Consider the following 51,868-nt stretch of genomic DNA (forward strand, 5'->3'; position numbering starts at 1 on the left):
CAAAATGGGACGAGGTGCTCTGTGGGATAGCTGCCCACAATGCACCACTCACAACAGCGCTGCAACTGGTGCAAGTGTGGACACACTGCAGTGCTGGTCGCTGTCAGTGTGGACACACTGCAGCGCTGGCCGTACACAGCTGTACGACCACAGCTGTAACTGCCAGCGCTGCAAAACTGTAAGTGTAGACAAAGCCACAGAGACCCCAACTGGGGAGAATTTAGAGAAGTGGTTCTCAACTTTTTTGGGCTCAGAACCCATTTGTAAATGTTTATGGCCTGTCATTACCCATTAAATGTGCAAATGGGTCTTTGATGCCCTTCTCAGGGACAAGGGTGAGCTATGAGCTCCCAGAGCCTCTATCTCAGGGAAGGAACATATGGACTTGAAGTTCTGCTATCACGGATACAGTCCTGCCAGTGAAGCAGGAAAGAGGCCCGGGCATTTCTCACTCATGGAAGACCTCAATCCCCTGAAAAGGCAAACTGAGACTATCAAGGGAGCTTTAGTGGCAGGTGAGAACTGTTGTGGGGCTTAAGGCAAGAGGTACAGACACAGATAGATGGAGTGAGACCTGGTTCTGGGACCTGCTGCAGTCCCCAAAAGATTGAGGAGAGGCTCTTGTGGAACAGCTAGGGGCTCATATGTGACTTGGTAGTGTTTAAACTGGGGAGCAGGGGAGAAAGGAGGGTTGCAAAGAGTTTCAGACCCGACAATAAATATATAAATGAGCTGGGGTGCTAAGGCATACACTTTAAGCACTGTTCTACTAAAGTTGCTGCTTGCAGTTTGGGACAGACCCAAGATCATTTTAAGCATTGCAATTCTGTTGTTCCAGTTGCTGTCAGCCATACTCTTAGCAACCAAAATGACTCCACCAAGTCTCCATCCCTGACTTGATGCTGCCCAGGGCAGGAACTCAATACCCATGCCACCTTCTGACCTGCCCCAGTTTGGAGCCAGGCAATGTCAAGCACTTCCTGGCTTAGCCTAAAATTAATCAAATTGAAATCCATTTTGAGGGGTGGAGGGAAAGAGGAGAGTCAGTTGCTACTAACTCCAGTCATCTGTACCTGCTTCTCCAGTCTCCTACCCTCCTCTGTGAGCACTAAGTAGCACCAAACACATTCTGCTCCCAGAAGGGGTTTGGAAGTGACAAAACATACTATTCCCTCAGTGATCCTGTGACAAGTCCCCCAGGCTGGGAGGAGCCAGAGGCACTCAGCACAGGGCAGGCATTCTCACTGGTCAGGGAGCTGGGATTAACAGCTCAGGGGAGAGGAGATCCCAGGACTGTGTGAGAAAGTAACGGTAATGTCTCCCTGGCCCCAACAATATGGAGCACTTACAGTACACAGTGCCTTAGAGAAGAAACGCCAGGGCTGAGTCTGCAGGAAGGAAAGCCAGATCCTCAAAGTTATTTAGGTACCCAAATTCCACTCCTTTGAGGATCTGGCCCTTCTTGTTTCCTTTGTCCCAGGGTGAGGGCTGCTATCAGCTCATGGATCCCAGTAATGAGAGTGTGGAGAATGAGACTGTAGCCTGGGACATGCTGACAATGCAGAGGGAGAGGAGACCACTGGACAGTGTGTGCGTGGGGGGTGGGGGTGGGGATATTTTTCCTTAGCATCTGCAGGGGATGTTGTCCCCAGGTGAGAGAGTACGGACAGTGCCCCAAAGAGGAGACCCCAGGACTGAGTGTGAGGAACTGCAAATGTCTCCCTCATATCAGCAGGGGATGCTCTGGCATTCAAGGGGGATTAACTCCTGCATTTTTGATGAGAAAGCCTGAGTCCCTTTCAAATCTCACCAGGAAGAGGCACTAGCAGGTCCCTCTCCCCTTCCCCCAGCAGTGCCAACAGCCCACCTGACCCTTTGTTTGTTTCCCTTTATGAAATGTTGGCCCTAGGTCCATCCGGCTGTTCTATTCTCTCCAGCCCTGGAATTAGCTATGGAATCCCCTGCCTGCACTCTCGCCCATGATCTCGCTTCCCTTGGGTCTCTCGCCTTCCCTCTGATGTTACTCTTTAGGGTTTACGGGTCCTGGGATGGCAGGAGCAGAAAGTAGCTTCCCACAGACCCCCCTGCACCTCTTTGGGACAGCTCAGAGGCAAAGTCATGTGGGATATTTATAGAACAGAATTCTATGGCAGTGACGTAGGGAAGGGCAGAGAGAACCACAGCTGTGAAACCTAATGCCTGGCCTCCTCTCCGCTGAGGGCAGAGAGGGACAGGAGGAGGAGGTGGGATGAGAAACTGAGATGGCAGAAAGAGAGAGAGGGGTGGTGGGAAGAAAGGGAAGAGTCGGGGAAAGAGACAGACTGAGGAAAGCAAACGTGATAGGACAGGGGGAAAGAAAGAGCTGAAAAGGAGAGAGAGAATAAGTGGGGAAGAGAGAGACATTGAACTGAATTGACTGTGTTGTGTATTCCATACATAATCAGAAACTGTCTCTTTAAGGGCCAAAGGAATTGCAGGACAGGAAAAGGCCAGTTGGCTCATCAGGGCTCTTCCCACTTAGCTTATCCCTGGCACAGGCAGCTGGTGAGAAGCTACACATGCTACTCCTCCTCTGCAGAGATAAACCCCCTTTAGGTGTCTCTTTCTGTCCCCTCCCCCGTGACATTGTTTTAAAAAAGCCATGCCACCTGGTGCATCCCAAAGGCAAAATATTTGCTCTTACCAAGTTTCTCTTGGAGGCAAGGGGATGAATCACCCTCCTTGAGAGTACTCAGAAAGAGGTAGGAAGGGGAATTCCTTCTCTTCTTTCAGAGTCACATGCTCCTTTAGATCATTTTCCTAATTGATCTTTTGGAGGAAATCCCACTGTGATTGCTCCTGCCTGGACATAACCTGCCATGTTAAAGTCATAACGGGAAAACTCTGTGTTACCATTATGCTGGAGATAGAGAATGAGGAAGCAGAGGAATGTAACAGTGGCACTTGGAAAAAGGAAGAGAAAGAGTAGGACCCACTGAGAAAAGGGGAGAGAAGGATGTGGTGAGAGAGGAGAACTGGGAGAGCTGGGAAGGGAAAGTTTTGGGGCAGAGAAGGCATGAGGGAGGGTCGGACACAGGTTTGAGTTTTTTTCAGTCTCATGCAAATCATTAACAATGAGATTTCCTTAATTTTTTTCTAAATCTGCTTTTCAGCTGATGATAAATTTTAGCAACAAGGAAAATTTTTCAGCTAGTGAAATGCAACTGAAAATGAAGTTAGAACTGAAACTGGTTTGCTCAGTACAGTATTTGCTTCCCAAGAAATGGTGTAATATTTGTTGACTACTGAAGCCCAGTCTGAATGGTTAACATTCTCTGGGACTTCACAAGAGGATACTTCCAGCAGCAAAGTTTGGAATCAACATGTATCCATAATGGCCATGGGCTGCAACAGCTATTTTCATGTGTGTCTGCAATGTGCAGGAGAAACACTGCTTAGCACATGCAGTCACATCTTCCTTACAGGATAAAAGACTTGAACTTACAGCTAAGTGATTAACACTTTGTCTACACTTCACTTTCATTGGTAAAATTTTTGTCAGGTGGAGGTGTCAAAAAAAACCCTGACCGACAAAAGTTTTACCAACAAAAAGCACTGCTGTGGACAGCGCTACATCAGCGGGAGACAATCTCCCGCCGACAAAGCTACCACCCCTAGTTGGGTTTTATTTTGTCAGTGGGAGAGCTCTCTCCTGCTGAAAAAGAGGGGCTACACTGCGTACCATACAACAGCATGGCTGTAGTGGCACAGCTGTGCCGATGTAAGGTGCGCTGTGTAGACATAGCCTTTGGGCCAGATTTTCAAGTCCTTAGGCACAGATAAGTGCCTAATGGCAATTTCAAAAATGTCTAAGAGTATGTCTACACTGGCAGAGTTACAGCGCCGGTAATTACAGCGCTGCTCAGAGAGCGGTAAAGAAAAAACGCTGTTGTGTGTTCACGCTGTCAGCTGCCTGCGCAATAGTGAGTTCACACTTGCGGCACTTGCAGTGGTATTCAGAGTGGTGCACTCTGGGCAGCTATCCCAAAGAGCAGCTCTTCCTCTTCTGCCACTAAGAGTTGTGGGAAGGCAGAGGAGGTCATGGGGCATGTCCCAATGCCCCATGATGCATTTCTTCACATCCCAGCAACCCCTGTGCTTCTGTCCGCATTTGGTGCCATCTTTCAACGGTTTGTGTACTGTGCGCCCTGCCTCTTCGGTCCTCAGGAATGGATCCCAAACTATTGACCAGTATGCTGCTCGCTCTGACTAACATGTCACAAGTGGCAGTGGAATTATTCCTTAAACTACAAAGACAAGAGGAGTATGACATAGATCTCACCATGCGTAATAGCTACAACACGAGATTGCTTGTGGCTTTCATGGAAGTGCTAACCACAGTAGAATGCTGCTTTTGGTCTCGGGAAACAAGCACTGAGTGGTGGGATCATATCATCATCCATGTCTGGGATGACGAGCCGTGGCTGCAGAACTTTCGGATAAGGAAAACCACATTCACAGGACTGTGTGATGAGCACGTCCCAGCCCTGTGGCACAAGGACATGAGAATGAGAGCTGCCCTGCCACTGGAGAAGTATGTGGTGATTGCACTGTGGAAGCTGGCAACTCCAGACTGCTACTGATCAGGCACTAACCAGTTTAGAATGGGAAAGTTGGATTCGTGTTGATGGAAGTGTGCAGGGCCATTAATCACATCCTGTTCCAAAAGACTGTGACTTTGGGGGAGGTCTAGGTTGGATATTAGGAAACATTATTTCACTAGGAGGGTGGTGAAGCACTGGAATGGGTTACCTAGGGAGGTGGTGGAACCTCCATCCTTAGAGGTTTTTAAGGCCTGACTTGACAAAGCCCTGGCTGTGATGATTTAATTGGTCTTGGTCCTGCTTTGAGCAGGGGGTTGGACTAGATGACCTCCTGAGGTCTCTTCCAACCCTAATCTTCTATGATTCTATAATATTTGTTGCTATGCTCAGGAGTGCAGTGCTTGTAATGCTAGGAGATGACTGTGATTGGTGCAAACGAAGCAATATGAAGGTTTAAGATAATTGTTGCTTTGCTTTCAATTAATAGAATAAAGATTGCTTTCAAACCAACAACTGGAGGAGAGAGACAAATGAAAAAACACATCAGCAGTGAGGGGGAGGTGGGGTCCTAAGATGGTTAAAGATTTGTGTATGTCCAGGGATCATATCTAACCTTCTTCTTTGGAGTACAGTGCAAAGGGTACTGTACTTCAACAGGGCTAAACTGCAGAGGGATGGGTGCTGAGTGCAGTGGGTACTGGGAGTCCACAGTGCTGGACTGTGATGGGGGAGGAGTGGAATGCCGCGGGTATAGACTGGAGCCAGGAGGTTGATAAGAGTGTGTTGGTGGTGTCTGGGGGATGCACGGGAAAGAGTTTTGGGACAGTGGCTGCAGGGGAGGGTGGGCATGGAGCTGCTCAGTTTGCAGTGTTAGTATCGCTTGGAGCATGTCTGCTTGGTGCTCCATAATGTTTAAGAGCTACTCCATGGCTTCATTCTGGTGCACAGCATTTTCCTTTTGGTCCCTTTTCTAGCTGTCCTGCCACTCCTTCAATTCCTGTTTTTCAGCCGTGGAGTGTCATCATAACCTCATGCAGAAAGTCCTCCTTAGTTCTTCGTGGCCGCTTTCTAATTATGCTCAGCCATTCAGCCACCGATAACAAAGAGGGAGGCTGGACTCCCAAGAGCATCTCTGTGAAGCCAAACTGCAACATTTTACAGTAGCAATATTGTTTGCAACGCACAGAACACTGCTTCAGTCATTTAAAACACAGCCACTATTCACATACCTGTCACTAACTTGCTCACCCCAGGCAAGCACACATGATCCACAAGACCCCCAAGATGGTGAGTAGCCACAGGGGCCAGGGAAATCAGTCTTCCTGGATCCTGCTGTACACTGGGCACATGGCTTTTGGGGAGAGCTAGCACTGTAGCAGGGGGTCTTATCATCGTTCCTGTCCCCACACTTTCCACAGGCTGTGTTCATTATGGAAGATATCTTGCTGCTGAGGGTGAGCAAGGAATCAATGGAGGGTCTTCTCCAAGACTGCAGCTTCCACCCTGGCCCTTATGCAGCTTGCCTGTGTGCAGCAATGGTTCCCCCCACAGTGATGGCACAGAGGCGCAGGAAAGTTACTGTTAATGGGCAAGAAACAAAGCAGCTCTGCCGAAGAACCTGCAGCAGCAGATTGCCCAGTATCTCCATGAGAGTTTCCTGGATATCTCTGAGGCACATTCTCATGAAATGAGGGAGTCAATCAACAACCTGTTCCACCGCTCAGACTAGGCATGTGATGGTATGCACATCGTACAGACACAAGCCTGCTTTCTGCACAGGGGTGGCTCCAGACACCAGCCCAGCAAGCACGTGCCTGAGGCAGCAAGCTGCGGGGGGGCAGTCTGCTGGTCGCCATGAGGGTGGCAGTCAGGCTGCCTTCGGCAACGCACCTGTGGGACGTCTGCTGGTCCCACAGTTTCGGCAGCAATTTGGTGGCGGGTACGCCGAAGGCGTGGGACCATGGGACCTCCCGCAGGCATGCCACCGAATCTGTGTTACCAGCGGACCTCCCGCAGTTGTGCTGCCAAAAGCCGCCTGACTGCCGTGCTTGGGGCAGCAAAATACATAGAGCCGCCTCTGTTTCTGCAACCCTACTGCCCTGCAACAGCTCACTTCAGCAATTCCCAAAATCAAATCCACTTACCTCCTCTCCTGTTTGTGCTTCGCCAACGTCCGACAGCTGTGACAGAGCAGAAAGGAGCTCCTGGCTGCATACATCTCTGACCTCCAAGTCGTCCTCTGCCTCTGAGTCCCCCACCTGCTCCACATCCTGGTCCAAGATTTCCTCCTCCTGGCTTGGTTCACTCTTGACTGGCACATGAGCCCCAAAGTATTCACAGTGACTTTTGCAGTGGACGAGGGGTCACCACCGAGGCTCAGGTCCAGCTATTTGTAGAACCAGCAGCTCGTGGGCGCAGCACCAGAGTAGTGGTTTGCCTCCCATGCCTTGTGGTAGGTGTTCTGCAGCTCCTTCACTTTGAATGTGCACTGCAATGTGTCCTGGTCATGGCCCCTTTCTGTCATGCATTGTGAAATCTGTCCATAGGTTTCATAGTCCCTACGGTTGGAACACAGCTGGGACTGAACAGCTTCCTCTCCCCAAATGCTGATGCGGTTCAGCAACTCGGCATTGCTTCTAGCAGGGGATCACCTGGTACATGGAGCAGGCCTGGCCACCTGGAAAGATGTGCTGAGAACACTGAACGTGTCACCGAGCAAACAGGAAGGGGATTTTCAAAATTCCAAAGGAATTTACAGGGTGGAGATGACGGTTGGTCACCTGAGGGCAGGGCAGTAAAGGTCAAATCGATGACCAGATAGGTGAGAACAGGCATTGTGGGATACCTCTCAGAGGCCAACTGTAGCGCTGTAATAGACCACGGTGCCTACACGGGCACTGCAGCGCTGGCGCAGAAAGCTGTATGCCTCTCATCGGGGTGGGTTTTTTACAGCGCTGCAATGGTGCAGTTTCTTCACACTGCGTGGCTTGGCAGTGTGTACGCCTCGGGAGTTACAGTGCAGAAAGTTGCTTTACTGTGCAGATACTTGCCAGTGTAAACAAGCCCTAAGCAGGCTAGGTGCTGTATGCCCATTGATTTCAATGGGAGTTAAGTAGCTAACCTGCTTGGGTTTTCGTGACAATCCCAGCAGGCATCTTCAGGTGGCTATATACCTCTGAAAATCTATCCCTTATTCTTTTATTGTAAGTGGCATGATCTTATGTTTTTGGTGCTAAGTGTCCTGTGTTTGATCCCTCAGTGTTTGTAGGTGTGTGCAGCCATCATTTGTTACAAAATGATAATATAACCCAGATGGGACAGAACCTTCTATAGACTTCAGACACTGAGATAAACTTGTCTAACGGGGAGTATGTAATACATTGGCTTAGAGTCTCCCTCAAGTAGCTGTCTGAGTATTTCTACCCATTTGCTATTTACAGCTAAAGGAGCTCTCCCTTAGCTCAAGTGGCAGAGGCTAGACTTTGGAGCTCGAGGTCTAGTCTTAGCTCTCCATGGGTGTGTTGAGCAATTTATATAATAGCTGTGTCTGCTGTCTACAGTGCATGTATTCATTACACTGACAGTGGAAGAAAATGAATACTGCTCTTGCTTGGAATCACAAGAGGTGGTGAAATGCTCCCTGGAAAAAATATAGTTTAAAACATGGACAGCCACATTCTGCATCAGCTACAGTTTCCACATGGTTTTAAGACATAGCAGCCTTGAGATGACAAAGGCAGGGATCGCTGGGGTAAGGTGCATATCCAAAAAAAAAGTCCCTGCCTCTTGCTTCTTTGGACATCCAGAATGGCTGAGGAGCTCCTGAGTTGCCAACCTGAGTAAAGTCCCTTAAATCCCGGGGACTGATGTAATCTCTACCGTTTCTCCCCTTTGCACCTCACTCAAATCTATAAGAATCACCTCAGTCTCATCTGGGTTAGGTGTCCTCCATTTAACAAGCCCAGTCACAGACAGCTGCTGGGTAGTGAGTCAAAATTGCAGACACCTTGAGATAGTGGCATCATTTTCTATTTGTCTGTAAACATGTTTATAATACTATAGAAATAAATAACTGCACCAGCTGATGCTGCTAAAACAGAGATGTTCAGGCAGGTGTTAGCTGCATAGCAAAGGCACCACTGCTCACAAAGCCTCAATATCTCCCAAAGGATTCTGTGACAATTTTTGAGATACACAGGACCTTGAGTCCCCTTGTTGCCTCCCTGCTTCCAGTCAGAGGGAGACTTATTTGTGCTTAACTGGCTCCTAGGCGCCTCCAGTGGGTGAACCACCCAAACAATCTTCTCTGGGACATGCCAGCACTTACTTTGCCTTGCAGGTTAACAAATAGGTGCATCCCAGTCCCTGAGTCCCTTTGAAGGGATCCCCTGTAGCACCCAGTCCCTTATCCATTGAACACTCACAGACTTCCCAGGTCTGCTGTCCCAAGGGAACAGTGTTCACTCCACCTTGTATGATTGTACTCAGGGTCAACACCTAGCTTAACAGCGCAGCCATGGGTTATATTTATTGTGAAAACACTCGTAAGTTTATTATCAAATATCAAGATTTAAGAAATAGTGAGTAAGGCTAATGGAAACAACAGGTTATATATAAAACAAAGTTATATCACATTTTATAACTTAACAGGCTAAACTCTAGTTTAAATCAGTTTATCTCACTCCAAATGTCCTCTGCAGTGTTTCCAACCAAGTCTTGTTGACATCTCATTTTCATGAATCTAAACATGCTGTTTATTTACTTCCTAGGTGCAGGATCAAGGAGTATATTCCTTGCCTTCTTCTTACATCCCCCAAAGTTCACTGTTTGTCCCGAGTCAGAATACCACCTCCCACCCTGTGGCTTATTCTCCAGTGCCCTGCCTTCTCCTGACTTCACATCCCTCCCTTGACTTCATATGTAAATAGGCCTTCCATCATGCTAGCAAATGTACATGTTGAATAATAATGAGACCCTATTGAACCAGCCATGAGAAAGCCCTAGGAGCAGGTAAGGAATCACCCAATACTATACTCTGGGAGATCTCAGAAAGGAAAGAATAGAGTTACTCAAGAGCAACTTGGTCTAATCCTGATATCGGCTGCAGATGTATCACCAATACCTTGTAGTTAATGGTAACAAAGCAGCTGATAGATCTATGAGAGGATGTAGTGGATTCTCCACTATCTTAAGCCTTTAAACCAGGATTAAATGTCTTTCTTAAAAGGCATGCTCTTGTACAATGAACAATTGGAGGGAGGGATAGCTCAGTGGTTTGAGCTTTGGCCTGCTAAACCTAGGGTTGTCAACTCAGTCCTTGAGGGGGGCCATTTGGGGATTAGTCCTGCTTTGAGCACCAGGTTGGACTAAATGACCTTCTGAGGTCCCTTCCAACCCTAATAATCTATGAAATTATGGGCTTGATGTAGGAACTACTTGAAGAAATTATATAACCTGTATTATACAAGAGGTCAGACTAGATGATCAGCCTAAAGCTTCTGACCTTAAAATCTTTGAATTTAAACATTTCACCATGGACGTTTGTTCTTCACTCCTAGGAGATTACTTACCACTGAAACCAGCACACAGCCTGCAACCATGGTCAGAAAAGTATAAGGAGACTCCAGCTGTCACCAAAGCTGTCTTCAGGAAAGGAAGACTGAACACTGGGTGATAATTGGCAAGTCCATTACAAGAACTGGTTTCTTGAACAAGAGCCAAACACCCATTTATTTAAGAAATGCTCAGTCCTTGCATTTCCATAGAAAGGCATTGACAGCCTCCTCTGATAACAGACACAGTACCTCTTGGCAGAACTTCACCTGCTGAGAGGGGTAAAAGCCCAGTTTACACGTCAGTGCCCAAAGCTCCCTCAGCCTATCCAGAAGCAAATCAAGCATCTCTAAAAAGATGAAGAAAAGTTGTTCTCTCTTGCCACAGAGGGCAGGACAAGAGGCAATGGGGTTCAGACTACAGCATGGCAGATTTAGATTAAATCTCAGGAAAAAGTTACTAACTGTTAGAACAGTAGGACAATGGAACAGACTGCCTAGGGAGGTTGTGGAAGCTCCTTCATGGGACATTTTCAAAAGGAGGCTGGTTAGCCATCTGTCTTGGATGGTTTAGACACAACAAATCCTACATCTTGGCAGGTGGTTAGACTGGATGATCCCTGCAGTCCCTTCTAACCCTATGGTTCTATGATTCTAATTAAAATTCAAGTGGCAGCTGTGACAGAATTGGGAATATCTGAATCAAACTGTGAATTCCATTTTGTATTGTAAGCTCAATTTTGTATTACGACCTCCTTTCTGTGTCACATGCTGAATAGACAATAGAAGACACTTCATTGTAATCAACCTAACTTGTAATCTCACTAAAAAAGATATCAAGTTAGTTTGACAGGATCTATTTTCTATAAACTATATTGATTGGCAACAATTATATTACTCTTCTTTAATTCTTTATTGAGTTTCATGATCAGTCACCCCATTATCTTGCGCAGCTAAAGCTAAACAAATTCAAACTGGAAATAAGGTGTACATTTTTAACAGCGAGAGCAATTAATCATTGGAACAATTTACCAAGGAGTGTAGTGGATTCTATATCACTGACAATTTTAAAATCAAGATTGGATGTTTTTCTAAAAGATCTGCTCTAGGAATTATTTTTGGGGAGTTCTTTGGTCTGTACTATATAAAAGGTCAAACTAGATTATCACAATGGTTCTTTTTTGGCCTTGGAATCTATTAATCTATTTCTTTGCCCAGACCCAGCTGGCTTATAAGCAGGTGGGTCCCAATGATTGGGTCCACTTGCAACAGACTGCTTTCTCTCCATTGCTGTAGTGGACCAAACTGTGACAGAGACATTGAAGAGTAATGATGAAATTTCAGAGAAACAATTCTGGGAGTGGAGATAGGGTGCTACAATGCTATATTTTATTTATTACTACCACCATAGTGTCGAGGAACCCTAGTCTTAGGGTCTAGAATCTGAACTGGGGCGGAGGGAGGGGGGTGTAACAAGCACCTGTGTTCAAATGTAAAGAGTGCTTTGGGGAGTGGTTTGTTTGGTTACAATCTACATTTGAGACTATTTTAATGAATTGTTAATGCTTGGGAGGGTTGTGATTGTTTTATACATCTTTTATAGGCAGAATTATAGTTTTGAAAATAATTGGTCTGGGCTTTCATTATTGTTATTAAGTGCCAGCAGCAATCTTGGCATAGTTGTGCTGGATCACATGCATAGTTTAAGTATATGAACACTGCATCATTCTTGTTCACATAGCTATTAATTAGCTGTGCTTCTCCTCAGAGCATCATCTGACATTTACAGGCAATTGTCATTCCATCTCTTACTTCCAGCACCCCTTGCAATTCCAGTTTTGGGATGACATGCAGCTCCTGCCAATATACCTTGACTGAAACATGCAGCACCCCCTTATAGTTAAGCCTTGTCCTCTCACACAGCTCTGCTAGTGCTACTGTCATGATCTGGGAGCCCCTTTATACTTCCAGTTTTGGGGTTCATCTGAGCTCTAGCAGTGCATGTCAGTCTTGATTTGCAGCCCCCACTGCTGTTCAAGTCCTGAGGTACATACATACACACACACACTCAGTACTGCTGATGCACTTCAGTCCTGACCTGCAGCACTCTCAGCTATTTCAATCCCACCCACCAGTTGTGCTACATGAAAAGAATAAGGTATGTTAGCACATTTTTCTCCAGCCCTGCCATTGCCACTCAATTCTGCAATACCTGCTATTACCCACTGAGCTCCTCCAATGCAGCAAGAAGACTGGAAGAAAGCTAATGTGCCAATATATAAAATGAGTAAATGGATGTCCTGGGTAATTATAGGCTTGTCAGCCTGATATTTATCCCAGGCAAAACAACTGAATAGCTGATATGGGACTGGATTAATGAAGAATTAAAGGAGGGTAATATAATTAATTCCAGTCAACATGGATTTATGAAAAATAAATCTTGACTAACTTCTTATTTGTTTTTGATGAGATTACAAGTTTGGTTGATAAGGGTAACAGTGTTGATGTAATATACTTAAACTTCTGTAAGTCATTTGACTTGGTATTTTTTGACATTTTAATTAAAAAACTAAAATGATACAAAATTAACACGGCACACATTAAATAGATTAAAAATTGTCTAACTGATAGGTCTCAGAATGTCATTGTAAATGGAGAATCATCATCAAGTGGGTATGTTTCTCATGGGGTCTCATAGGGATTGGCTCTTGTCCCTGTGCCATTCAACATGCTTGTCAATGACCTGGAAGAAAAAAAGTTTGCAGGTGACACAAAGATTGGGTAAGTGGTAAAAAGTAAAGAGGACAGGTCATTGATATGGAGCAATGTGGATCGCTTGGTAAATTGGGCATAAGAAAACAATATGCATTTTAATATAGCCAAATGCAATATACATGTAGGAACAAAGAACATAATCCATACCTACAGAATGGGGGATTTTATCCTGGGAAACAGTGACTCAGAAAAAGATTTGGAGGTTATGTTGAATAACCAGCTGCAATGCTGTGACCAAAAGAATTAATATGATCTTTGTACAGGTAAGCAAGGGAATCTTGAGTAGTAGTATGCAGGATTTTATATATGGCACTGATGTGATTGCTACTCAAATACTGTGCCCTGTTCTAATGTCCACAGTTCAAGAAGAATATTGGTAAATTGGAGAAGGTTCAGAGAAGAGCCATGAGAATAGTTAAAAGTTTGGAAAACACGCCTTATAGTGATAGACTCAAGGAGCTCAGTCTGTTTAGTTTAACAAAGAGAAGGTTAAGGGATGACTTGATAACAGTTTATAAGTACCTGTATTGGGAACAAAATTATGATAACAGGCTCTTCAATCTAGCACAGAAGGTATAACAAGGTCCAATGGTTGGAAGTTGAAGGTAAACAAATTCAGACCGGAAATAATGTGTAAATTTTTAACAATGAGGTAATTAACAACTGGAATAGTATAAGAGTTGTAGTGAATTTTCATCACTGGCAATTTTAAAATTGAGATTGGCTGTTTTTCTAAGGCACGTGCTCCAGTTCAAACAGGAATTAATTCAGTCCTGTGTTACACAGGAGGCCTAACTAGATGATCTCAGTAGTCCATTCTGGTTTTATAATCTATAAATCTATTAATCTTAGTCACAGTTCTCCCAGATATCGTCCTCAAACCTAGAGATTTTTATCACCATAACTTGATGCTAATGTTCAGCGCCCCCTGCTATTCCAATCCTGGGCTCCTCACAACCGCTCCACCAAGAAACCTCAATTCTGACCTGCTATTTTAGTCCTACACTCTCCACCCAACTCTGCTAATAATTCAGTCCTCCTGACCCACTCAGTATGTCTTGTTCTTCTAGACTTGGCCCCATGAAAGCTTAACCAATGCACACAACCTGCTATAGCAATCGTGGGTGCACTCCAGCTCTGCTGATGCCCTCAGTACTGACATGCAGCATTTTCACCGTTCCAGCCCTTGACTGAGCAGAACAGTGCGAATTTATTCCATACATTTGTAAATTGCATAAATAGGACCCAAAGCCTTAAGTCACTTAAATCAGGATCTGAAATCAAGTTTTCAGAGGAGAAAGTGGTGTGGCTGACCCTAGAATTAACACAGCTTCTCACTGACCTGGATGGAACTGGGCCTCAGGACAGGGCAGTCCTCGCTTGCTGCACTCAGATGAAAAGTATTAGATATTGCTTTCCCATCAGATCGGATGCAGTTCAGCCTGACAGCCTCCGCCCAGCGCCTCTTCTATTGCTGTACTGTATAACACATACCCAGTAGGTCTGAGTGCCACTCAGCCACCACCATCCAGAGGGCTAGGATTCCATCTGCATTATTCCCTAGTTAGTCTGGATGGGAGGACACTCCTCTTCCTCCAATAGTCAAAGACAGGATTTCTCCACTGCAGTGCAGATGAATACCTCTTCCTCTGACAGCCTGGGGAGTAAGAGACCGGCGAGCAAAAGGGACCCCAGTTTTCCTGCTAAACACTGACCCTTAGAGTCTAACACACAGCACTGCAGAGGACTGACCCCTCAGGCCCCACAACACACAGCACTGCAAGACACTGACCCCTCAGGCCCTGTAACACACAGTACTGCAGGACACTGACCCCTGCGGCACCCATAACACTAGACAGTGTAGGTCACTGATCTCTAAGGTGCCCATAACACACAGTAGTTCATATGACTGACCAAAGGGCACCTGTATCACAGGGCAGAGCACTAACTCTCTAAGGTGTTCATAACAAAGGATTATGCAGGGCAGTTGCCCTCTAGGACACCCATTATGAAGGATAGGAAAGGGCACTTACTCCTTAGGATGAGTATAACAGGGCAGGGCAGGACACTGACCTCTGTGGCAGTCTGCAGCTCTTCCAGGGGAGCAAAAGCTCAGTTTGGGGACTGGCAGCTGGGTTTCCCATGCAGCAGTGCAGAGCACTCACCCCTAGAGGCACGGGTCCAACCTCCCAGGCATTCCTTTCCTGTCCTTCTCCAACTTCAGTAGTGCCAGTTCACAGCACACTGGGAAATATCATTTCCCTCTCCCTCATTGTGAGAGAATGTGGCCTCATCCTGAGTGGATATGCTTCTGGGGTCACTGGCCCAGGCAAACCCCCTCCAAGTTCTTCCTTGGGGGAATAAGGAAAGAGGGCTGGGGGTAAATGAGTGATTTACCCCTTGTATGCAGGAGGGAGCAATTGTCCTAAAAAGCACAATCCTCTCCCTTCCTAGAAAGAGCTTGGGCAGTGCTCTCCTTCAGGGGGATTTGGGGAAAGGGAAGAACTGGAGAAACTATTCTAGAAGAACTGGTGTTTGAAAGCAGCAAGCTTTAAGATTCCCTGTGGCTCCCATGCATGGCCTTGTGAAACGTTATCCAGCTAACCAGGAGAGAAGGGAACAGAGACTGCCTCCTGCAGGGCTGTTCTGCTGGTTATCTGGGGGCCCAGGTAGGAGGAGACAGAGAAATGGAATGGAAGAGAGGAGTCGTGCAGGTGTCATACTCACCAGAGTCTGCTGGTATTGAAATGCCTTTTTCGGAGGGGTGTCCCCAGTCATATCCAGAATGAAAAAATATTGGGGAGGGGGAGGTATGCGGGGAGGTGTCTGCCCTTCTGCCTCCCCACTGCAGGATTATGGAATGGGAAAGAACAGAGAAGGGAGTCGGAGTGCTCTAGCTAAGAGTCCAGAGAACCTGAGAGTGAAGGTTAGGGGCGGGGAGGAGAGAGAGAGGGAGAGTGTAACCAGAGACCCCCCACTCTGTCCATACTGACACAGCAGCCGTTTCTCTGCTCTAATATCTGTCCCTGCTGCACTGGCATTGGGACAGCTCAATAAATTAAAAGATGATAAGATTTCTGTCTCCCTGCTCAGACAGTGTTGCTTCTCCATCCCAGGCCAGAGACAGGGAAGGGTGATTGAATGGCAGGTTCTTGGGGCAGAAGGGGCTTGATGGCACTTGGAGGCTGGCGGAGAGGAAGATTAAAATTGGAGGGGTTGGAAGTTAAGAATCATCCAAACTAGATATAGGGAAACTGTGTCATCTAGGCCCAGATGCTTGACGGTATCTCTGTAACCACCTCCCAATGATATAAATGGAAGTTAGGCACCTATATACCTTTGAGGATCTGGACCCTCGTCTGTTGGGGCCTGTGCAGGGTTATTCCCTACAACACAGGCCCTAGAACAGCTTTGTGCATTTTAAATGTCCCAGATGACAAGACTGCTACAGCAACCCGTGGGAGACTATTCTATGTTCAAATCTCACTGTGCACATAGATGCCCTCACATTCAGTGTAGGGTTTGGGTTTTTTTTAATTATTTCCTATTACTCCTGGTTCTATCCCTTAGCCCACCCTCCCCCCTGGAGCATTTGTTCTCCATCCTTGATGTTTACACTCTTGTAGCCAGTAATCATTTCACGCTATCACCTTCATACCCATCATTTAGTCAACCTAGGGTTACTACAGCTCTTGTATTTCTCATTTCCTTCTTTCTCCTGAAAACCAATTTTTTCATCATGTCTACAAGTAGAAACTTTTATAACTCATCGTAGACAAACTAATTTAATGAAACCATCTGGAAACGTAAATGCCTTACTAGGCAACCTTCCTATTGTCACTCACATGCCTTCCTCTCTGTCATTTATCTGTTGGGAGGCTTGTGGGAGCCCAGTGCTTGTTTCATGTCAAATTTAGATTGCAGGCTTCTCTGGGTCCCTTGTTTTGTTGAGGCACCTCCCACTTTTGGGTGCACAGAAATAACAAATAGTCACATCCTCCACCTCCCCAGTCACTTTTGTGGTTCTGAAAACCCTGCACTTTGGTAAGTAGGTGCCCAGAATGGAATGCATGCTCTAGGTCTGATCTCACCACTGCTATCTTTTGATAAACTCCAGCTCCCTGTTCTTCATGTATGGCCCCAAACCACAGTGGCCTTTATGTCCTACCATATCCCATTTTGAAGATGTCTAATCAAGTTGCTGTTCTCTACAGGCTTAGTGCTTCCCAGGTTTCTCCCTACTATTAAATAATTGTATTTTGCCTGGACTGAATTTTTCCCAAGTTAAAACATTTTTATCCTATTTTTCTAATCTCTATAGGTTGCTTTATTTCCATGACCTCAACGCTGATTGTAATTCCTTCCACTTTAGCCTCATCTGTGAGCATCATTAACATACCACTTGTCTTCTCTTCCAGATTATTACCAAAGATCATAAATAAGAACAGATGAGACCCACGCCTTGATACTTTCCCAGTGCAACATGTCTTTGTTCTTCTGCCAGATTTCAACCCATGCAAATGTTGCTTTCCAAGCTGAATTTAATTCATTTTCCAAATTAAGATCAGAGTTTCTGGGAGAAACAGAAGACAAATGGTAAATATTTTCCTTAACAGTGCCCACTATTATCCCATTCATCACCTGTTGTGCTGTGGTGAAGTAAGCATGCAATATATACTTTGACCCCTGGGCAGAAGATAATCATAGAATATCAGAGCTGGAAGGGACCTCAGGAGGTCATCTAGTCCAGCCCCCTGCTCAAAGCAGGACCAATCCCCAACTAAATCCCCAAATGGCCTCCTCAAGGATTGAACTCATAATCCTGGGTTTAGCAGGCCAATGCTCAAATCATTGAGCTATCCTACCCCTGTAGACAGTGCAGCGTCACCCTAAAGCCCTGTGCATTCAGGCACCAGCAGTAGTTTGTGAAAAAAGTGCAGCTCAAGGTTGCTTTAAGGACAGGTAGCAGCACAGATGGACAATGGAAGATGTACAGATGGACAGAAACTATCCAATTGATAGATTTGTAAAAGGCTTATTTATAGGAACCCCTTTGGCTAACATTAACTTTTTGTGTGTCTTCTTTTCCCTGAAAGCCTTAAGTGATCCTTTTAGGGTTTTGTTTGTTTGTTTGTTTTCTAAATCAAATCTTAACAGTTGCTTATTAAAGCACTTTGAAAATGAAGAATGCAAGCAACAGGAACAGCCAGAGGAATATAACATTGGGTGCTTACTACTGCATCTTCTACAGTTCTCCAGTTACCTTCTACACTGCTGGATTTTAATAATTCTTCCATTGTACTTCACTCACAGATTTCTTCACAAATTCTGGACAATGAGGCAGGGAAGTACAATGAGAGGAACAGACAGCAGAGGAGACAGTGATAGGTGTTTTCGAGGGAGATGGGAGGAAATGGCTCCTTGACTTATCTTCAGTTTGTTTATAAACTCTTTGGGGCTTAATCACAGAAATGGAGTACTTTTGGCACCTTAGAGACTAACAAATTTATTTCAGCATAAGCTTTCGTGGGATACAGACTAACACAGCTGCTACTCTGAAACAAGTCATAGAAATGACTCTCTATAGAAGATTGTATTCTCTTTCACTGGTAATGGGACTGGGTTTTATCCCCTCAGCCTTCTGTGCATGCATCTCTGCAGCCACCGTGTGGCTTCCCATGGGTACTGCACTTTTGCCCCCAAACATGGGTTCCAAAAATACTAAGAGTACGGGACAGGGAGATGTCATTCAGGGGAACCTTTGTGATGCCGATTTCTGTGAAATTCAGTGGAGTGAGTGGCCTCGGGGAAAGAGATGATTAAAAAACCCTCTGCCTTATTCTCTCCTTGGTGTGGCTAATTCTTATAAACAGACTCACAGCTTTAATGGCAGGTGCTCTGAACAAAGGATACTACCTTCACCCTTGTGGGAGATTTTCCAGGACCCAATTCCATTCACACCCTACCAGGCATACCCACACTCAGGCTGATCACTGCTGTAAGGAGGTCTGCATCATACTGCAGTCCCACTGTTCCTCAGTTGGGCACTCTCCCTACACCAGAATGCCTGGGCAGTAGCACAAGAACACAATTCCCCAAGCAGAGGCCCTGGGCACTGCTGAACAAAAGTTCATTCATAATTCTCTTCATACACACAGTTCCAGCATGGGGGTAAAAAACAGAGGGCGCAGTGTTCCAGACAGGAAATGAGACACAGATATAACCAAACATGAACTCTGTATTTTGGCATCCAGAAGCAGTACATACAGGCATACAAAAACAGTATATATGAAAGTGGCAGTGACATTGAGACCTGGTGCAGCTCTACTGGAGTTCCCTTCACCAAACAGAGAGGAGATGCCGCATTGACATGCGTCCATTGCGAAACACTGTATTACTTCTGAGGAAGGAGCACCCAGAGGAAGACTTCTCATCCAGAGAGGAAATATCCCGAGTTGCTATCTTGAGCTCCAAGGTAAGTGCCAACTGACAGACATGGTCACTGGTATTCTGCTCCTCAGCTACTGTGTGTAGGATATATATCTGTGCAGCACACCTTTTAACTGAAAAGAATATGACCTTCATATCTGCTAGGCAGAGCAAGGAGGAAGCAGACAACCAGCCTTCTGCCCTCCCTCCAGAAATATTTTAAAATTATTGTAGGTTGTTTTGTTTTTGTTTTTTTTTAAATAAGAAAGATCCCAGGAAAAGGAGAGACAGAGTAATCTAGATGAGGGGACTGCTAACACGCTGCCACAGGGTAGGGAAAAAGTAGGCTCAGAAATTCAGACCTTAATCCAACACTCCTGGGATTTGCTTGCCATGAAACACACAAGAGGACAACAAAGGGAGGGTGTAGAATGCCGTTTATCTCCCTGATCACACCCCAGGGCAGGTCCTGAAGTGGGAGACAATTACAGTACAGTAACTTCTCGCTTAATGTTGTAGTTATGTTGCTGAAAAATGTGAATTTAAGCAAAATGATGTTAAGTGAGGCCAATTTCCCCATAAGAATTAATGTAAATAAATTATATACACACACTATAAGTTTTAAAGAACAATTTAATACTGTACACAGCAATGATGATTGTGAACCTTGGCTGAGGTGCTGGAATCAGAGGGTGGAATATTTCCCAGGAAATGCCATAGTGCTGAATGATGAACTAGCACTCAGCTGAGCCCTCAAGGGTTAACACATTGTTAATGTAGCCTCACACTCTACAAGGCTGCACAAATGGAGGGCAAGGAGACAGCATGGCAGACAAAGACACATTGTGTGTGTGCACGTTGCACATTGCCCCAACTAAGTACACTGCCTTTTTAAGTAGATCAGCAAGTGGAGACAGCAGCTGCTGCTAGCAAGCTCCCTCTGTCCTGAGCTCTGTCATGTCCCCCTCCCCCTCAGCTTTATGGAGATGGGGAAGTGGGGTGGAGCAGGGGGGAGAGGGGACACCCTGACATTAGCACCCTTTTCTCCCCCACCACACAGCAAGCAAGAGGCTCCCGGGAGCAGCTTCAAGGCAGAGGGCAGGAGCAGCACATGGCAGTTGGAGGAGGGACAGCTGAACTGCCAGCAATTGATAGTCCACTGAGTAGCTGCCACACACGGAACTTAGGGGAGTGGAGAGCTGATGGGGGGCTGCTGGTCCATCTTGGTTCCAAGCCCCCACCAGCTAGCTACAATGGGTTGCTCTTTCTGCAAGTGGAGGACAAAGCAGGCGACTGCCAAACAACATTATAAGGGAGCATTGCGCAACTTTAAACGAGCATGTTCTCTAATCGATCAGCAGCGTAACAAGGAAATAGTGTTAACCAGGATGACTTTAAGTGAGGAATTACTGTACTGGAAAAGAGAATGCATAGATAGATTCTAAAAGATGGAGTGTCCTACTCCATCTCTTCTCTCTGACTGGCCCTGTGTGATGGCACTGAACAGTGGACAAGCAAAGATCTCTAGCTGCCCATAGTTGGGGAGCAAAAGTTAATGGGGGGGGAGTGAAGCTGAATTCTGCAACTCCCCCCTTTTTTAAAGAAACTTTGAAAGGAAAGAAAAAATCACTGTGATGAAGAAACAAAGTAACTGGCTCTTTGCAAGGAAAAAGATTTATACATTTCTTAAACAAAAAACAAGGAATCCACAAGCTTGGGACAATTTATAGACTCATCAGAAGCCTGCTGAAGGATTTGAATGGTCAGAAAACCACAGGAATTAGATGTGGGTGTTACAAAAACTGCGCACTAGCTCACATTTGGAACTCATGAAGGAAACAAGCCTGGAGTTCCCAGATTCAAAATATTTCCAAGACAGAATTAGACTTCTAAAATAGAACCATACTTTTGCTTTCAGAACTAGATCTCAACAATGTCTTTTCCAGTTAATCTGACTCTCTCTCTATGGCTACAGAAAACACATGCAAAATATCAGGACTTAAACCAAAAAAAAAAACAACAACAAAAAACAAAACACCAAACCAAAGTAGATGAGTGTGTCAAACTTGGGTGTATCCTGGAAATAAAGAGAAAACCTTCACCATGGACTTTCAGTGGTGAGAGATTCTATTTTACTGGGAGGAAAGTCTCTCCTGACTTCAGGGTTGGGTATCCCTTCCTGTCCTTCATAGCTGTAGACCCTGCTGCTTGGGAAACCAGGTAGAGAACTTTTTAAAAAGTCATAACAAGTTAAACAGTATAAAAAAATTAAGCAGCAATTTATAAAAACGATATAGAACTTGTTTTCTTTAGAAACAGACCCAAGTTTTCCAAAATTTAAAAAGGAAAGGCTGATTCTGATTTCACATTCCTGGCTACCAATGTCCACAGGTTTTCTTTTATTCAGAATGTGCTGCCATCGCTGCCCTGATTCCTCTGGCCCAGCAGCTAAAAGTGAGACAAGCCAGTGGAACATTAAGATTTTAAACTTTGAACTGAGTTGAGGGTCACCAACAGTTGCAAGATTCTCCCAGACAGAGAGGAGTTAGCGAGATTCACACAAGAAGGAAGAGCATCCAATCTTGAAGGGACACTTCCTGTTGCGGGCTGCACTGTCAGATGCCCAGACTGATAGCAATAAAAGTACGGCTGTCCACATTAAAGCTTTGTCAGAACATCCATCAGAGCAAGAACAGCAGTGTTAGTTCCTAGGAACATAGCCAGGGAATAGGTAAAGGTCTTGGCAGAGTGTGCTACAGTACTCTGACATCTCCTTGCATCGGTGGAACTCTGTGCCAGGGGCATAGCCTTCTCGCTGCTTGATTAGTCTATTCACCTGAAAGATGAAACAAACAGAAGTGGTTTGAGAAACAAAGGAAACAGAGCTAAGGAAAACTTCATTGCTGGGGTATAAGTGATACAAGCCACAACAAACAGATCAACCAGTTAATCCAATCCAAGGTTCTCTCAGGTAGGGACACCACAGAGAATTAGTTCTAGCGAACTGCCTCAATATCTCCTAGCAGAAGGCTCTGTAGATAATGGTGCAGGAGCAATGGATGTAGGGGGCTCTGCCATGGCCATTCACAGCAGGAGGTACCACGGAGCAGTTTTTCCTCCAACTTATTTAATTGCAGCCCCCCTTCTGTGTGTTTTTAGTTGTTTATGCCCCCCATGCCACCACCACACAAGTATATGCAGGCGAGTCTCATCTTATGCGGGGGTTCCGTTCCATAGTTAGCATGTAAAGCGAAAATCATGTATAGTCAAAATTATATTGAGTTGAATGGCGGCCGGAATCGCCCGCACTACAGTTACAGTATTAAAATTGTTATTTCTCTTTTTTTTTTTTTGCCAACCGCGCAAAGCTGAAATCGCATATGTTAAATGCGCGTAAGACGCAACAGACCTGTACCACTACCCAGCTGTGAAGGTAGAGTGGAGAATGGCAGCTGCTGGCCAGGCATTGCCACCCTCCACTGCTGCTGGCAATGGCGCTGTCTTCAGAGCTAGGTGCCTGGCCAGCAACCACTTCTCTCCTAAAGCTTTTCATGTCCCCTCAGAATACATTCTGTACCCCTCCCAGGGGTGCATGGCCCCTAGTTCGGGAACATCTGCTGTAGAGTGTGGGGCAGGAGCCTCTTCTTTGGGCAGTTCAGGCCTAAGAACTTGAAGCATAAGACACTGCAAGAACCAGGCAAATGTAGGATAGGGATGTCTCAGCTTACCTTCACCAACATGTCAGCCACATGCGTGTTTTGAGAATCCTCAGCAAACACAGAAGTGAGAGCCTCAATATACCAGGATCCACGCTTGGTATTTCGCATGGCAGCTGTGCCTGAAAACATAAAAAGTGCATCAGCCCATGGTGAAAATAGAGAGGGACAAACACAGGGAGATCCAGAGAAAGAAGTCTCTAGGGGACACACACAGGGGAACTGCTGAAGCTCAAAGGTGGTAGCCCTCCTCTAACAGCCTCACAGACTGGGAGACAGACACCTCTATGGGACCCTCCCTGGTACCTTTCAGAGAGGCATAGCCACAGATCATGTCAGAACGTGTGGGCAAACGCAGCCTGGGATTCTCCTCTTTGTTGGCATCACTCTCCTCGCAGCCTGGAGAATCAGAGCGCTCTTTCCCATCCCTCTGATCCACTCCCCGGTCTGTCTCATCTAAGCGGGGGTGGGGACGGGAGAGAGAGAGAAAAAAAGTGAAACAAGTTACTCCCAAATCTGTTGTGCAGTCTTCTCATATTCCCCCAGTCACTGAGCTCTATCTGCTTGTACAATCCTGGCTTCCTTTGTCCAGGACCCAATGCCATAGCTGTTAGCACAAAAACACTTCTCTACAGCTTCTGCATTTCTGTATCTGTGTCTTCTCAAATTTCAACAGAAAATCTTTTCCTTGCCTATAACATTTAAACTCCTCTTTCCTTCTACATTTGGTCTTCTGTGATTACTGGAAGCAATAGTAACTCTGTTAATATAGCGCTGACTAAGCCCACACTACTACTGTAGTTATTTTAGTATCACTGCTGCAGTATCACCATCTATTATTCAGTGTCTATATATTACAGTGGCATAGCTTTATAATCACTGAGAATTTGGGTGTGTTGGGAAGTTGCAGCATTCTCTTTAAACCTTGGACACAACTCCAAATCCCCACTAAAATCCCAAATCTTCCCCTCAATCCCAGGATAGCAGGATGTTTCAGCTAAAATAGCAGTTCATAATGTCAACAGATCCAACAGAATCCATTTAAAACTATTAGTTTTCTCTATCTTTAGATGAAATCAGGAATCCCTGCATTGGCTGCACTTTTGGACAGATTCTCTATACAGCCATGAAGACTAGAAATACTATTTAAAAATTAAGAGCCTTGACACTGCATGAATAGCCGGGGATACCAAAAAATGCTAGCGTACAGCTCGCTGCAATGAACTGACTCAGTCTGACCAGACTAGGGATGACCTGAGTCTGCATTCCCCTCCAACCCCTACACAGCTAAAGGGGACCTGCAAAGAAAAAAAATATAGTGGTTCTTTTTTAGTTCTTTATAATATATGAAGACTGAAGGGATTTTGGTTCTCTTTTTAATGTTTTTTTCCCCTCCTGACTGTTTTCTACCTTAGACATTTCGAGGATATAAAGTCTAGTGTCTTCACTGCTTTTCACTAAGTGCTCTTTGGAAGACTCAGCTCTAAACTGCAAGCTCTCTCAACCCTTCAATGAAAAGACCTGAAGGGGAGCATGGGAACAGAGATTGCCATACTGAATCAAACTCAAGATCCATTTAGTCCAGTGTCCTGTCTCTGACAGTAGCCAACTCCAGCTACTTCAAAGGAAAGTGTAAGAACATCACAGCAGGCTGATGGGAGATAAAGTCTCCCCTACATTAGGTCTCATGCAGGTCTTTAACTAGCTTAAGGATACTTAACATCCCTTCCAGAATTGTTAGCATTAGTGGAGAACTCTGAACATTTTTATGGATAATCATGAAATGGTAGAGTTTATGATTCTAAGGAATGGTAGGAGGGAGAAAAGCACAATAAAGACAATGGATTTCAAGAAGGCAGACTTTAGAAAACTGAGGGAGTTGATAGGTAAAATCCCATGGGAAGCAAGTCTAAGGGGAAAAACAGTTGAAGACAGTTGGCTTTTTTTTTTCAAAGAGACATTATTAAGGGCACAAGAGCAAACTATCCCACTGCGTAGAAAAGATAGGAAGTATGGCAAGAGATCATCCTGGCTTAACCAGGAGATCTTCGATGATCTGAAACTCAAAAGAGTCCTACAAAAAGTGGAAACTTGGTCAAATTACATAGGATGAATACAAACAAATAACTCAAGTATGTAGGGACAAAGTTAGAAAAGCCAAGGCACAAAATGAGATCAAACAGGCTAGGGACATAAAAGGAAACAAGACAACATTCTACAAATACATTAGAAGCAAGAGGGAGAACAAAGACAGGGTAGGCCCATTACTCAGTGGTGGGGAGGGGAACAATAACAGAAAATGTGGAAATGGCAGAGGTGCTTAATGACTTCTTTGTTTTGGTTTTCACCAAGAAGGTTGGTGGCAATTGGATATCTAATGTAGTGAATGCCAATGAAAATGAGGCAGGATCAGAATCTAAAATAGGGAAAGAACAAGTCAAAACTTACTTAGACAAGTTAGATGTCTTGAAATCACCAGGGCCTCATGAAATGCATCCTAGAATACTCAAGGAGCTGACTGAGGAGATATCTGAGCCATTAGCAATTATCTTTGAAAAGTCATAGAAGACAGGAGACATTTCAAAAGGCTGGAAGAGGGCAAATATAGTACCCATCTATTAAAAGGGAAATAAGGACAACCCAGGGAATTACAGATCAGTCAGCTTAACTTCTGTAGCCGGAAAGATAATGGAGCAAATAATTAAGCAATCAACTTGCAAACACCTAGAAGATAACAAGGTGACAACAATTAACATGGATTTGTCAAGAACAAAATAGTGTCAAACCAACCTGACAGGGTAACAAGCCTTGCGTGTGGGGAGGGAAAAAAAAAGAGAGAGAGAGAGAGAGTGGAAGGAACAGTAGATGTGGTATATCTTGACTTTAGTAAGTCTTTTGATACTGTCTCGCATGACCTTCTCATAAACAAACTAGGGAAATACAACCTAGATGGAGCTGACCATAAGGTGGGTGAATAACTGGTTGGAAAATCGTTCCCAGGGAGTAGTTATCAGTGATTCACAGTCAAACTGGAAAGGCATAACAAGTGGGGTCCCACAGGGACTGGTTCTGGATCCAGCTCTGTTCAATATCAGCGATTTAGATAAAGGCATAAACAGTACACTGTGATAGACCCAAACCAGTGGGGTGCAGGAATCTGGTAGAGAGCAAATATACTGGTCACTGGATAAGTAGTTTTCTGTTCCCTGACTGACCAGAGCAGGGGTTGCACTGGTTCTAGCAGGTTCCTGATTACTCTAGTTAAGGAAGACAGGCTGATTAGAACACCTTGCAGTCAATCAAGGCAGGCTAATCAAGACATCTGGGTTTAAAAAGGAGCTCACTCCAGTCAGGCTGGAGGGAGCCAGAAGAGAGGAAGTGTGTGTGAGGAGCTGAGAGTGAGTGCTGCTGGAAGACTAAGGAGTACAAGTATTATCACACACCAGGAGGAGGTCCTGTGGGGAGGATAAAGAAGGTGTTTGGAGGAGGCCATAGGGAAGTAGCCCAGGGAGTTGTAGCTGTCATGCAGCTGTTACAGGAGGCACTACAGACAGCTGCAATCCACAGGGCCCTGGGCTGGAACCTGGAGTAGAGGGCAGGACTGGGTCCCCCCAAACCTCCCAACTCCTCATCAGACACAGGAGGAGTTGACCCAGACTGTGGAGAAGATCACTGAGGTGAGCAAATCTGCCAATAAGCACAGGACCCAGCAGAGTAGAGGAGAAACTTTGTCACAACACTTAAAGTTTGTGAATGATACCGAACTGGGAGGGGTTGCAAGTGCTTTGGAGGATAGGATTATAATTCAAAATGGTCTGAAGTAAACAGGATGAAATTCAATAAGGACAAATGCAAAGTACTCCACTTAGGAAGGAACAATTAGTTGTACACATACAAAATGGGAAATGACTGCCTAGGAAGGAGTACTGCGGAAAAGGATCTGGGGGTCACAGTGGATCACAAGCTAAATGAGTCAGTGTAAGTTTGCTGTTGCCAAAAAAAAAAAAAAAAGCAAACATCATTCTGGGCTGTATTAGCAGGAATATTGTAAGTAATTCTTCCACTCTACTCTGTGCTGATTAGATCTCAACTGGAGTAGTGTGTCCAGTTCTGTGCACCACATTTCAGGAAAAGATGTGGACACATTGGAGAAAGTCCAGAGAAGAGCAACTAAAACAATTAAGGTTAATGACCTGTAAGGGAAGATTGAAAAAATTGAGTTTGTTTAGTCTGGAGAAGACAGAGGGGACATACCAGCTTCCAAGTACATAAAAATGTTATTACAAGGAGGAGGGAGAAAAAAATTCTCTCATTAACCTCTGAGGATAGAAGCAGCAGCAATGGGCTTCAATTGCAGCAAGAATGGTTTAGGTTGGGCATTAGGAAAAACTTTGTCAGAGTGGCTAAGCACTGGAATAAATTCCCTCAGGAGGTTGTGGAATCTCCATCATTGGGGATTTTTAAGAGCAGGTTGGACAAACACCTCTCAGGGATGGTCTAGATAAGACTTAGTCCTGTCTTGAGTGCAAGGGAGTGGACTAGATGACCTTTTGAGGTCCCTTCCAGTTCTATGATATTCAGTCTCCTTTTGGATCTTGGGCACAATGACTGCCAGTGACAGAGTTCCACAATCCAAAAAAGTATTGCTTTATTGAGTGAAATGTCACAACTTTTAATGTAATTGACTTTCCCTTTGTCCTTTTGTTAGGAGACAGGAGAACAGATTACTCGCTCTACCTTTTGCAGACCAGTCACTGCAGACTTATGTGCCCCTACAGTCTCATTTTTAAGGAAGCAATCCCAATCTTTTCTGTCTCTTCATACAAGAGATTTTCCCGGCCCTTAATCAGTCTCCTCTTTTCTGAACCCCTCTAATGGTGCAATATCTGTTTGGAGATGGGATGACCAATGCTGAACACAGACATTATCCATATGAGGGCACATCAGTGATTTATATAGAGGTATTATTATATTCTCTGTATCATTCTACATCTCATTCAGGGTGGATAAAAATCAATTACTTTTTAAATAAAAAATCAGTTTTATTTAAATAGTTTTTTCCCTCAATAAGCATTTTATTAAAAAATCCAATCTAAAGATAGTTTTAATTAAGATAAATAAGAGCTCAAAGATATATCATGGAATAGGGATTATAAATTCTAATTCTATAGTCTGAGACAATATAGTCATGTAATGCTTAAGAAAAGGTTTGTAAATGAGTTCCAATAGTTCATCTTATGGGGTTTCAGGGGCTTCTGTATAGATTATTTAGGTTAATCTTTCTATCTGCTCCCTGGGGCTCAGTCTAGAAGATACCATCAGAGATGCTTAGTTTTGCAGTTCTCAAACTGTGGATTTGTGTCTCCAGAGATAACATGCTTGTTAACAGCAAATGTTTTAAAATAAAGATAGAGAGGTGAGAAATAACAGCCCTCAACCCTACCATCCCTCTGCAAATTTGTGTAGAGTCAATCCCTTACCTCTAAAAGTGCAAAGTTTCAAGAAATTCAATGGATACAAGATTGTTGGGGGCAGAATAGATCTAGACAAGGAGAATAAGTTTGGATATGAATGTGAGAAGGGGGGGACACACAGCAGAAACAAAAGTGAAACTGTTTGAGCAGCATATTCCAGAAGTCTGCGGTCTTTCTGAGTGTAGCCTTCACTGATGTGACATCTACCATACCATTTTCTCACTAGCAGGGAAAACCTAGAATGGCAGCAGACCCTAAAAGAGAGCCAGTTTGGGAATATTTTAATGAAGTTCCTCTACCTGTGGGTAAGACAGGCATGCGTGCAAACTGCAAACAGTGCAACAAAGAAATGCAAGGCCTAGTTACCCAAATGAAACATCATGAGAAGTGTTGCTTCTCAGGAGGAAGCTGTGTTGAAGATGATGAAAGGAACAAAAAACACAGTTGTTACGCTACAGTACTATCATTTTAGATCAGTTGTGATTAAAAAATAGAGTAGCTGAAAATAGGCAGATCTTCCTTTTACAATTTCACCTTTAAAGTAATAGTGAGTGTCAGTGAATGCAATGAATAATACTAAATGAGCAGTATGGTAATAATTAAATAACTGCATTGACTTATTTTGTTTAGGAAAATCCATCCTCAACATACAGGATTCTGAAGACCATCCACCTTCAAGATCACCATTTTCTATAGTTTCAGAGTTATCTGCCAATGATAGTGTTTCAGTCTCATTATGTATGTACTGTATATCACCTATAGCAAAAAGGAAAAAAAAAATCTCCATCATCCAGAAACAATCACAGATAAGTTTGTTATAAGAACCAGCAGATTACAAAAAGGTAATTGATGAAAAAATTGCCCAGTTTGTTTATGCAACAAACTCTCCTTTCCGAATAATTGAGAACCCACGCTTCATTAACGTGGTTCAGACACTAAGACCAAGATACAGTCCCCCCAACAGAGCAGATGCCGCAGATAAAGTGTAAGAGAGAAATTGAGCAGTGTGCAAAAGGTCTAATGCTGCCTAGGTCCCTTTCCTGAATTGACACAGTTAATTCAGAACCCTACAAGGCATGTAAGTAGTTTAAGTTTTTCCCTTTAATGTACATTAGTTAGCATGCATCAACACTGGATTTTATTTGCCATTATGTTACCCATTCCTCCAGCTTGTTTTCTCTCAATTATTAGTCAGGCATTTACATTAAGCAGATATTAACAAAACACAGAAAAATTAAGAATTTTAAATTGACTAAAAAAAAGCTGTTTTCTCAATTGCTCAGGTTTCAGTCTTTGTATGGTCTCACCCTAAATACTCTCTAGTCATCTATAAAGACCAAAGACCACCTGCAAGAACAGGGTAGATGAGAGTAGATATTTCTAATGGAAAAATAAGTGGAGGAGGAGAGGGGCTGAAGGAGATGCATTAAAACAAAAAGAACCTTTCAGAACTTCTTTATCAGAAAGAATTAAAAAAGGGTTGAAAGGAATACATTTGCAGGTAACTCAGATGCATTTTCACTTCTGTACAAGAGAGTATCTGCTGGCACAACACAGGAAAATGTCATAAATCACACAAATCTTGCTGTATGTAGTTTCTACATGTACTACAGCACAAGTCTTTGATCTTTTCTTTTCTTAAAAAAAGTATCTGAACACTTTTGCCCAAACATTCGTATTGAGGTCTAGTTAAAAATTTCAGGGATTTGGGAGATTTCCAAGTCTGAATTAAATTCACCAAACTCAAACGGTAGACTTAATTTTGCTTAAACACTCCCACCTCCAGATATGAACTTTCAGCCCAAAAGGAAAATTTGTAAGGAAGTTACAAGCAACAATGAAGAGGTATAGAGACTTCAACAGTCATCTTCAGACTTCACTGCCACCAGCAGAAAGACAGCTTGTATGACAGATGCTCTACAGCAGGGGTCGGCAACTTACGGCACATGTGCCAAACACAGCACACGAGCCAATTTTGAGCCGCACGCAGGTGCCTGCCGCGGGCCCAGCCCCACTCAGCCCCTCCCCCCCCAGCCCACCGCTCTCCACTGTGGGGGCAGGAGGCAGAAGCTTGGTCCCGTGGCAGCCAAGCTTCTCCCCTCCCCCATTTCTTCCCCCAGCATGGGGCTTTCCTGCCCCGCCCCCTCTCCTTCCCTGCGCCAATCAGCTAATGGCCCTAGCAAGGGGGAGGGGGAAGAGCGGTAGTGTGCACACAGCTCCATAGAGGAGGCAGAGAGAGGTAGGGATAGGGCCTTGGTGAAAGGGGTGGAACAGGCAGGGCACATCCCTTCCAGCTCCCTGCCATGAGCTGCTCGGGGCACGGGGCTGGGAGCACCCCCACGAGCTGAGCACCCCAGCCTTCTGCCCTGACCCCCCCACACACATACACATACCCTCAGCCCTGACCCTTGAGCCCCCCCACAAACACCCAGCCTTCTGCCCTGAACCCCCCCCCACAGCCCTCTGCGCTGACCCCTGAAACCCTGCACTCCCTCCCAGGTCTGGGGTCCCGGCCGCAGGCCTTGCTCAGCCTACTGCCAGCCTAGGTGAACAGAACCCCAGGCTGGCAGCGATCTGAGCAGGCTGGCGGTGTAAGATCAGCATTTTAATTTAATTTCAAATGACACTTCTTAAACATTTTGAAAACCTTGTTTACTTAACATACAAAAGTTTAGTTATATAATATAGACTTATAGAACGAGACCTTCTAAAAACGTTCAAATGTATTACCGGCACGTGAGACCTTAAATTAGAGTGAATAAATGAAGACTCAGCACACTGCTTCTGGAAGGCTGCCGACCCCTGGGCTACAGAGAGGCTGTGTTGGATTGTTTCAATAGTAACAGGGCCAAAACGAGGATATAACTTGGGAAGGGTCTGCATGCCATAGGGCCATGTTAGAGTTATGAAGGGACCAAGAAGTGAGAAGCATGGAGAAGAGGTAAGTGAGATGGGGACAGCACAGTAGAGAAAAAGGAGACAGCTACAAGTTTAAGAAGAGATTGGAAAAGAGGCAAGGAGGCCAGTAGGAGACCGTGGCCTTGTTGACACTGGTGGCAGCGTGTGGGGTACATGTAATATTATTCCTGGGGGATTTTCAAGCCAAAAAGTTAAATTCTACGCACAATCTTTTAAAATACTGTATATTTTATTTGTCAAAACACACAATATAATCATGCCAGTTTCAATTATGTTGGTAATTTATTTTAATATATCTGTCAGCAAGTATGTCTGTAACAATACAGAAAAAAAATTACCAGAATCTCTTTTTTGGATTACACAAATAGATTCTTTACTAGGCATATTAATACAGAACTTTGAGTAATTTAAATGAATTACAATACCAGATTGTATTTTCACTGTTTCTGACAGGTGCAGGAAAGGCTTGTGGGAGTCAGAGGTAACAGAGAAGCTGACGGAGAGGGAAAGAGCCTGGAGTGAACCTGGAGAGTTGTTGGGTGTAGATGTGAGAAGTATAGAACAGGGGCTTTTTTTGGAGGGGAGGGAGTGATTGTTAGGGAGTTGGGAAGCCTCCTCAATGCAGACTCCAAGCCTCTCCCATTCAGTTAGGCACATCTGTCCCTGTCCTGGCACCCGCCATCCATTCCCATGGGTGTCTGCAGCCTCCTGCCTGCATTGCCATGTGTCTCTGCAGCCCCCCTCTCTCCATCCTTATGTGACCTTGCACCCCCACTCCCATTCAGCCCCTGGTTCATGGCTGTCATCCCACTAGCTCCTAAGCCTCTGGGCCAGTCTGTCCCCCCCTCCCCCACTCACACTAGCCATTCTGAACCTGTCTGTGACATCCCCCCAGCAGCCCCATGTGCCCCACTCTGTCCTAACCTGGCTCCATGGGCAGGGTGCTGTGATGAACTCCTCCTCTGGGAGTAATGACATGCAGCTACACACAGCTGTGAAAAGCAGGCTGTGCTGTGCAGTTACATCTGGCAATCAAAGGCAGCAGGGAAAGGCTCCGGCAGCTCCACCTGCCAGACCCTTTCCCTGCTGCTTCAGTTTTTCACTGTGGTGGGGAAAAGGCTCCAGCAGTGGGACACTACACTGCTAAAACTGGGAAGCAATGCTTGGGCATGTAGAGAGCCGCACAGGGTATACATCCTAAGGTTCAGGCAGGTGTCTACCCACCTAAGCAGTGCCATATCAACTACTCTATTTATAAGCGTGCTACGGGTGTGAGCAGTATATATACTCTACATGCTGCCATAAGAGTAGACATAGCGAATGGATGGAGAAAGGAAAGAACTTCAGGAACAGAAGGAGACAGAGGTGGGAAGAGCTACGGATGAGGGTTTGGGGCTAAGTTCCTATAAAAAGATGCGCAACAGGCTATCAAAGCCCGAGCTGCTGGGGCCAGGCAGAAGAGCCCCTCTGCCAGCCAGCCCCAGCCCAGCCCAGCCCTGCCAAAGCTACCACAGCCAGGGAGAGAAGCCTCTGTCCAGGTCCAGCAGAGCTGCCGGGGAGAGGAGCCACTCCCCCGGCCCAGTCCAGCCCAGCCCTGCCGGAGCTGCCATGGCCCAGGAGAGGCACCCCTCCCCCAGCCCCAAACTGCTGCAGCAAGAGGGCTGGGGGGAATCCTCTCTCCCCACCACAGCCCAGAGGCAGTCTGCACCCCAAACCCCTCATCCCCAGCCCCACCCCAAGCCTGCACCCCAACCCTCTGTCTCAGCCTGAACCCCCTCCTGCACACCGAACCCCTCATCCCTGGCCCCCTCTAGATTCCACACCCCCAGCCAGAATCTTCATTCCCCCGGCCCCCTCCCACGCTCCAAACCCCTCAACCCCACCCCATATCACCTCCGTATTGCTGCACAAATTCATTCCATAATGGACGTAAAAAAATTAGAGGGAACACTGGTTTGGGGACCAGAAGGGAAATAAGAGGACAGGGCTCTGACATTAGGAGAAGCCAGTTCTGGGAGCTCAGAATAGGGAAAGAGGAGATAACAGCTGGGGCGGGGGGAGACGGGAGGGAGAGAGCAGGGTTTCAGACAAGACTCGAGAGTACAGATGCATCACTCCATACTGCACAGGGATTTATGATATCATTATATGCCCTTATTCCCCCATGCAGGCACAGCAAGAGAAAGCCCCAAGCAGAAATGCCATGATGGAACTTGCCATTCCCAGGGTGCTGTGGGGTCTGCGATTCAATGCACACACCCCATGCAGAGTGAGAGGCACTTACAGAGCAACAGAGGCAGCAGCAGGGCAGAGGGAGGTGAATGTGGGTTCCGCTTACACCTGAGAGAAGCAAAGAGGAGAGTTGAGAGCAAACTGGATGGGGGGGGTGTGTGTGTGTGTGTGTGTGTGTGTCTCACAGTCCAGCTTTAATGCTGTGCCAAGTACCTGGCCCTCATGATCCCTGGCCTCACTCACCTCCACGACAGGCCTGAATGAAGAACATTTTAGGCTTGTTCTGGAGACTTGGGCAGTTTGCATTATCAAAGAGTGTGAAAATCTCCTGCAACTGTGAGAAGAAAGAAGAGAACTAAGCACATCCCCATGGAACTTCCCCCTTCCTTCCATATGTGCCTCCTCATTACCTCCCAGTTCCCCATAATTTCCTATGCTTCTTACATGCGATTCTTCTCAGTATTACACTGAGTTCCCCACCAATTCCCAATCACTTCATGTGTGCTTCCAGGCTCCCATTACCTGTTTGCCCTGCCAATATCCCTCCCCCGCAGTACTGCTTCCTAAAGCTATGAAAGAGATTAGTATGTAGGAAGGTACCTGCAGTAACTTGCCATCAACTCCATAAATCCCACCCTCGATGCCATGCGAGAGCAGAGCCACAATGCAGGAATCCACATCTCGGTGAGCTGGCAGCTGAGAGAACATCTGCAATGCCTTCTGCATCTCCTGGAGGGAGAGAAACACACTCAGTGGTTCCTTCAGAAAGAAGGACAAGTGAAAAGAGCCAAGTGATACTCCTGGGGGAATTCTATGCTACTGCGCATGCAGAATTTGCACAGAAATTAATGCTTTTTGTGCAGAATTCTCTTTTCCTCCATAGAAATGAGCTGCTGGCTGCCACTAGGGGCTGCTGGACCTGGTAGAGCACAGCTTGAAAGTAAAAGACACTGTTGGGGGAAGAGGGAGGGAGCATACCCTGAAAGAAGGAAACTCCAGGCAAGCCTGGGATCCAGCATCAGGCTTTTTCTCCCTCTCAATCCCTGGGCTCTGAGGGGAAGGGTGTGTGCAAGTGTCTGGGCTGGTGGGGGAGGGCCAGCAGCTAGGGTCTGAGGATTAGGGGGTGTGTACAAGTGTCTGGATTGGGGGACACACCCCACAGCTGGGCTCTGGGGCCGGAGGGAGTGCGGGTGTCTAGCTCTCCCCTACTGGGCTCTGGGGAGGAGGGAGCAGAGAAACAGGAACTGCGTTGTCATAGGGGTTTCTTTAACTCTCTACTCCTGGAGGAATGTGTGTGTGTGTACTGTTACAGACAGAGCTGCTGACAGGTATTTTGAAATAAATTACCAAAATAATTGAAACTGGCGTGATTATATAGTGTTGTTTTCACAAATAAAATATGCAGACTTTTAGAATTATTGTGCACAGAATTCCCCCAGCAGTAGTGAACCACAAACCTAATTTAAGGGGGAGAATAGGGATATTCTAATGCTTTCAAACAGCAGCAAAATGTCCTTATTTCTTCAGTATCTTTCATTCCTAAGGCTCCAAAAACGCTTTGTAGGCTCTACATAGGAATCATTCCACCACTTCTGAAATTCAGCTGCCTTAAGTGTGAGACAGCCATTTAAGAGAGAAGAAATTCCATAGACAATTACCACTGCACAGGGAGCTTAGGTTGACAGAATATAATTTGCCAGAGCCTGGTCAGGATACTGGGGCAGCTTTTGGGATAAGTGCCCACGGTAACTCAGGTACTTAGATACTAACAGAGATGAATATGGTAAGAACTGCCAAGTATCAGTGGGGTTGCCGTGTTACTGTTTTGGTGGATACAGACTGAGGAGTCCAGTGTCACCTTAAAGACTAAAGCTTTTGTGGGTAAAAACCCCACTTCTTCAGATGCATGGAGTGAAAATTACAGATAGTGAAAAATTACAGCTACAGACTCAATGCATCTGAAGAAGTGGGGTTTTTACCTGTGAAAGCTTATGCCCAAATAAATCTGTTAGTCTTTAAGGTGCCACTGGACTCCTTGTTTTTATGATAGAACTATTTACTATGGATGAATCCTTAATAACCATGAGTAGACAGGTTCTTGGATTTGATCTGCTATCCAGAAAATGGCTTCTGGAACAGCCCAGCACCCCTTAGTGGACATCATTAGGTTCAGTACCAACTCAGAGAGAACACCACTCCTATTGAACGAGCAAATGAAGAACAAGTTTGCTGAGCAGACAGAAGTCTACCGGCAAGACCATAGGCCTGGAAGTCAAAAGACCTGGGTTTTAAGAGAGCCTTTAACCTTAATTTCCACAAGACTTTGTGGAAGTCACTTCAGTTTCACCATCTACAAAATGGGTTAATACTTCACACTCTCACTGTGAGGTTTAATCAGTGAATATTTGAGGTTCTACGAGATCCTCAGAATGGAACAGAGAAATGCTGATTATTTAAATCAGAACAAAAAAAACAACCCATCTGTTAACGTTAAGTTAAGCTGTTGGAGTAACAAACTCCCCACACACACACACCCCTACAGCTGCAGTTAAACCCCCAGCTTTACTACTGAAGAGTAAGACAGTGATAAGATAACATCCCTAAAGATCTGAATCCTTCAGAGACCATATAGTCTCTAACACAAATATTTATAGAGAAACCTTCTATACAGGGGCTCTCAAAATTTATATTGTCAATCATATCCTAATGGAAAGAGTGTCTCGCTGACACAGCCCCTTATCATTACCCAGCCCCATCCTTCCCTTCCATTGACCGTCAGCTTGTCCCCAAGACACCAGTGCAATAGTTACAAGTCCCCAACTCCTCTCTAGGCAGCACAGGAACTTCCTCACCTGTGCAGTTTGATCATGCAGGACAGTCACCCTGTAGCCAAGGTGCTTGAAGAGCATCTCCAGAGCAGTGTAATCCACATCTCCACCCGAACGGAACTCCAAGTCCTTCTCACTGCTGAAATGCATGTTGCTTAGCACGAGAGCCAGGCCTCGGGGCTGTGATATCAGCTTATAAGCCTATTAACAACAGAGCAAGGCAGAAATAGGTACATCCAGCAATGTGGGAAAAGAAAAAATTACAGGGTACTACACACCCATTCCATTATTGTGATGAGATGTGCAAGACCTTTGGGGAACAAGAGATGCAGAGGAACAGGTAGAGAAACCATCTTGGGCTAGAAATGCTCTATTTGGCTTCCTACGTGGGGTGAAGGCTCCATCATTTGTAACAGGTACTGAGACATACAGACCACCTTGGAAGATTAGGTGCTTCTCCCATAGGATTTGTACAGAATACTCATTCAGTTCCTGTAACCCTGGGGAGCAACTCCTCCCTTTCCAGCTGAGACAAAATGAAAGCAGCAGAGTTTGTCAGCCCCAACACAGATGAAACACATGTGCATGGACTGATAGGCACATGTAGTTGTGTATATTGACATAGAGTGAAAAGACTGGAACAGCCGTCCCAAGAAGTTCCAGGGGCATGTGTTTGTAGCACAGGATTATGACACTGATCCAGGCTTTTCTGACTCTTGCTGGTGGGAGCTACATGAGGTGGACTACGGCAGATAACACCTTTGAGTTACATGTGCGTCAATATGTATCTACAGCCCAAAAATGCATTTTTCTTCACCCAGTCTGGTTGTGGAGTGCTCTTTCTTCAGCTCATCCAACTATCCCACCTGCAGGGGTGAGTACTCCCTCAGTTCCTGCCCCACTAAGTACTCACCAAGTGCTGGTGAGCATGATAGAATTCTGGGGTGCATGGCTTCACCAGAATGTAAGGAGGACCATCTCCATTATCCAAGGAATGCTCCATCAGCTCTATTTGAGAGATACAGAAATCAGCAATGAAAAAACGAAAGTTCTGGCTGCAAAACATATTTAACATGAAATAGACATAGTATATACAGTGTTTCGCATATTGAAAGCGCTGCACAAATGTTAAAGTGTGGTTCTACTGTAAGATGTTTCCACTCATCTTTCATCCAGTAGGCCAGTCCCTTGTGCGTATCTGGAGTCAACACTGTGACATGAATGACAAGTTATTACTGTTTTTACTGCTGTTGTCCTGCACAGACAATACTTCTCAGAGAAAGGAACTGGAGCCCATTGCTTCTTGTGCATCAACAGAATTGTTTACCAAGTTCCAATCAGTTACATCCATGCAAACCCATTAAAGGTAACTGCGTTGCGGACAAGTGACACAGTTTCATTTATCAAGCTGGGCTTTCTCCTCCTCATCCATCACCTCCAATTATGCCTTCAGGGACACTCATGCAATCCCATTGTTTTTAATGGCTTTTGTATCAGAGGAATTAATTGGAAGTGCACAACAAGGAATGGAACCTAGATCATGCCTTCTGAGCTATGCTGTTTCTGCAGCAGGAGAAAAAAAAGCAGTAGAATCTTTGTAGTTATTAAAATGAGTATATACAACTGAATAATACACATAGGAAGCAGTCTTTCAAGAGATCTTTTTTAGTCACTTTTCAGTCACCTGCAGTGGGACTAGGATCCCATAATATGGCAGAATCAGCTGCCATAATAGAGGGAACAGGTAAAACGTATTTTATTGCAGGTGTATTTTGTTGTGTGGGCAAAAAAAATAAAAAACCACACACAACAACAACAGACTGTGGTAATTTTCAGGAAAACACTAAAACTCTCATCAGTTTACTAAAAGTAGCCTATTCTGGAAACTGTTTAAATATTTTGTCTGAGCCTCTCTCTCCTATATATGTTTCCCACCAGATTTGGACAAGGGAGATAATCATGTCTGGTCAGAGAATCACTCACAGGTTTTGTTGTTTTGTGATGTCACATACTGTCACTCACAGGCATCGGCTTCTAATTTTCCCCAAAGGTGCTCAATCTCCACTCAGCCTCAGGCCCTGCCCCACTCCACTCCCCTCCTCTCCCCAAGGTTCCAACCCTGCCCTGCCTCTTTCCACCCCCTCCCCTGCTCCTCCCCCCCCCCCGCACCTCTTGCACCGCTGCTCTGCTGCATACAGGAGAGAAGGGGAGGAGTTGATGGGGGGGGTGAGCAGGAGTGGGAGGGATGGAAGGGGAGTTTAACTGCTGGTGGGTGTTAAGCACCCGCTAATTTTTCTCCGTGGGTGCTTGGCACCTATCCTGTCACTGTTGTATCGCTTACAGTCAGTTCTGTGAGCAGTTTTTCTCTATTTTCTTTTTTTTCCAAAAAGAAACAGTAATCCTGATATATAAATAACTTGAAAGGTATGTATGAAAGTTCTAAAAAACGGTGCTTAAGTGGTTTAAACAATTTCAGTTTTGGGTTTTTTTAAAGTTACTTTATATAATCATTAAAAAAATCTGCACCTTTTAAGGCAAAACAGTGGTGCAATTTGTTTTGACATTCCATGTGATATATACAGGATGGCAGTGTGTCAGTTAGAATTTCAACAATGTAAAGAAAGTTTGTTTGTTTTTTTAATTCAAAGTTTTTAATTCTTACATTTAAACAAGGAATAAAAAGGAATATGATGTGCTAAGTTCCCTGTAAGCTATGTGGCTATGCAGCAACCTATTTAGCGCCACGCAGGCACTCAGGGAACCTGCCCAGCCAGGACTTGCTGCAGCCAGGGGAGAGCACCCATAGGCACTGAATTCCCCACTAACCGGGGAGTGCTTGACCCCCCCACCCCAACCTCTTCCCCAAGTCCCTGCCCCCGCTCCATCTTCCCCATCCCACCTCTTCCCCAGAGTGTGCCCCGTCCCCTCTTCTACCTCCTGGAGCTTCCTACACGCTGCAAAACAGCTGTTTGCGGCAGCAGGAAGCGCTGGGAGAGAGGGGGAGGAATTGGTCAATAGGGACGCCGGCAGGTGAGAGGCGCTGGGGGAGGAAGGAGCTTGGCTGCCGGTGAGTGCTGCTGAGCAGCACCTGCTAATTTTTCTCTGTGGGTGCTCCAGCCCTAGAATAGCCATGGAGTCAGTGCCTATGGAGACACCCACTCAGCCCCAGACCTGCCCAGGATGTTTCATTCCACATTCTTTATGACAATATGCTTATGATATGAATATGACATAACAGATATATTTTAGCCAAGATAGCTCATATGACATATCATTGGAAAGGTTATGATTTACTGAATGTGATCATACAATTTGTATGACAGTATCATTTCTGTATCTGAAGTTAGGAATATTAACTATGTATCTATATTTCAAATCTGTTACTTAGAGTGTCAGCCCCAACCAGCCCTTCAAGTACAACAATGGAAAAGCCAGACAGGGCTAATGGACCATTAGCCAAGACAATGGACTGTGAAAGAGCTTAGTCTTCTGGAGACAGCCTATGCGCAATGGCTACCAGACACACACAATCATGTGTCTAAGTCACCTGATACTAGATACCGCTCCTCCCCTTTTGGAATGTCAGTGTTTTTCCAGTAGAAGACAAAAGATTCCCACCTTACACAAGAGCTATAAGGCAGGGGAGTGACATCATTAGGAGTCTCCTCTGCCTCCCCACCCTAACTGAACTGTGGGGGGAAGGATTAAGCCCAAGCTGGAAGAGCATCTAACTTGTGAGTAATACTAACTGAGGCTGCATGCTGGAGACCAGTGCATCTGCCTTTCAAGACTTTCTCACCCGAGATAGTGTTGTAGGCAGATTACAGAAATTACTATTTGCAACCAATTTCTTCAGTGAAACAAGCTTAGTTTGCGTGTTTGGTTTTATTTCCTTAGTAATTTGCTTTGTTCTGTTCGCTACCCCTTTAACCACTTAAAATCTGCCTTTTATAGTTAATATAATTTGTTTTGTTTCTTATTAAAACCCTATTTCTGTAATTTCTGGTGGAGGGGGGAGAAGAGAATAGAAGTTGTGCATACTTTCCTCCACACTGAGAGAGGAAGTGGATTTCATAATATACCGTTGTGTCTGCACTCCAAGGGAGGTGGACACCTGAGTGCTTGGGCAAATCCTTTAAGCTGAGCCTTCCCAGATCTGATCTCAGTGTCTGTTTCCTTCTGCAGTTGGGTGTGGCCCTGCCTGTGTGTTTGCTGGAGGAGGCTTAATGGCCTGGCTCAGCAAGACAAGTAAAAAGGACCCCAGGCTGGCATAACAGGTGGGCTCAGTGGTATCTCAGCCCATCAGGTGGCGTCCTAAGGGGTCCAACCTGTCACACTGCATGGCCGGGGCAGGGGCAGCCCAGATCTGCCAATGGTCCATGCTAAGGAGGAGCTGGGCAGCAGAAGTGAATGCAGGGAATGTGTCTGTTGGGGTACCATTAAAAGCAACTATATATCCAGGCCCTAAAATTGCATTCTCAGAAAAATTTCTAATGAAGTTTCTTTGCAATAATTCACAAACAAAACTGGACTTTAAATTTAAAAACACCTGTGTTATGTCAACATTTCTTAAAGTTAAGAATCATCATGTTTTCCATAACTCTCCCTTCCAAACAGATTAAAGGTAGCACAGAATCACATACTGATGCATAACTATGAAATACAAAATGAAGAATTGTTAATGGTAAGATTATTAAAAATATAGCTATCAATATTCTTAATTTGTAATTATGTATAGTGAATGAATACAGATGAGGTAATGATTAGGCCAAGTCCTTGCTAGCGTAAGTGTGATTTTGCCAATTACTCCTTTACATAGAATTGCTAATCTGCTTAACGTGATATTGCTTACAGAAAAAAAGGTAATATGTTGTGCTGAAAGATGTAAAAGAGATACACAAACATATAATGATAAATAACCCCCCTCTTTTTCTGAAAAGCCCCAGGACAGGATGACATGACCCAAAAACTGCAAAACCAGCCAGAAAAACGTAAAAGTTGGGTAACTGAAGCTTACATGAGTAATGTCTGGGTTACTTAAAATCCAAAGAGGAGCTGTGCTAAAAGCCAACTGGATAAAGATAAATCTGTAATGTAGAAGTGTATAGTGAACATGGGCCCAAAGTGGAGAAACACCAGACCAGAAACAAGAATGGGACCAAGGGATCAGAGAAAGCAATGTCTATTGTGGAAGCTGGAAGAACTTCCAAGTGCCCAAGAATCTGGTAATTTGGGCCCATTTACTAATTCTGTCTGGTTTGTCATTATTTGTTTGGCATAAACGTATGTCCAGACATTATAAAAGTGACAATAATTCTGTTTGAAATTGTTGAATAAAGGCAAAAATTGATTAGGCCTAATTTGGGTGGACGTGTGACTTGTTTCCCCAACTGTTACCTCCATCATTGTCCCTTTTCTCTCTCTCTCCGCCCCCCTCTCCTGTGCTGGCTGGGACAAGGATCCAGTGGAGGCAAGAACACAGGTTGGATGAGAAGTCCCAGAATGGAAGAGTGACAGAGACCCAATAGGGAAGGGGCATATGTAGGTAAGACAGACAAAGACAGAGGGAACTAGAGCAAGGGGACTAAAGGGATCACATTTCTTGTTGGCATCACAAGTTTTTTGGTGATTTAACTCTGTTTATCCTAATTATTTAAAATTGCCATTTGCTGCCTTTTTTTTTTTATTAGGCCATAAAACTCATTATTACATGATCCACAGAACTGAATCAGTAAAACATGCACATGCCATAGATTTGTAACTTTCATTTTACTGCTGTAATCCTCATCCTTCCTCCCCCTACTATTTGCTAACCCCAACTGTCAAATCACATCTAAAATTAGATTGTAAACTCATTAAGACTGTGTGGCTTTGCCTCTCTTGTTTTGTAAAAACGTACTTCTGGGTGCTTTTAAGATAATATAATCTTCTCTGAGGATCTCTAGTGCTACCTAAATAACTCAAGGTCTCATTCTCTATATTCTGTCCCTCTCTTCTCATACATCTTAAACTTAAAAAGAAGAATTTTAAAAATCTGAATTTTATAGGTTCACACATTTTGCATACATAATGGAGTTACTTCTACTATTGTATAAACCATGATGAAAGCTAATTAGAAACTGATTTGCTCTCTCTTCCACTGGTCTCACAGTAATTTCTCAGCAAAATTCTTCCTCCAGCATCAAACTCAAAAAAGCTAACTTAACTGAAAGTATATTTATAATATCCCATGTCTCAAGACATTCTTGGTGAAAAGTGTATGTTACCATTGGAACGTCCCGATTTCTGGGCTAAGCAAAATGGTGCGCAGTATTTAGGGTAGGGGTGGCCAACCTGTGGCTCCAGAGCCACATGCGGCTCTTCAGAAGTTAATACAGGCAAGTCGCATCTTAGGTGCATTTAACATGCGCAAATTCAGCTTTGCACGGTTGGCAAAAACCGGGAAAAAAAGAAAAAACAACAATATAAAAACTGTATCTGTAGTGTGGGCGATTCTGCCCACCATTCAACTCAATGAGTGTTTCACTATGCACGGTTTTCGCTTTACGCGCTAACTGCGGAATGGATCCCCTGCGTAAGATGAGACTTGCCTGTATGCAGGTCCTTGTATAGACACAAACTCCGGGGCTGGATCTATAGGCATCAACTTTCCGATGTGCCAGGAGGGTGCTCACTGCTCAACCCCTGGCTCTGCCACAGGCCCTGTCCCCACTCCACCCCTTCCTGCCCCCTCCCCTCAGCTTGCCGTGCCCTCGCTCCTCCCCACCCCCGAACCTCCTGCACACCACAAAACAGATGATTGGGAGGTTAGGGGAGGAAGGGGAAGGCACTGCTAGGTGGGGCTGCAGTGAGTGGGAGGTGCTGGGAGCAGGGGGAGCTGATGGGAAGGGATACTGGCGTATTACTGTGTCTCTCTGGCAACGTACATTGGTAAATTCCGGTTCCTTCTCAGACTCAGGCTGGCCACCCCTGATTATGAGGAAGGAGAGCGAGAAGTAGTCTATTTTGCCCCTTGAAGAAATGGCCAATTCAACCTTCACTATGCCATGGATTACTCACCACCAACCTGGCGTGGTCTCTTTGGTGAGAGGCAGGATTCACGAACTGGGAATGGGACACTTGACTCATAATCTTGGCCCAGCTGCAAGAGATCATACAAATCCATTAGGTCACCAGTCGAAGATTCCTGTTAATCTGTCCAGTACAGAACTGTAGGGATTGAGGAATTGAATATAAATCTTTAAACCTTTAGATCACCAACTCTGATCCAGATCTCAGTCACAAGGAATGCATGGCTCAGGAGAATTAGGCTACGTTTTCTTTAACCTCAAGGATCTCTTCTTCTCCATGCTCAACTAATCCCATCTGAATCCCCCTGTAGAGTTCCCCCCTCCTCGCATTCAGGGTACCTTCTTTGGATTCATCTTTAATCTCAGCTATATGCCCCACTCAACCTCCCCTTCCCCATATTCCCCTCTTTTAGGCTACTTTCAAAGGGTTTTTTTTCAAATTGTGTCGGTGCTGCCCCCTGCCCTTGCTTCTTTATGACATAAAGAATGCTTAGGAAGTGTATTTTTAGCAAAAGTTTTTTTTCTGCTTGTTTTTAACAATCAGGATTGTAAAATCTGGCCTTTCCCCAGTATAAAGTTCTTATTGAGAGATCTTATCACCTTAGTTAATATGGTAATGGTATTGAATCTTTAACAAAGGCTTCCTTTATTCAAACATTAGCCACTGTAAATAAAACAGTAGGAACAAAATCCTTTCCCCTCTTAACAATTCACTTTCACCAGCTCTCTAGTCAGAATCTTCTAGCCTAGACAGGACCTAAATTTTAATGTTAAAAAAAAAAAAAAAAACAACCCACAACACCCACAAACCAACCTTTTCAGGCCTTTATTTTTTTTCACAGTATATGAGTCCAATTTACATTATCCCCACAACTCTTTGCTTATCACTTATTACACTCAGGTTCTCCCCCGATCTCCTCTCACCCCCAAAAGCCAAACATTTCTTTTGTTTACATTCAAGGTACACCCGCCCTTCATGATCACATCTATTCCCAAAAGAGTTCCATTCTTCCAATTTTGTAGTCCTCTCTTACCCTTGCAATCCCATTGCTCAGGCTCGGTATGGCGTTCAAGAGCATTTCCTCCAGGTGCTGCTGTTTGGTTTCTCGCAGAGCTTCACAGAAGGCTGAGAAGGCTGTGGGGCCCCTCTTGGGCAGCAGATTCAGTAACTCTACATTTTGGCTGAAGCTCCCAACCTTGGCCTGGATCCACAGATAAGAAAATTAAGAAACCAGAACAAAAACCCCCTCCAGAATTAATTACATCTCAAAATGAGTTTCAAATCCTCTTCCCTGATCTGAAATGCTCCATCATCATGCCTTCTAGGCTGTGTATCTTTATTTAATCCTTCATATTTTTCCTCTACACAATTCTTACCCCCGCACTTCCCTGTATGGTATCTATCCTGTTCCTCCTTTACTCCACACTCTATGCCCGAACACAATTTCCATCATATCCCAACCACCCAGTTCCAGGGCCCATACATCTACACACAAATCCATCAGAAAACATGTTAAGAAAACATTATGCTTATACTGTTAATTTGAAAAATGTTACAAGATGCTATACACAAGTATCTAAACTGGTAAGAAAAAAGAACTATGACATACTGTTTCTCAAATACTATATGCTTGCATAATCAAAGACAAATGTAATAAGGAACCTTAACACTTGTATTAGCATTAACAGTTTTTTGGTTGAAATTTCTTAGGGTTTAAAAAAGAAAAAAAAAAAAAACAACAGTTGGAATTAGAACCTCCATGTCATGGAAATTTATAACTGGAGTTCATCAGAATGGTCTGTCCCACATACCTTAGGAATGATGTCCAAATCACTCTGTGCACTTCAGTACATTTTTTACACTGTGCAGGTAAATTATCTATACACATACGTGCACCTCAGCCCTCTCCAAGGTGAACCTACTATGAGCTGCAAACTACATAGTGAGATTTACTAGCACTTGACCTAATCAAAACCAATTTTGAACAGGATACTCAGATTTCTTCTCCTTGCTAAATGTCAGCTATTACCTATTGTTTTACACTAACGCTATATTTTAAAATAGGTCCACAGGAATATTTCTATAGCGGGGAATTTCTTTTCTCTCTTTGTAGTTCAAAACAGTGGAGCTCTTTTTGATCTACCTTTCAATTTGTTCCCCTTTAAGCCAGAGATGAAGCTCCAAAAATTCCAGCCTGAAAAGTGAAAAATTTGCAAAGTTATAGCAACTTTAGTTGCTTTAGCTTAAAATTAGGGCTGTTGATTAATCACAGCGCACGCGATTAATTCAAAAAAGAATTAATTGCAATTAATTGCAGTTTTAATCACATTGCTAATAAATTTCAATTGGAATTCTATTGTTTAAATATTTTTGGATGTTTTTCTACATTTTCAAATACATTGATTTCAATTACAACACAGAATATAAAGCGTACACTGCTTACTTTGTATTATTTTTATTACAAATATTTGCACTGTAAAAATAAACCAAAGAAACAGTATTTTTCAGTTCACCTCATACAAGTATTGTAGTGCAATCATTATCGTGAAAGTGCAACTTACAAATATAAATGTTTGTTACATAACTGCGCTCAAAAACAAAACCTGAGGGCCTACAAGTCCACTCAGTCCTACTTCATGTTCAGCCAATTGCTATGACTAACAAGTTTGTTTACATTTATGGGAGATAATGCTGCCCTCTTACTTAAAATGTCACCAGAAAGTAAGAACAGGCATTCGCATGGGACTTTTGTAGCCAGCATTGCAAGGTATTTACATGCCAGATGTACTAAATATCCACATGTCCCTTCATGCTTCAGCCACCATTCCAGAGAACATGCTTCCATGCTGATGACGCTCGTTAAAAAAATAATGCATTAATTAATTTTGTGATTGAACTCTTGAGGGGGGGGCAGAAACCGTGCGTCTCCGGCTGTATTTTACTTGCCTTCTGCCATGTATTTCATGTTATAGTCATCTCGGATGATAACTCAGCACGTTATTCATTTTAAGAACACTTTCACTGCAGATTTGACAAAATGCAAAGAAGGTACGGATGTAAGATTTCTAAAGATACCTACAGTACTCGACCAAAGGTTAAGAATCTGAAGTGCCTGCCAAAAATTTTTATAGGGATGAGGTGTGGAACATGGTTTCAGAAGTCTTAAAAGAGCAACACTCTGCTGAGGAAACTACCAGTGCGATTAATCACATGATTAAATCGCTTGACAGCCCTACTTATAAGAGGTGACTGTCCCAACTGATCAGTCTACTCCTCTAGCTAGGATAGTAACAGCACTTTGCTCTTTTTAGTACCTATCTAATCATTAGATCACTTGCTATCCAACCTTCTTAAAGCAGTTTACACAACATTAGTTTTTTTAAACAATTTTATTAGAGAAGCAATTAATGGCCATAATCAGGATTGGCCCCATATACAAGCACATAACATATAATTAAAGACATTAATGTATTTCAGCATTATAGCACCGTTTTGAAGGCAGGTGTTATTCTAGGGAAACTGGGTTGAGGTGAAGTTACTTGCAAAGATCACACTGCACATCTATAGCAGAGATACGAGTACAATGATATCATACTAATGACAATTAGACCTGTGTTTTCAAAATAACCTCCAAACCTTTCTTGAGTTTGTTCACCTTTTTAACTTATGAGATTCATGCTCCATGAAGATCCACTTTTGTTTTACTTATTTTTGTCAAAACCACTGCTTTCATCATGACCTATTAAAAATAAAGGCTCTGACCCCACCCCCTCACAGAAAAACCTGAGAGGATTTATGCTCTGCCCACTGCTGACATCAGTGCTATTTACATGGCAAGTGGATGGATGCAAATAGCATTCTGTTCTCTCTTCTTAGGCCTGGTCTACACTACGCATTTAAACCGATTTTAGCAGAGTTAAACCGATTTAACGCTGTACCTGTCCACACTACAAGGCCCTTTATATCGATATAAAGGGCTCTTTAAATCGGTTTCGGTATTCCTCCTCAACGAGAGGAGTAGCGCTAAAAATCGGTATTACCATATCAGAATAGGGTTAGTGTGGCCGCAAATCAACGGTATTGGCCTCAGGGCAGTATCCCACAGTGCACCACTGTGACCGCTCTGGACAGCAATCTGAACTCAGATGCAATGGCCAGGTAAACAGGAAAAGCCCCACGAAATTTAGATTTTCATTTCCTGTTTGCCCAGCGTGGAGCTCTGATCAGCATGGGTGGCAATGCAGTCCCAAATCCAAAAAGAGCTCCAGCATGGACCGTACAGGAGATACTGGATCTGATTGCTGTACGGGGAAACAAATCTGTTCTATCAAAGCTCTGTTACAGAAGACGAAATGCCAAAGCGTTTGAAAAAAAATCTCCAGGCTACACAGTGCTGCGTGACAAGCGTAACGGGAAGCCAGAGACTCAAATGGACGCTCATGGAGGGAGGGGGTACTGAGGACTCCAGCTATCCCACAGTCCACAGCAGTCTCTGAAAAGTATTTGCATTCTTGGCTGAGCTCCCAATGTCTGTAGGTTCAAACACATGCCCGGTCGTGGGTCCGGGAATAGCCCTCAATACTCCCCCACACCACCACGGAAAGAAAGGGAAAGAAATCGTTTTCCTACTTTCTTTCAACACACCCTATATTACTGAATCTGCGGTAGACGCGTGCGCAGCAAGTAAGCGCAGTACGCTCCTCGTCCCCTCCCCAAGGTGGCAGAGGTGCTAGTTAGACTCAAAATGGTCGCTTAACAGCATGATGCCCAAGCTGATAAACTGCTCAAGTAACCTCGGCTGGCCATGAGGAGCGCGAGCCGGGGGGCTCCTGGGTAAAAATAGAGTTCGGTCACCCAGTAGAGGAGCAGATAAGGCTGGTAAACCGCGTCATCTAGAAGAGGGGAGGAGCCCAATCAGCCCCCTCCCATTCATGGAAAGAAAAGATCTTCGCCTGACATAATAGTGCAGTGGGCGATGCGGGCTCCCCCCCCACACCGCTAATTCCTGCCTGGACGCAGAGCCCCGGAGCTGCATCTCCCCAATTATCTCACTACAATCACTGTTCGTAAGCGGCATCTGTATCAGACGTCATGAGCACAAATGGGGGGGGGGGACACGCAATCGTAGCCCAGGAAGGTGAGGAGGAGGGAAGCAGAGCAGGTGAGGTGGTGCAGGACACCCTCCGTAATGGCAGCAGCTCATCAAATTTGGTCAGGAGCGACCACGAGCACTGTTGCGCCGAACACTGGTCCTAGTACATGCCCCATACGAGCAGGACGACTATTTTTTAGAAACCAGGAATAGAGGGATTGACCGGGAGTCATCCAGTTTTGTTTGTCCCCCGGCTATCTCAAGCCAGGGGCACCCCCATAAGCACAGAAGGAACAGAGGGACAGATGAACCGCATCCATTGCCCATATTTACCGGCCGCAACAAGACAGTACAGAGACGGGACCGTCTCGCATCATGCAAAGCAAATGAAAAACGTGCGTGCGCGGAGACGCCGTCTGTCCCGCACGCAGTACACAATAGTGACTGAAAAAAAAAAACACACCTGAAGGGCTCGCAGGTCCGTGCGTATGGCGGCTGCCCGGCATCCCGGAAAAAAGGGCGAAATGATGGCTGCCGGCCCTCCCCGAGAAGGAGCGACGATCATACCAGAACACCGCGAACAAGATTTTGCGCCCATCAGCCACTGGGCTCTCAACCCACAATTCTAAGGGGCAGGGGAGACTGCGGGAACTATGGGATAGCTATGGAATAGCTACCCACAGTGCAACGCTCTGGAAATCGACGCTATTCTCGGACCATGGACGCACACCGCCAAATTAATGTGCTTAGTGTGGTCGTGTGCACTCGACTTTATACAATCTGTTTTATAAAACCGGTTTATGTAAAATCGGAATAATCACGTAGTGTAGACATACCCTTATATACATTTGTTTGGTTAAGCTTCTACACAGCTGCCTCTCATCATTGACACGGTCTCCTACAGTTGACCTCAACCAACTAACACCTATTTAAATATGACTTGTTCTTGCCTATGCTATGCACCAAATCAAGTTTAACATATTAAACTATTTTAGAACACAATGCTTTTCCTTAACGGAAGACATGGCCAGAGTTTTCAAAGATGGGGATGGGGACGGGGGGCGAATACACAGACCAGCTCGGACTGCAAACCTGAAATTAACATGAACACGGATTTGGTGATGTCACTATTTCACAGAAAACAAAATTATACAAACTGTTGAGGCCAAATAGGAGCGTGAGGAATACCTGTATAGTTTCCGTCATTTCTATGGTAATAATGTCCTTCTCTATCAGATGCTCCAGCAACTCCGTCAAAACCAGCTGCTTTGCCAGTGACACCCGGTTCTTCTTTAGCACCTCTTGGTGACATTGTCGCATGCCACATGAACCCAGCATGCTGATAGATAAGAAGAGGGGAAAGAAAACACACAAGCCCCAACATAAGGGTCACCAGTTCTCCCCACACAGCATGGGGGGAGGATAGCATTAACAAACCTAGAAAGAACACCCTCATCCATCCAGCTGGCAGCCAGAAGTCCCACCTCACCATATCCCATCACTGGGCAGGGGCAACTAGCTGGGTACGATTTTACCTCCTGACATGTTACCACCCAGCTAACTCTCGGCATCCTGCCTCAATGTCCCCAGGATGTCGCCTCCCTACCCCACAGGGTGCTGCAGGCTGCCCCTCACTCCCCTGCCCCTAACCATCCCCGGGGGCTCTGCTCCGATACGTGGGCTGGCATCGCTCTCCCTAGGCAGAGCGGGGCTACGGGGCACTGGCTGCCGGAGGGGGCAGGGCCCCTGCTCTCCCAGGGCACATTGGCCCTGCCGCACCCGGCTACTAGCCAGGCTGCCTCTGCTCCCCCGCCCAGGCCTGCTGCACCGGTAACCCAGGCCCTGGGCCCCCCGCTACTGCTGTTCCCGCTGGGGGTCACTCACTGACCGTTCTCGCCCCTCCCGCCGTAAGGGGCGCGGAAGCTGCTCCGCTTCCGTCCCCTCGTGCCGGGTCTCCTGCACGGATCACTCACCTGCTCGGCGCGCGCTTCCTCCCAGCACCCGGCGCGCGCCCGCCCGCCCGCCTCTGCGCCGCGGATTCAAACACGGCACCCGCGCCTCAGCATCACGTGGGCCAGCCTCCTGCACGGAAACCCCTCCCTCCGAGAGAGCCTCAACGGCCCCAGCAGCTAACCGTTGGGCATCGTCTATATGCGCATGCGTAGCCCTCTCATTCCCCCCCGGTGGATGCGCACGGGTCTTGCAGTCGGGGGATTTTCAGCCTTGTGGAGTTTACGCGCATGCGCTTAGGTTCCTTAACTGAAGGAGAGGGGCGGGGTCCGGGCGAGCAGGGCGCGAGTGCCGGGTCGGGACAATTGGGAGGAACCCGCGAGCCCCATTGGTGGTTGCTGCCACGTGACAGGGCAGCCCGACTCCTATCCCGGCAGCGACAGGGTTAGGTGGGGCCGAGCCCGCTCGACTTGCGCTGCGCTGCCCCCTTGGGCCGCCGGCTCCTCGCCACCCCCTGGTCGCTGCTCTCGGGGCGGGGGTCGGTACCACCATGTTGTGCAATGGACGCGTGACAACATCACCGTACTGCGGGGGGGGGTGATGTCATTCGAAGTTTGTGAAGAATTACCACGGAGCTCAGCTTTTACTTGTCTCCACTTACACACACGTTACCAACTCCCCGTCTCAGGCCAGCCCTCTTCTCCAGCCGCCCCCTCACTTGGAAGGGGGCGGGCTGCTTCCCGAATTTCTAATTGGCTATCGTGGGGCCACACCTCGCACCCTATCTCTTCTCTCGAGGTGCCTCCCCATGCTCACTCCTGTCTCCTCCCAGTCCTGTGGCTGCTCGCTCGCTGCTCTTCTGTCTCTCCTGCTTCCGGGTTATTGGATCTTCTCCATCTCCCCCACCACCAGTTGGGGGCCTTCTGCTCTGGGGGTGGGATGTGAGCTTCAGCCCCTAACGTGGAACCTTTCAGCCCATGAGATGCTGACACCCTCCCCCTCCTTTCCCATTCGTGGTAACCAGGCTTTCGAGTTGAAAAGGAGGCACCTGGAAGCCATAAAATGCACTCACCTTCCCTTGGGCAGCCAGGCACATGGGAGCCCCACCTTGCCACTCTGCTTTGCTCCTATAGTTTGGGCAGGGCTGCCAGCTTGCATGATTTTATCAGCAGTTTTGAGATAGTTGTTGCTTTTCTGAAAGCCTCAGTTTCTGGAGTCCTGGGATTATGTAACAGTCTCAGCTTTCA

At 45.3% G+C, this 51,868-nt stretch overlaps 1 protein-coding gene across 2 annotated transcripts; it reads right to left on the reverse strand.

Moving 5' to 3' along the window:
- Positions 1 to 19,128: 19,128 nt before the first annotated feature.
- On the reverse strand, positions 19,129 to 50,830 carry CASP2 (caspase 2). Of its 2 annotated transcripts, none has more exons than XM_032763971.2 (11): positions 50,645 to 50,830; positions 49,860 to 50,010; positions 44,613 to 44,780; positions 43,568 to 43,649; positions 37,422 to 37,516; positions 36,533 to 36,709; positions 34,281 to 34,409; positions 33,924 to 34,014; positions 23,362 to 23,511; positions 23,068 to 23,177; positions 19,129 to 22,175 (listed from the first exon to the last, which is right to left on the reverse strand). In XM_032763971.2, exons 2-11 carry the CDS (start codon positions 50,007 to 50,009, stop codon positions 22,041 to 22,043), a joined length of 1,287 nt encoding a protein of 428 aa, XP_032619862.1. In that variant the 5' UTR covers position 50,010; positions 50,645 to 50,830; the 3' UTR covers positions 19,129 to 22,040. The 2 variants fall into 2 exon arrangements, with proteins under 2 accessions (XP_032619862.1, XP_032619864.2); XM_032763973.2 differs by lacking the exon at positions 19,129 to 22,175 and adding an exon at positions 33,733 to 33,788 and having other exon boundaries at positions 23,091 to 23,177; positions 50,645 to 50,753.
- Between the last annotated feature and the right edge of the window lie 1,038 nt (positions 50,831 to 51,868).

This window comes from Chelonoidis abingdonii, chromosome 1, assembly GCF_003597395.2.
Source record: "Chelonoidis abingdonii isolate Lonesome George chromosome 1, CheloAbing_2.0, whole genome shotgun sequence".
Classification (NCBI taxonomy): domain Eukaryota; kingdom Metazoa; phylum Chordata; order Testudines; family Testudinidae; genus Chelonoidis; species Chelonoidis abingdonii.

Coding starts and splice junctions, on each gene's coding strand:
- CASP2 (XM_032763971.2), bottom strand. CDS start 50,009: ATGCTGGGTTCATGTGGCATGCGACAATGTCACCAAGAGGTGCTAAAG. Junction 43,650..44,612: donor TGAGCAATGGGATTGCAAGG/GTAAGAGAGGAC, acceptor GATCTCTTGCAG/CTGGGCCAAGATTATGAGTC. Junction 22,176..23,067: donor TGGCTGACATGTTGGTGAAG/GTAAGCTGAGAC, acceptor TTCATCTTTCAG/GTGAATAGACTAATCAAGCA.